Source organism: Octopus bimaculoides, chromosome 3 (assembly GCF_046866305.1).
Source record: "Octopus bimaculoides isolate indiv1 chromosome 3, ASM4686630v1, whole genome shotgun sequence".
NCBI classification, from domain to species: domain Eukaryota; kingdom Metazoa; phylum Mollusca; class Cephalopoda; order Octopoda; family Octopodidae; genus Octopus; species Octopus bimaculoides.
The window spans coordinates 166,194,312-166,266,400 of record NC_142930.1 but is presented as its reverse complement, the minus strand read 5'-3'; the positions used below and the strand labels follow the sequence as shown (position 1 = coordinate 166,266,400).

Sequence of the window (72,089 nt, the reverse complement as noted above, 5' to 3'; positions counted from 1 at the left end):
CCGTGCGAACCAAAGGAGATGGCGACGTAGACGGGAAAAGGCTCCTTTTTACCACGTCGTACGGTCGAACACAAAACAAGATATATATAAGATAGAAGGCTCGTCGTAAGAGATACGAGCCATAGTGCCAGTTTTACTACGCATGCGCAACTCGAGGGGCTTCTTGTGGTGAAGTCCCCTGCGCATGCGCAGAATAGTACTTCCTCAATGGCGGCTATAATTTCGCGCCACTACAGATACATTACATCCCACCTAGAAGGATATGACTTTGCTATCCAGGAACAGGGGAGAGCTACTAAATTCCTGATAAACAAAAAGGACAAAAATAGTGTAGCAGAACGGATTAACAACATAAAAGAAAGCAAATTATTTTCTCTCCCTTTGATTTATAGTTGTTTGGACGTAGCAGAGAACACTTAGCTGTAAAGATCAGGTTGTAACCATTGTTCTGATTGCTTAGTTTTGGGGCACAAATTGTCCCCTAAACAACTGCGCCAAATTACACAATCAAATAATCAGATGTGCTAAAATGGATCACGTGTTCTCTTGGCGGAAAAACTTTCATCTCTCCTGGGAATCCACCATTCTTTATAAGAAAATCTGTTCTCGATTGTCCTGACACCAGCCAGTCTCCGCTTTCATCTTCTTCACCAGTCGCCTCTCTACATCATTGCTGTATGAACACTACTTGACCAATGGACCAACGACTGCCTCGACACACCACAAAACAGTACGTCAACTTTGTCTATGAGATCAAAAGTCCAGCCAAGCCATGAAGTCTCTCACACATCCTTGTTGTAACCTGTTATGTTATTTTATTTCATGTATGGCAATCATTGTATTTTATAACAGAGGATAAATCGTCGTTTACCAGTTTGTTTTATAATATTCACATTATCCTCACACACATCACCACTATAATATCATACCTCCACATCATCAGCAGCTGCCCCAAAATATCTGCGAAATATCTACCTGTCCTAGAGGCATGAAAGAATTGATAAGATTATTTACAATCCTATCCGCAGGAAGGACAGTCTTGACGTATACATCAAACGCATGTCAGAACCAGCAGGTATCCCCACTTTTAAAAACAAGGAACACCCCTATATAAACATCAATTCGGTGCAAATATAACAGACCTGATATTGTTCTGTGGGAGAGGAAACAAAAATCATGCACTGTTGTAGAGGTCAGCTGTCCAACAGACGTGAATGTACAATCAACAGTCTGGGGAAAAAGAGAGCATTTATGACAAATTAATGCAGAACTTAGAGCATTTTAACTCTGACTGTGAATTCTCATTTGTACATATCACAGCGAATCAGATTATGTACCAGAAAAATTGTACAAAAACTTAGAAATACTCGATTTCACGGAGAAAGAACAAAAAACAAAAAACAAAAACTGATGCGGATTCTCCAAATCCAGTCTATTAGTGGCACAATGAAGATTTGTCAGACATTCCAAAAAATTCTCCATCTAAGATTCTTAAGTGAATAGAAGCATACTCGTGGGTGCGTGCATTAACATTTCAACAAACACACCGACTCAACCAGATGTTCACACACACCGGGAACTCTCTTAATTTGAAAAGTCTTGTCGCTTTGTTAGCAACCGGTTTGAACTCTCTTAAAAAGAACTTGAATAAAACTCAAAGATAAATCACACACACACACACACACACACACACACACACACACACATACGCGTGCATACAAGATAAACACTAAAAACGTGCACACAAATATGTAAATTCTGAAGTTAGCGTGTATATATATATATATATGTGTGTGTACATCAAAGAAAGAAACTGAGAGGGGGGGAAATGATGTGAGTGTGTATGAGAGAGAGAGGAAGAGAGAGATACAGACAGAGGGAGAATGTGTGAAGTGTATATGAGACTCATTGTATGAGAATATGTTTGCGTCTGTGTGTGTTAAGTTGATAAGAGGTAGATGATTACATCCTGAAAAGTGACATGCGTCAGTTAACCTTTGAGACCCTCACAGTTCTGGGTCAGTAGCTACCATCATTCCCTCACCGCTGCCCCATGCAACATCCGACAGACAAATAATCTGGTGACCTTCGAGGGTTATCAATGTTACCCATCTGGGTCGACGGATGTCGCTCATGATTCAGAATTAAAGAACATCAACGATTAGCTTGGAATCCGACAAGTTTAGAATGGTTCCTGCATTCAATAGAGTGCTCGTCTATGTACCATCATTATCATCAGCACTACCACCAACGTCATACCTCTCCTTCTCTTCCTCCTTCTCCTTCTCCTCATCATCATCATCATCGTCACTTAACATCTGTTTTTCCATCATTTTGCAGAGTGTACTTGGTGCTCCCCCCCCCCGCCGTAGAACCAGCACCGGTGCGTTTCACGTGGCATCAGCACCGACAGGGTCACCGAGTAACTTGCAAGGCAAAAAGTGCCTCAGCTGGGAGGAGGCAGTGTCTTTGTGCCAGTGGATGAGAGATTAGAGTGAAAGAGGGACAGGGCTCTCTCTCTCTCTGTATATATATATGTGTGTGTGTGTGTGTGTATGTATGTGTGTATGTATATATATGTATGTATATATATATATATATATATATATATATATATATATATATATATATATATATATATATGTGTGTATGTATATATATGTATGTATGCATGTATATGTATGTACGTATGTACGTATGTATGTATGTAAGGGACCATGCGATGTGAGGTGACGAGAACGGCTCTTTTGTACCACACCACACAGACCTTACAATAAAAGAGGAATTGAATAGAACAAATGCCAAGTGGGAAAGAGACACAATCGTGTAAGAATGATTAAGAGAACATTTATTGATACATTAACATGCGTGTCTGTGTGTGCATCATGTATACAGAATAATTGACAGGCCGTCATGAGAACAAAATGTGTGTGTGTGCGTAGGCATAGATGTATGCACGTATTAAGAACATTTAAGGATAGCAATGAAGGAGACAGTGAAAGAGTCTACAGCCATCGAAGTGAGAAGTAAGTTCATAGACACAAGAAAAATGATAATACCAGTTCGCAGTCAGTCTTACACAGTAGTTGAAATACTGTGTCAAGAAGTCATGGCCTTGATGCTGAACCGGTTAGAGGTACATGTCGTACGTGAAGTCGTGGCTGTGATACTGCTGCCTGTGTCGCTTCATACAGGAGTTCTTGCAGGTTATATATTCGCCGTTGGTCCATGGTGAAGTAATTCACAAACAGTGAAGTGCTGGAACCTGGGTGAATTGCCTGCTGAGCAGTGCACGTAGAGAGAGGATGTTGACGATGTTAAGAAGGACATGATGATGGCGGCGAAGAGGGAGGTTGCCACCATGTTATTGAACGAAGCTGGTAAGTCTCAACTTAGCTGTTGTGATGGTGTTGTCGTCTGGTATTGTCGCTGGAACTGGATGTGTCTTTGTGGTCAGTGGCTAGACCCCAAAAGGTCTGGAACCAAAGACACCGCAACAAGGAAAAGCTGAGTTTTTATAAGGAGCTGTAGGCAAAAACAGGACAGTAAACAGGCTGTCCCATGTGATCCTATTTAGAGCCTCCGACTAGTTATACGCGGCAAGTTGGCACAACCGAGTAAGAGAAATTGCACCAATACTAACCAATCAGAGTAGTGGACACAACGGGATCCAAATAGTGGTCAAAGACTAGGTGTTCCCTGCTACATTCGAATGCACCTATATATAATAAATGGGAGAGAGGAATTTCGCCTGAGTCTACGCTACACACACACACACACACACACATATAAATGTGTAACAAAGATGTACAGGTGTCAATTCATTGAATTGAAACCTGTACATCTTTGTTACACATTTATATTCTGTTCACTTATCTTGGAATCTGCACTTCGGAAATACTATAGAAAGTACCTTTATAAAATTACATGTTTGAATTACCAAGAGCAGATATCTTCACTTAGCTGGGTTGCGTTGTGTGCCCACACGGCAGGAATATTAGGTACAAACACCCGTGCATGGAGTCTTGATATTCAATATGCAATTAATATTGTTTGGGTGTGCGGATTATACTGACCTAGGAAGGTACCTCAATAGAATCTTAATTATATGTGTGTGTGTGTATAAGTATGTATGTATACACACACACACACACATACACACACACACACATACACACACACACACAATTACTTATTTATGACAAAAGAAAGAAAAGAAATTTAATTCTTATTTTTCACACAGGGACAATACAGGACAGACAAGGAGTGGTTGTGACGTCAAGGCGAAATGTTGAAATGAATATAAAAAAGTGAAACAGATAAGTATGTTAATGATTAAAAATTGTCAAATATAATGAATATAATGGAATGGGGAAAGAAAATGTAGCGCAGGGTGTGGAGACCACAAGCTACGCTCCAACACTGTTCTTGCAAAGGAGACTCAGGAGGTTTGCGCTCAAGCTGGTCACACTCACGATGGATGCCACTTGCATCTTTCTGGCTACAAACACGCGACGGCAGTAACTCTCTCTCCAGCTTTAGATTTCGTTTTAAATGATGAATATAATATTGGGTTAAACCAATGCCGGAAAGAAAGTTGCCCGTCCTTATTCCTTTCACACGCGTCAACCACATGACTTCTCTATATTTAAGAGACGAGGAATTATTATGTACATTATTCACATTATTTACATTTGACGGATATTTGTCCTCATCTTGTTTGTTGCTAACACAGCGTTTCGGCTGATGTACCCTCCAGCCTTCATCAGGTGTCTTGGGGAAATTTCGAACCTGGGTTGTCATTCCTAAGGTATTTTTCAATGTTCCCTTAGGAATGAGAACCCAGGTTGGAAATTTCCCCAAGACACCTGATGAAGGCTGCAGGATATATCAGCCGAAACGTTGTGTTAACAACAAACAAGATGAGGACAAATATCCGTCAAATGTAAATAATGCACATGACTTCTTTTGCTATAACCACCAGAGAGAAAAGTTGCCTGCCTTTCCTTATTGAAGGAAGGAGGCAGAATAATCTTAATGATGGACTCTGGCCAGCAGGCTCCGGCCCTTCCACAAAAAGTGGAAGAGCAAGCGCTCCAACTTGACCTGACATGAATCTGGACAAGTCAAGACAGTTCGGTGGTAAATGATGACGGATGTGATATACACATTCGCCATCTCCACCTGTCCTTTCAGGGATAGTTTCCTCTCAGCCCATTTCTGGGTGAGATTGGCTACCCTGCTCGTTACCTCATTCCAGTTTCTCTCTATCTGGAGGTCTGGCCCGAACCAGACCCCGAGCAATTTCACAGGGCCGTCCGTCCACCGTCCCACGACGGTGTTGGGCAGCATCGTCCTGCCTATCCAGGTGCCGAGCTGCAGGCCGACTGACTTATCACGGTTTATTTTTGCTCCTGTCACCGCTTTGTAATCCCTTATGGCACCACCTACTAGATGCAGGTGTTTGTCAAAGGATACGATGACGGTGATTTCTGCATACGCCAACACTGTCCTCCCACCCCTTAGATCATGCGGAATGCCTCTCAAAGCCTCCATTTTCTGCAGTAATGGCTCAAGGGCCAGAACGTACAGTATAGAGGAGAGGGGGTCATCCTTGGCGGACCGAGTGCATTATGCAGAAGGGCTTTGACTGATGACCCTTCACCCGAACTACCGACTAAATGTTGCTATATAAGGCGATGATCCAGCCGCGGAAGCTCGGGCCAAATCCGGCAGCCTCAAGAACTGCCACTAGATAGTCATGGTCAACTCTACCGAATGGATCAACGCCCTCCCCGTGCCAGGATTATGGTGTAGCACATGAGGTGAAGGTGGTCGTGGATGGTGCAGGTTTGTGCATCTCCATCCAGTGTATCGACCACAAGCGCCAACCTCTTAGCTAGCACCTTGGCCAAAATCTTCAGCTCTGCATTGAGCAAAGTGATGGGCCTAAAGTTATCAATTACGTCCCCCTTGTTTGGGCCCTTCCTTAGCAGCACCACGGCCCCTAGCTCACAAAGCTAAGAATATTCCTGTTCTGCTGCCAGTTGGCGCATATGTTTGCCAGTAGGCTCCCAAAGAAGTCTGGCATACTGTTAAAGAATTCATAGGGCAGACCATCCAGACCCGACGATTTGCCCCCGATACAAATCTATCTAAGTCAAGCGTACAGATCACAAATTTGTGATCCGTATAGCTGATGATGTGAAATAGCGGACAACTAACATTAATTCTCTCTGCTAACCTAATAAAACTCTAAGTAAGACCTGGAAGACCCAATGCTGTTGGTCCATGTCCACATTGGAACATACAGGTAATCCATTCTAAACCTGTCGACCAGCTGGAAGCGAGGTATGGGTTCCCTTTTCTATCTGTATTCGAGCCAACACAATCCGCACGTTCATCTAGGATTGTGTTAAAGTCCCCTACTAATACTGAAGTGCGCAACGTACCAAGGAAGATCAGTCTGGATTCGCTGGTGAATATCACATATAAGTTCCATGACCTGAGATCGGTTAGCAAGTGTGCTTGCTTCCAATATGATCCCAGGCCATGCATATTCACGCTGCCAAGCTTGAGCAAGACGATGAGAGGAGAGGCAAGAAAAATTTACTTACTTTTAATCCTCTGGGAGGTGTGTAAGTAAAAACCTCCCTTTTGGCGCATCCTTCATTAAATTAAGGTACAGATGTTTTGTGAAAGCCAGCTGAAGGGGTCCAGCATCGTCAGGAAATTTCTCTTTTAATTCAATGTATAAATAATTGTTTATGTGGATGTGGATGTGGATATGGTTGGGTATTTGGGGGTGTGAGGTGGGAGTTTTGAATGAGGTGATGAGGGGATTCTTGCGCATGCGTTCAACTAGTGCTATGTTGTTGGTATTGCTGGTTGTGAGGTTGATGACAGTGTTGGAGATAATGGTGTTGATGTTTGGGATTCGTGTGTTAGCATGTGGGGTGTGCATGCAAGGGGATGTGCGTCAGTGGTGTGGAGGGTTGTTGGGGAAGTGGGGGGATTCGCTTTTCCGTAGCGACTTCGCTCCATTCAGGGCCAGTCGCGTCCGTGGTGTGGTCTTCTGTGGTAATTTGTGTGACCTTGGCTGTGATGTCACTGGTGGGATTTTGGTTTGTCGTTCTCTTCCCTCCTTTGGTAGGGTCGTTGGTCTTTGCTACTGGGGACGAGCCTGTTGTGCTTTTTGTGGTCTCGAGTTTGTGAGGCATGACCTTGGTTTGGCCATTCGTGGTTGAGGCTACAGGCTGTGTATGATAGTTAGGTGGAGGGGGATCCATTACTGATGATTCCTGTGGGCATGTAGCCCTGATGTGTCCCTTCAGCTCACATTTATAGCATCTGGGTCTAGTCCCTCCACCATGACGCGTAGTGTTTCATCAGGTCCAGTATGTCTTCCAGGTCCTGTTGAGTTGCCTGGATTACGATTTTCAGTCCTTGGCTCCCACCAGTTTTGTTTATGTAGTTTGGTGACTTGCAGAACAGATATTTTATTTTCTAGGTCCAACAGGACAGCCGCTACCAGACATACTACATCAATATCATGCAACTATATGCATGAGAACACAAACATAAAACATACACATCTGCATATACATACATACATACATACATACATACATACATACGCACATACATACATACATACATACATACATACATACATACATACATACATACATACATACAAAAATACCCTGTTGTTGATGTTGAAATCCCAATGAAAAAATCTTAGATCTAGGTTAGAAACCGGTTCTTTCTTTATTGGCAAGAAATCTTGAAATAAACTGAATAATGACCATACATACATACATACATACATACATACACACCCTGTTGTTGATGTTGGAATTCCAATGAAGGAGCCATAGAATCTAGGTTAGAAACCGGTTCTTTCTCCATTGGCAAGAAATTTTGAAATAAACTTAATGACATACATACAATGAGAGAGAAGGAGGAGGATAACTATGAACAACTGCTTTATACAAATACTAATTGGTATAAACCAGTTGTTTATAGAAAACTAATCACACCAATTATTATTGGTCGTATTTATATCGACAATAATTGGTGATTTTGGCTTCCTGAGTAAATGCCTGTGTGACAGTCTGACTAAACTAGGGTTTTCAGAAAAAGAAATCTGCCAACTCACACATTGCAAATACAATCTGTAAGTGGAACAGTCGAAATATGTAAGACTTTCCTCAAGTTTAAAATGTGACATTGATTTTGTTATTCACATTCCAACGATGGAGCTTTGTGTCTTTGTTAGAAACCGGTTCCTTCCTCAGAGGAAGAATTTGAATAATCAAAAGTAAAAGAGAACACATACGCACTCTCTCTCTCTCTCTCTCTCTCTCTCTCTCTTTCTCTTGCGCACACATACACACACATACATACATACAATACACACACACGCAAACACACACACATACACACACACACACACACACACAGCGGAGAGGATTATATAAGCGATGTAGCGATCAATCATCACCGCTGATCCGCTTCTCCACTAAAACTAATTAATCCATCAACACATGTCAATAAGTATTGTCTTTATCGATTAATCTGTTCAGCATCATAAAACTGCGGCTTAAATCCTGAACATTGTAATAGACCTGCAAAGTGAGAAACTGAACAGGCTAAAAATAGCAGCCAAATCTCATTTAACTGTCTTAAAAAAGGAACGACACATTGGATACTGTGCCCCTAAATAAACTACTGTATTTTAACCCCCTAATTTGGAAAAAAGTTTTGTAAGGGATTATGATAGTATCCATCTATAAGAAACTCCCATATTTTTTAATTCTAATATTTGACAAAAAAGGGTTCCTTATACATGTTAAAATATCAAACGACCATATATTAATTTCATGAGGTTTGATTTAGGATTAAATTGCAGCAGAAAAAGATGGACACATTAGTTAATATAGTCCTAGATAGAAAGGCCGTGAGCTGGCAGAATCGTTAGCACGCCGGGCGAAATGCTTAGCGGTATTTCGTCTTTCTTTACGTTCTGAGTTCAAATTCCGCTGAGGTCGACTTTGCCTTTCATCCTTTTGGGGTCAATAAATTAAGTACCAGTTGCATTACTCTCCCCAAAAATGTCGGGTCTTGTGCTCAGAGTAGAAAAGAATAAAATCCTAGACAGGCTATGCTTGAATGGGATGGTCAGTGCTGGAACGTCTATGATTATAGTTTAGTGAGGTAGCTAAATGAATGCAACGGGGCTTAAACCTCGGTAAGATAATGTCTTCTGGTTAACATGAGCCAGGATGAATAACATCGGTTCAACTCGGTTGCACTGCAACATTTATTTCCGATACTAAGATGGAACACACAACCGGCATCACAAGTAGAAATCTGCTAAAAACATGACATGGTTCCAAAATGCTTGTTGAAGATGAATATTGGGAAAAATGCAAAGCATGGCATCAAAGATTCTGATTACAAATCTCTCCTTTGCTGAAACTACAAAATGATATAAACTGCTTTCATGTCGGAGATCAAAACTCGGTCACAGCAAACTCACCTTCCCTAAGGAATGAGCTGAAAAGCAGGGTCCCTTCAATAGCTGATGTTGGGATGCTTGGCTAGTCTATTATGTTAAGGGGTGGACAGTCCGTGTAACGCTAAATGGACTTGACCATCATGTGATGGGCCAAAGTGGGTATCCAAAAGCAGGACCAGCTCAAAGTACTGGCAACTTGGGCAGTCGCCCGGGGCGCCATGTGCCAGGGGGCACCAAGGAGAGTGTGACAAAGGCAAGGAAATTTCCATGACAGTCAGCTTGTACACGCCGACATTCAACTTGCCTGGGGCGCCAGCAACCTTAGGGCCAGCCCTGTCCAAAAGCAAAGAGGCACAATGTGGATAGCTAAAGGTAAAGAGCGAACATGTTTCTGTTACAATAGGATTACCCGGGCTTAAACTGCCCTAGCATATGCGCTGCTTCTTTTAGTTTTCGTATTTTCCAGTTGTGTTCTCTGTCTATTATTCTAACTTCATCCCACAGGGAGAGGTGGTTTCGGTTTTTCCATACATCATCAGCTATACCCAATTTATCAATATCTCCTCGTGTCTTCCCTTATTTTGAGGGGGCGACATGTTTCGCCTTTGTATAACCTACCACAGCTGCATGGGATGGAGTACACGCAGTCTTTGGTCATATTCTCTTCTATTGGTGGTTTGGTTTTACTCGAAGGAGGTATTTGCGAAGTGTTGTATTACTCTTGAATACTGCCCTGATGTCATATGGGCCGCATATCTTTTGTATCTTTTCGAAGAGGTCTTTCACATAGGATAGACAGACTGTGGACAGTTTATTGGTTTCATCCTCTCTTTTCTTCATAATTGGAGTGGATAGTATGCTTCTGGGGTAGCTGTTGCTTAATAGATTGTTACTTAACTTGATCATTTCTTCGTGGTGGGTATCACGATGGCTACTTATATTCTTTGCTCAATGTTTTAGCGATCGTGATACCCACCACGAAGAAATGATCAAGCTAAGTAACAATCTATTAAGCAACAACTACCCCAAAAAAGATACGCATTTAAGATATGGTACGGTAGGGTATTACGATAATTTAAACGAGGAGGGTGGACGATGCGGAGGGAGAAATGGCCAAAGGAAGTCAATGGTTGAAAAAATTTGATGACCCCTGATTTAAACAAACATTTAAAAAATTTTATCAAAAGTGTATGAAAAGTAAAAAAGATACTACTGTAGGGCAGGATTCGTGACAGACAAACCATAAACAGAAACTTCGCTGCGGGCTTAGCTTGGAAGTTGGTCAACAGGAAAACAAAAGGAACTTCCAGTCGGAGAAGAAAAACAAAAGGATCTTTTTGGTTTGACGGGCAACACTTGTTTTCTTAACGAAACACTTTCAAACTTGGGATATTGGTAGAATGTGTCATATGAAACGTCTTTTTCCGAAATCCAACTTTTTACATGAAATAACTTCGAATACAAAAATTTTTACCTGTTCTATAATACAAAATATACAAGTATACGAAGTTTGAAAGTTTTTCGGTACCAAAAATACTACATAAAACATTAATGAAAAATGTTGCCCGTCAAACCAAAAAGATCCAAACAAAAGAATGTCAACTGTAAGCGTGAAACGAATCTGAATGAACAAAACAGAAATGATTGGCGACCTAAGCCCGGGTGTACGTAAAGTAATAAACCTTTGATAAATGTATTCTCATGTCCACTAATTTGTTTACGTATAGCTTAATGAAGTTATAATTATATATAATGTTTCATGTTGAATTAACGGTCATTCAGTCATTATTGTAATAATAAGCACGAGGAAGAAAAATGCTTTCAATTCTGTCCGTGTACAAGTGGCCCTCAAAAAACTTTCTATAATTAAAATGTGCCGCAATGTAATTCGAGTTGGCCAAGCCTGTAACAGAATATTCACTTTCAAGTGTAAAGTATTACGTCCTTCACTCTGTGCGTGTGTGCGTATGTGATGCAATCAATCAATCCCTCCATCATCTTCCTGACAATGCACAAACAAACACTCATACATACACACACGCACATGCACATACACTGATACACACGTGGTTGAGTATCATCTGGTCGTTTTATTGTTCACATTGTGAATTTCCTTGTTATTCAACAACAAAGGTAATAATCTATTGGTTAACAATTATCCGTATCAACAAACTCATCGATGGACACACACCTTTTCTGTCACTTCCTCCCCCTCTCTCTCTCTCTCTCTCTCTTGCACACAAACCAACCTGAGACCACACGTAAGTTCGCTAAGTTAAACTCTATTGTTCTGGAGCTTATGTTACATTTATATAAGCTAACAATGATGAATAACTAATGGATACTACATAAAAAGGCCTGCCGCGCGTAGATCAAGCAGTAAAGCGGATACTAGCGTATAGAATAAAATAAATCAAGAATTATTAACTGAAGTAACTCATATACTTGAAGGGAAAACACCATTATCTTTATGACTGACGCTACTCAAGAAATGAGCTGAGCAGTGCAGGGACAACTCTGGACATTTTCCTGTCTTATCAAAACTATTAATGATGGATCATCCGTCTGTTTCAACGATGAGCTGTCCATTGTTTAATTGACTGAGATATCTTCTTAAGTTAACGTAAGCGGCCGAGTATCCCACAGGCATGTATACGCTTGACGTAATACTCAATGAGATACGTACCAGCCTTTGAATTACAAGTACAATCCATTCGATGGTCTTCTACACAGTTTCCATCTACCCGCAAAAGTTATTATGGTAAATGGGAGTTGCTCAAAATGCTGCGTTGTGAGACTGAGGTTCACGTTTTAACCATCCGGCAATGATTAGGTTTTCATGTCTTCATCAAAAAGACAAAAGTTTCACCCAGTTGATTGCAATCTTGGGCGACATTTCGACATCAGTACAGTTTCCAGTTAGGGACACATCAAGCACTTGCTTGGGGACCCACAGGTTCAGGTGCTAGTTGGTTCAAGTTGCGTGTGAGTGTGTGGGTATATAAATGTGAAGTTTTATAAATATGTATGCGTATGTTTGTATGCACGAATAGTAGATATCGTCCTAAAAAAAAAAAACAGCACCCTAACACATTGAAAAGCGAAAGACAAAGAAAAATAGAGGAGATGGTCAGAATTGGAATGTCGTTGATCTTAGACTTGCTTGACCAGGGTTGGGTTTCAGGTATGCAGAACAGATGTGTGTCCCTCACAATATTTGAAATACAGATACATGATTGTAAGTTTTCAAGATGGCAACAGTGTAGTTGTGTGATAATGACGTTAACTTTGTAATAACGGGATTTCGGGTTCCAGATTAGCTTTGACAACAGATTCTAGCATAATTGCAGCTCAACCGAAACCTTATCAGTCAAAGTGGAAGAAGTCGTTGTGGATCGGTGATGTGGATTGTATCTACCGCTGAATGGTAAACTTAATCTATTGCAAGGTTTAAGACATTTAACTGGGCCCCTAGCCGTCTTTAACCAATTCCACGCTGTTATAAGAATTCAAACCAATTCTAAAGTCTGAGGTGGTGGTGGTGACGATGATGTTGCTGTTTCTGCTACTGTGATCAATTACAGCAGCACGCCACGTCCCACCCCGCTACACCGCACAAGACCCCTAACCCTCTGTCTCGAGATTGTGAATAGTTGCAAACACAACAACAGCAACAACGACAACAAAAACACCACCAACATCAAAGACAACAACCACCTTGATTCAGTAGCAGAAACGGCAGCAACAGAAACAACAACAACAACAACAACTATAATATCATCATCATCATCATCATCATCATCATCATCATCATTGTCGTCGTCATGGAGTACAGCTAGATATTTCAATTTTAAAGACAGGTGCCACTACATCTCCCCCCCCCCGAATCAGTTACCCGGATGAATCCTTTATGTTTGAAATAGCAGCTATCCTCATGTATTGTTAAACATTACTAGAGTTGTGTTTTTGAAACACGATGTATTTATTGCAAACTTTATTTCACCCCGATATTTGAAACAGCCACCCGGATTGGATGATGATATTTGAAATAAGAGAGAGAGAGCTACCAGAATGTATTGTAAACATTACTACATATCTATATCTAAAACAGCCACCCGGATTAGATGTTTATATATAAAATACACCACTCTTGAGAGACTGTAGATACCACTACCTCCTTATGCACCACCCCGCTAGGCCTCTATTTAAAACAGCCACCCTCATCTATTATAAACACTGTTGTATTCATAAAACTGAAACTCAGCCACCCTCAAGGGACAGACAGTAAATAGTATTCCACCCGTTTATTTGGAACACAGCCCCACCCCTGGGAGACTATAAACAGCTGTGTGAGAAAATCGCTCTTCATTTACCCCTCTTCAGTTCATTGCTGTTGTTGCTGTTAAAGATCGAGGTCAGCCCTGAATCGGTACACCTATCATCGAATCCAACCGTGACCACCTTTTCTGAGACGCATTTAACGTTGCATTACATAATGTGTCCTGCTCTGTTTTCTTTTTTTCCTTTTTTTTTAACGTAGTAAGATGTATTTGAGAAAGATGTGAACTGGCTACTATTTTTAGCTAATCGAGTAACCACAGACAGACTCTCTAGTTAGCTCATACTGCTGCTGTTGTTGTGATAGTTACTGCTCTTGTTTTGTATTGTTTTGTTCTCGTTGTTTCGATTTACCATTCCACCTCTTCTGCCACTGCCGCCAGAAGAGGAAGGCTGGGAAGAATTTATTGAATGGAAGTCATTCCAAGAGAAAAGAAGCGTTGGTTTGGATAACAAAGGAGGGAATCTGAGCTGGTGCCAGACTCTATCGACGACTGCATCAATACGACTTGTCACTGATGCTTATGGATTAGACAAACTTCCTGTTACACACACACACACGCATACACACACACATTCATACATATACACATATAAACACATACACGTACACACATAAATACATATACACACACACACATACATAGAAGCACATACACACACGCCTATATATATATATATATATATATATATATATATATATATATATATACATACACGCATAATACATATATATATATATATATACACACATACCTACACATATACAATTACATACACACACGAGTACAAACAGAAATATACACAATCGCACACGCACATACATACATATATGCCCACACGTATACACACACATTTGTACACACCTAATTGCATCTAGCATTTAATAAGTTGTACCAGCCTTGTATCTGTAATTCGCTATTGTATTTTTCCAAGAGCGGTGCCAGCCTCCTCCTGGTAATTACTGTTGTAGCTGGCACCTACCATTTTCGGCATTGGAAGTGTTTGAGCGATTGCATTTGCGATTCCATTTCTTTGGAATTCGGTCAAAAATAACAAGTGTTGAAAAACAGAGGAAGAACAAAGTCTACGCAAATTGGAAAAGTCTCTGAGGAAAAAGAAAAGAGAAAGAATTCTTGGCGGGGAAAAAAGGACTAAAATATTATTCAAAAAACGTTTAAACATTGGAATATTAATACATCGGATAAGAATTATCACTGAGTATGATAATACAGACTTTATCATCATCGTCATTATTATTGCCAACATCATCATCGTCTTAATCATCATCAATTATCTGAAATTGCATTTCTTTATCTGCTGTTTTTCAACGCAGCCTTAAAACGCACTTTAATATACGCGCTTTATTAATGCAACCCCTATCTTTTTACTGTCGAATACACACACACACACACACGCACACACACACACACACACACACACACACGTTCTTAATGCGTTAATCTTCGTCGGGTCTGTTTCTTGATCATCAATTCTCATTTTCTTGCAGGTTCTGTACAACACTTTAAAGAGTAATATACATACATACATACATATGTGTGTGTATGTATGTATAAAATAGATAGATAGATAGATAGATAGATAGATAGATAGATAGATAGATAGATAGATAGATAATCACAAGGGATTCAGGTTTTCGGGCAGACAGCTAGGCAAGCAGAGGGTGCTGGTCTTTCTTCATCTCTTTTTCCATCTCTCATTCCTCAATTTTCGGTCATCAGCTGCTGCAATTTATTCATTTGACATTGTGAAATTGCTTCCGTTTCCCCCACCCCCCGACTCCTGTTTGTTCCATATTTTTTCCACCCTCCACCCTTTCTGCCCGACTGTATTTCTCTTTCTCAAATACACACACACACACTCTCTCTCTTTGTATATATATTCTCTCCTAGACTTCATCTCCATCATAAAATCACAGACAACACCGTATAGAACATGAGAAATAACCATGTCTTTTTGGCAGCCATGTAACATATTGATTTCCACTCTGCGACGTTTTCGTCGCTTCTTCTTCATTCTGGCAGCCTTTGTTGTGATAGCTACAGTAAACCATTTCTATATGCGAACCTCTCCACCGTCTTCCATCAAAGAATTCCAACCTCGTGTTACAGCCACAGAGTATCGCCTGCTCTTGACACTCACGCGGATATTTGCCAAAGCAGCCGATACCGAAAACTTGGTTTACTTCTTATATGGTGGAAGTTTACTGGGATCGTACCGACATCACGGATTTATACCATGGGACGATGATATCGATGTCATTATGAATTCTTCACAAAAGGAAGAAATCCGTCGGGCATTATCAGCCTACGAACCAAAATATAAATTGTACGCACCTCCACATAAACAATGGAAATTCTACCGTGCTGATTCGGAAGCTTTAAAAGAAAAACCATTCCGTTGGCCCTATATTGATATATTTTTCTTTCAGGAGGATGCAACTCACATCTGGGACGAATTTTTCTGGTATCAGTTTACTTATGTTTATGATAAAAAAAGAGTGTTTCCTTTGCAGAAACGACCATTTGACAATCTCAGTTTGCCGGCTCCTTGCGACACGGAGTCCTTCCTAGGGACATATGCCGCCGATATGTGCAGAACTAATGCATTTTCGCACAAAGAGGAACGTTGGTTGTACAGACAAGCGCAGCTGCCTTGTTACCAACTTCGCGACAGTTTCCCTCTCGTTCAACGAACGAAAACAGATGATGGATGGACAGAAGTGTTATGGAACGGATCCATTGCCGTTCAATACTTTTATTCCCCGCACGCTTGTTGAGGAATAAAAAAAAACACAAAAACACAGCTATTGCATATTTTTGTGCATTATTATTATTATTTACTATTATTATTGTTGTCGTCATCATCATCATCATCATCATCATCATTACATTTCAGCAACGTTCTTTTTATTTGTATGCTTTCACAGCACAGCTGGTCCCATTTCTTTCGCACGTCGACTCTGTGCAGTGTTTCGGTTCAGTTTTATTTAATCTTTTGTATTCAAAGTATCCTAAGTAATATGTATACAGCGTCTTTATTATTATTATTGTTGTTATTATTATTATTATTATTATTATTATCATCATCATCATTTATTATTATCGTCATTATTATTATTATTATTATTATTATTATTATAATTATCATCATCACTATCATCATTATTATTATTATCATTATTATCGTTATTATCGTTATTATTATTATTATTATTATTATTACTATTATTATTATTATCATCATCATTATCATAATTATTATTATTATTACTATTATTATTATTATTATTATTATCATTATTATTATTATTATTATTATCGTCATTATTATTATTATTATCATTATTATTATTATTATTATTATTATTATTATTATTATTATCATTGAAAGCGGCAGCGGCGAGCTGACAGAATCGTTAGAAGCATTTCGTCTGCCTCTATGTTCTGAGTTCAAATTCCGCTGAGGTCGACTTTACCTTTCATCCTTTTGGGGTCGATAAGATAAGTACCAGTTGAATACTGGGGTCAATGTAACCCACTTACCCCAACTCCCTAAATTGTTGGCTTTGTGTCAAAATTATAATTATTATTAAGTGCCTTGCTGTATTTATTTCTGTCCCATTACATTCTGTTCATTCCCATACGTATCACACAAGTCTTTTTGGGATCGATTTAACCAATTGATTTCTCATCGAAACACACCCGTGTTCCCATGTTCGAAAATTATTATTATTATTGCAACACCAGAGAAAATGCCAACTACCTTTCGTTCGTCCCTACATTCTGCGAAATCAACTTTGTCTTTCATCCTTTCGGGGTCGATAAATTAAATGCCAGCCCAAGCACCGGGGTCGATTACATCGACATACCCCCTGCCCCTAAATTTCAGGCTATGTGCCTGTATCAGAAAGAATTATTATTGCTGTTGTTACAGCATCTTTGGTCGGTGGACTCCGTTAATGCTCTTCATCCAGCTTTTAAGGATCCTTCTTCAGAGAAATCATGCAGTTCTTAAGCAACGTTCTTTTTCTTCACATATATACCCTCATCCTTTTCAATCCAGTTTTACAGCTTGGTCCATATAGTACCCAAGGCTCTATCAATTATGGGTACAAGATCCACCTTACTCAATGACCAAAGTCTTGTTCTTTTTTTTTTTATCCCCCATTTCAAATCGTCATATCTGCCCTGCTATTCTTCTTTTCTTTCTCATCACCAATATTAAACAAGTTTTACATTATTTACATTGTTTACATTATTTACATTTGACAGATATTTGTCCTCATCTTTTTTCGTTGTTAACACAACGTTTTGGCTGATATACCCTTCAGGCAGTGACCTGAATAATAATAATAATAATAATAATAATAATAATAAAGTCAAAATTAAAAGAAGAGTGCCACTGTCATCTAGTGAACAATATTTCAACATCTTGTGTCTTCAACAGTTTCAAAAAATAATTTTGTCAATCTACTTCATTTGGTTAATATATAAAGGATAATAATAATAATAATAATAATAATAATAATAATAATAATAATAATAATAATAATAATAATAATAATAATAACAACAACAACATCAAAAAATACGTTAGGAATGAGAACCCAGGTTCGAAATTTCCCCAAGACTCTGATGAAGGCTGGAGGGTATATCAGCCGAAACGTGTTAACAACAAAGAAGATGAGGACAAATATCCATCAAATGTAAATAATGTAAATAATGTACATAATTCCTCATCTCTCAAATATAGAAGTGTATTAAACAAGTTTTATTCCTCTTTAATCACGACCATTCTATCCAGATTTTGATTTTCAGTTTCATGATCAGATTGAATCATTACTGTTGTTGTTGTTGTTGATATTGCTGTTGTTACTATTACTGAAAGAGCAGCACATGCCATCATAGTGACACTGGAGTACAAATATACAAAACCCAATTAATTATTAGGCGACGGGCTGGCAAAATCATTAGCATGCCGGACAAAATGCTAATTGGCATTTCATCCATTGCTATGTTCAGAGTTCAAATTCTACTGAGGTCAATTGTGACTTTCATCCTTTCGGGGTTGATAAATTAAGTACCAATGAAAGACTAGGGTTGATTACATTGACTCATCCCTACACCTGCACAAACATTTCAGGCCTTGTGCCTAGAGTAGAAAGGATTATTATTATTTTTGTTGTTCAGTCTAAGCTCACGCTTCCTGCCTCCAAGAAATGCCGAGTCAAATCCAAGTGACCAATAAAACACGAGATATTCATTTCCATGAACTGAAGAGAGATGGCCAAGCATCTCTGGAAATATTCAGCTTTACTACAATGGTTTGGTCTATTTTGGAAATATCCATGAATTTAGAGGGATTCAATGAAATAACCAGAGGAGTTTTTTTGAAATAACTGGCCTTCGAAGTCCCATACAGTATGCAGCAGAAAAACCTCCCATATTTTACACAGCCATTGGTGTGGCACTAATAAAGCCAGGCATGTTATAATGTAATCTCAAGTAGCTAACGTATTCCCATTTGTTTACTCTTGTACTTGTTTCAGACATTTGACTGCAGCCATGCTGGAGCACCACCTCTAGTCGAACAAATCGACCCCAGGACTTAGGGTTAGAGTTGACTAAATAAATACCAGTTACGCACTGGGACCGATGTAATCGACTTAATCCCTTTGTCTGTCCATGCGTGTCCCCACTATGTTTAGCCCCCTGTGGACAATAAAGAAATAAAAATATACATTATGGAATGATAAATACGGTAGTCCATTGCTGGGATTTAAGCAACAACAAAAAATTTGCTTTAAATCTTTAACCCTACCCCACATCAAGCATGTGTGTGTGTGTGTGTATGCTTGTTAGTGTGTGTAAGAAAAACATTTACTAACAGAAAAGTATGCTATTAAAATCAACTGTCTTTTAAATCACCTTGTGGCCCTAATGAAACTCCTCACACACACACTTAGCAAAGTTTCAGCCAGTATTGGTCGAGGCCATGGCGAACTTAATAGCATCACCTGGAATACATACACACACACACTCTTTTACTTGTTTCAGTCATTTTGACTGTGGCCATGCTGGAGCACCGCCTTTAGTCGAACAAATCGACCTCAGGACTTATTCTTTGTAAGCCTAGTACTTATTCTATCAGTCTCTTCTGCCAAACCGCTACGTGACGGGGACGTAAACACACCAGCATCGGTTGTCAAGCGATGTTGTGGGGACAAACACAGACATATATATATATATATATATATGAAGGGATTCTTTCAGTTTCCGTCTACCAAATCCACTCACAAGGCTTTGGTGGGCCCGAGGCTATAGTAGAAGACACTTGCCCAAGGTGCCACGCAGTGGGACTTAACCCGGAACCATGTGGTTGGTAAGCAAGCTACTTACCACACAGCCACCCCTATATATATATATACACACATACAAACAGAAAGACAGACAGACAGACAGAAAGGTAGGTGAATAGGTAGGTAGGTAGGTTGAATGAGAGAGTCTGACAGGAGATTGCTAGATAAATCAATGGATGAGTGAATAGAGTGTGAAGTTTTGTGAAACAGCTGAGAAGCCGTCCAATGACCTACTAAGGTTGGCAACACACGATTGACGATGGTGATGATGATGATGATGATGACAATTGAATGCTGACAATAGATAAAAGCAATATTAAAGTTGTTCCAATCTAAGGAAACATCTGCCTGTCCCTGTCCCCTCTAAGCCAGTCATTAATCCTCATAAACATCTACCTAGGTCCCTTCTCTGCACCCCTAATTCATCTGCTGTTCACACCCTCTCTTCATTAGTCACCCCAACTACTTACCATCTCATTGTGACTTCATGCTTCAGCTATACAATACACACTGTGTCAGTGTGTGTGTGTGTAAATGAATATACATCTAAAAGAATAAAAGAAAGAATATATATATATATATATAAACAATATATGAGTATATGCATATATACCAAAGTTATCAGTTATATATATATATATATAACTAGTCCATTAGAAAATCTCTGTTCAAGCTAGAAGCAGTATACAAACCAAAAGGCAGTGTTTATCCCCACTTTAATGTGGGTGTCCGTTTCAGAGACGACGATACTGCAATTTTAACCCCAGGACAACATCTCCAGCTGGTTTATTCGGTGTGCTTTCCGCACTCAATATTTATTGCAAGTGGGAGATAATTCCAGCTGTCGTAGCTTTGAGACCACCAGACCACATGATTTCAATCTTGTTAGATCTCTTCAGTGGTGGGCACTCTTTTACCTGGCATGGCAGGAGTTTAACCTCATTTGCAATACTTCTCCCTGGGACAAACCCAAATTGCATCTCGTCTAAACTAATTCTCTCCCTAATTCATTGGGCTATGGCTCCCTCCATGACTTTCATCATCTGATCCAACAATTCGATACCTCTGTAATTATTCCTATCTAATGTGTCACCTTTACCTTTGTAGCAGTTGACTAAGGTGCTGCTACACCAGTCATTGAGTATGACTCCTTCATGTATCACCTGATTGACTATAAGGGTGACTAGACTATAGCCCTCACTGCCAGATATTTTAAGCATCTCAGCAGCGATTCCTGATGGGCTAGGGGCTTTCCCTGTCTTCATACCCTTAATTGCGTTATCTGCCAAGGTACTGTCAATTTGGATAGTTGGTCCCTCTGTTGGGTCGACATTTGGCAGCCTCTCTTTCTCCCATTCATTCTCTTCATAAGGTAGATAAAACACAAGCTCCAGATGTATATTTACGTGGAGCACAAAATATAGATTATTAAATAAAGAAAACTCAGCTACCTAATTGTGGCCCCTGAGAACCTCCATTCTGGCCGCCACCACTTCAGCTGAGTTGAAAGTAACATTGTAATCCCAGAAAATCTACCCATTAACTTAGTAATAGCAGGGACATCACTAATGCTCCTTAGAGTTAGCAACATTAACACTAGTAACTAGAGTGAAGAGAATACAATACATCATCCCCTTAACTCTTAAACTACTAGGCACGATTTAAACCTACATTTGGATGGTGCTTTTTACGTGCTACCAGCAGAGGAGCCAGTCAGGCGGAGGGGGATGGCATCAACCACATTAGGATGGTGCTTTTTACGTGCCACTGGCACGGGAAGCCAGTCAGGCGGCACTGGCAACAACCCATGCATGATATGTATAAATATGTAGACATACAGATTGGAGCTTGGTGTAGCCATCTGGTTCACCAGTCCTCAGTCAAATCGTCCAACCCATGCTAGCATGAAAAGCAGACGTTAAAAGATGATGATGATACAAGTGTATCTGGGTCCATGTGTTTCTTTTAGTTTCTGCTTCTCCACATACTGTAAGCTACAAGTAATGCAGTTGTTATTTCTCCTTCTAACACACCATCTACAAGGTTCTCACTGGAGATGTGTGAAATAAGAGATCTTTTACTTGAAAAACAGGTAAAGGTCAACCACAGGAAGGGCCACCCATTGTAAAACAATACTTTAATAAGGTCTGACTCTCATCTCGCTTGGAAAAACGAACCAAGAAACGAAATACATACACACAAACACGTGTATGCATATTTCTCTATATGTAAAGATAGTTTTAAGCATGTGTTATTGATTCCTTCTGAAAAAATGAAACCGGCCAACAAATAAATAAATTATTGTACAGGGTGAGTCAAAAGTTGGCCTACATAAGAACAATTTATTTTTTTAATAAAAAACAGTTTTTTGTGTATGTATGTATATTTATCATATAGTTTGCATTAACACACACACACACACATACACACACATATATATACATGTGTGTGTGAGTGTGTGTGTATATATATATATATATATATATATATATATATGTGTGTGTGTGTATATACAGATGATGATGATGACATGAATTTTTAAATACCTATATATATATATCAATGCAAAACTAATATATTTAGTTCGGATCTTTTCAATTTGACAGCCAGATTTTTTAATTAATTTTCGTTAACGAAACACTTCGAAATTTCGGATACTGGTAGAATGTGTCACATAGAACAGGGTTTACTCTTAACATTTTTGACAAAACTTTATATTTTAGAAGTTATTTCGTGTTAAAGTTGTCGTATTTGGGTAATTTTAACCAATCAATGATGTGTATTCAGCTGAAGAAAATTACTGCTGCTGTTTGCGAACAACTTGCGGGTCCACTCCCCTAACAAAACCTTTCTTTGATAACCAGAGATATTTTTATAGCAGCATAGGTTTGCTGTATCAAGGTTGATTTGAGGCTAAAATAACAACAAAATTATTACTGAAACAGACTAATGATGGAGCCTATATGTGGTTGCATAACCTGCTAGAAAAAGTAACCAAACTTTTTTGTGTACAGAATAGGAAAACCCCTGATACATTCTATCAGTATCCGAAGTTTCAAACTGTTTAGTTTAAAAAAATCAATTAAAAAATCTGGCTGTCAAATTGAAAAGATCCTTTAGTTTTCATTGAACACTAGTTCAGAATTTGGATGCTAGCATCCCTTGAAGGATTATAGATCCTTGACACATTTATATATATACATACATGTGACCATCATCCATCTTTCTTTTCCTCACGTGATCATCTTTCTTTTCTTTCAGCCTGTCATACAGACCAGACGCATTCTTATCAAAGACAATATTTCTCTAGCGTTTGCTACCTTACCTCATCTGGCCTAACGACCCTCCATGTTTGTTTTCGTTTGGTTTCCTTGTATGTCTCCACTGTCCTGTTTTTGTTACCAACTTTGACCCTCTGCAAATCCCAAATTTTATTTTGGTTCGCGGGAGAAACTACCTTTCAAAGCCACATATTGTCGTTAATTGCTCGAAATGTGGAGTAGATGAACAGCCGACAACTGATGAAGGGTCGTTATTTATGTTACTTGTCTTGTTTTCCATTTGTTTCTCTCATTGTTCGCATACCCAAGTTTGCCTTCGTATTTCATGTTGTTTACATTTTGTGACGTCCTGTACCCATATAAGCATATATATATATATATATATATATATATATATATATATACATATATATGTAAGTATGTACATATATGTATGTATATATGCATATATATATATATATATATCATTTATATTATTATATTATTGAATGCCATGCATCCATTTCCAAGCAAGTTTTATATATATATATATATATATATATATATAGTATGTATGCATGTATATGTATATGTGAGTGCATATTCAAAGAGAAGTGTGTGTGCGTGCACACAGTTTTTACTTCGATGGTTACAACTTTTGATGGTTCTTCATCCGGTGGAGATCAGCACGGCTATGTCCTTAGATGAATCATGACACAGCTGAGCTGATCTCCAGATGAAATGCCTTGCACTTTCTAAAGAATCATTGAACCAAAAAACTATGATATCCAACCATTAAACATATTGAACAGGTTTTGCGGTTTGCTGACGCTTTCGTTGTATGACTAAGGAGACATATATATAATTATATAGCTTTTATCTTTCTCATGTTTCAGATGATTAAAACACAAACACCCCTTCATAGAGAGTATCAACAATAGAGGACACACTCGCATGAGTGACAAGAGAATCGCAATGTTGCCTACTTTTGTTCAACCTTCAATGTGGCCTCAAAATGAGAAAATTACAGAGGTGGTGGTATTTCTTTGCCACAAACATGCAAGATACCTCCATCACTGAAACAAAACTTCTCATCTGTTTATGGTCAGGAATTATGCTGGACTTAGATATAATGAAGGAAAGCTGCTTTGAGAAATCACTGAATGTAGTGGAAGAGAAAGGTAGAGTGCAGGTCTTCATGCTCTGATGGTAGGGTTTTCTTTGTCAAAAATCCAGTTTTTATGTAGATAGGGTGATAAACCTTTAACTTCATCTAGAATTTAGGTCCACTGGGAGACTCAGTTTCCTTTAGCTGGCCTGCCAATGTTGTTGATTGCACATATCACTGCATACAGATTGTTTCTGGAGTCAGAGATGAAGGCTCGTTGCCAGTTAGAGGAGCTGGCATGATAAGGAATTGGCACAGGCTTCTACCAAATGTATTGTCTCATTTTAACACTCCATGCCCCCTAAGTATGTCATATGTGTGTGTGTGTGTGCAAGAGAGGGAGACAGAGGAAGAGAGAGAATGTAATGAACAAAGATGAAGAAAAAGACAGCGCAGGGATAAGTTTTAACAAATAATATACGTGTTTAACTTAAAAAGGAAGGTAAGAGGAATGTAGAGGGTGAGATAGATGTGTATGTAATGATATGCGTGTAAGATGTTATGTGGAAGAGAATTATGAACAAGAGAGGAAAAAGAAAAAGAATTCAAGGAGAGAAGAATAAGAGAATAACTGGAGAAAGAAAAATTACAACACTAATGCATAAAAAGTAAATATAATTTGTCAAGTACCTGAAATCCAATGGGTAGTTGTTACATTGTGTACAATTACAGTTGGTAGAAGCTGTAGGTTTACTTGGACAAGTTAGATGAGGCAAATGTGACTGAAGAGGGATGTAGTAGAGTATGATATTTTAACTGTATAAACCACAAGTTGGATATTTTTATATGTGAATGCATTTGTATATGTATGAGTACATATACATGTAACAACCAAAATTATTACCAACTGCCTATTGAGAAAAGTTTATCTATCAAAAGCTGTGGACTATAGTCACGCTCACACCATCTGATGGTATCACAAGACATTACGTAGGAATGACAGCTAGTAACTTATAAGGGAGATACTAGCAACATACGCACTCCTTTAGGTGCAAGGACAGGGAAATTTCCTCCTTATCTGGAGATTGCAGGACCATTGAAAGAATTTCCTCAACATCATATGGAGCATTTATACTACAGAGTCAGAGGCGGTTTCAGGTGGGTTGGTATCAAAAGGGTTAAGAATTGTTTCTCTATCATATATTTCAACCCTTTTGTTACCATATTTCTATTGAGATGCTCTCTGTTTCTTTCAATTACTTTAAATATAACAAAGAATTTAGTAAAATAACTTAGTTATCATTCAGCTAGTGTTAGGAGCATAAATTGTGACTAAGGTTTGGTGGAAGATTTTAATTCAGAACTTATGAAAACAAGACATTTGTACCACAGAGTCAAAGCTGGTTTCAGCCAGGTTGGTAACGAAAGGGTCAAAGAAGTACAAAAACCATAATTTACAATCATTTTATCACAAAATGCAGTGAAATATTTACTTTTCTTTGATGATGGCCAAATCCATGTAAACTTCTCAAAACATCTTTCGATGGTGTCCACAGGTGAAACAAAGCAAGATATGATTCAATGACTTTCATCCATTTTACCATAGAATTGTATAATTTGATTTAAAAACACAACAAACAGAGAAAATAACAACAAATGAATTTAAAGTAAAAAACAATTTAGATGATAAATAAGGACTCGTTTTAAAATAAATGGTCCAATGTTAGTTTTAGTAATTTGGTGCTGGAAACGGTGCTTTTTGATTAAAATATGATCTCAGATTCTGGGGTCACCTCATTCATTCATTCATTTATTTATTTACACACATCCATTCGTATGTACTTATTTACAGGGGTTCTCTGGACCCCTTTTATTATTATTTTATTCTGGTGGACCCCCATAGCCACTCGGTGTTTAAAAACTAGTTTTATAGGAACTTCTTTCAAAATTCCTATTTTGTTTTTCCCCCATTCCCTTGTGTAGGTTGAACAATGTAAAAGAGAAAGAAACCTAATTGTTTTTCTTGCAATACACACCAATACGAGATACATCTAAGACAAAATTTCTTCAGGGGCCCTTAAAATACTATTGTGGATCCCCAGATCTCTTATATGGACCCTGGTTGAGAACCACTGATATAAACCATCATCATTTTACATCCGCTTTCCATGCTAGCATGGGTTGGACAGCAAGATAAGCTGTGGGGCAGCATTGAGCTCCACTGTCATCCTTGGCCTAGCTTCTATGGCTGGACGCGCTTCCTACCATCAGCCACTTTGCAAGGTGTATATTGGGTGCATTCTACATACCAGTGGCACTAATGGGAAAAGAACAGAGAGAAAGGAAAGGGAAAATGCTCCCACTACAAAGAGGAAGTATCAGGAAGAAGAAGGTGGAGGTAAGTGGCTTCATTGCAGGTGTTGAAAGACGAGAGTTTGAATGAAAGGCAAGCACAGGTATGCTGCTATAAAAGAGATACATGGCTAAAGGAGATCAAAAGAAGGTAAGTGATGGGATGCGAGAGAAAATTCTCAAGGTACAAAAAGATATCATTCGACTACCATAATCAGTTGAAAGAAGAATCGGCACATTACATCTGCTCCTTGGAATCACCTTCATTCTTCATTATCATCCCAGCCCACACTATTTCTATCAATCACCGTCTCTTCTGCCTTCAGTCATTGCTCTCCTTTCTTACCTGCCATCACTCTCAATGCCCTCCCATATCTATAACCCCACACCCACTTGCTATAGCCCCTTGAACCACTCCTATATCTCTCACCATGCATCTCTTCCCCCATCTTTTTCTCTCTCTATCCCCCACTGTATCCTGAGATGCTCCAACACCCCACCACTGCTTCTTCTCTCTGCTGTCCTCCTCTCCCACCACTCAGCCTCATATCTCTGTCACAGATCACCTGCGATTGTTCTTCCACCACAGCCCAGCCTCTCAACCATCAACCCATCCTCAAATATTAACCAGCTGTAGAAAACCACACCGAATCAGACTGGAGTCTAGTGCAGCCTTCCAGCATGACAGCTCAGTCAAACTGTCCAACCCATGCCAGCATGGACAACGGACGTTAAATGATGATGATGATGACACACATACATACATACACACATACATACATGATGATGATAACACACATATATACATACACGCTGGCACATTTTGGTTAAATGGTCAAGAAGTCTGCCCATCCCAATGTCCTAGGATCAATTCCACCCTATGGCATTTTGGGTTTCCATCTGTTTCGGTAGCATCTGTCGATTGGTCATCATGTACCTTGTGAATGAAATTAGGTACACAAAAACCTATCAGATAGATTTCTATCTGTACTTTCAAGGTACGGCCTTGTCACAATACCACCTTGTTAAGGTGATTCTGGCTGAGAATTATGTTCAGGGTACTTGTGACTGAGGTACACTCAGCCACTTAAAAGTTAATCCAATAAGCAGTTAGAACAGTTGATCAAATGACTAAAACCTTATTGCTGAAAGTGATGGAGATCCATGCAAGTATTTGTGTTTCTATGTGTGAATGATAGACGCTTCATTTTTCACACAGAGAACTCAGCAATATTCCTTCACATCAATGGAATATAAAACAATGTCTCCAACTTTGAGTGTCTCCTTCCACCCGTCTTCAGTTTTTGTGTGATGTACAAATGGGTAGAAACCAGTCAGCGCTTGACAGGGGATGACTCTGTAAGAGTTCTTTGGGAGAATCACTTCATGTTTATGAGACATTGAACGAGATTTGCAGCTCTGTATGTGATACGTACTTAGCATATGCAGTGGATTGCATGGTGCAGACAACTGCATTGAAGAAAATAGTCGTCGCTGCAAGGGAAATACCTTATCTTTCCGAAAAGTGAATTCTTTTGATAAATAAGAAATATCATCCCAGATATGTGTTTCGTTCTCGTTGAAAAAGAAAATGTCAACATATGGCCATCCAAATGGAAGATTAGGAAGTGTCTTTAAAGCCATATCTTTACGATAATATTTCCATGCAAAATCCTGAAAGTTTGGTACATACAAAGCAAAAGAATCGTCGTATTTAGCCACAAATCGCTTCACAGCATTTCTAAGAGAAGCGTTGATAAGTATATCAAAGTCATCATCCCATGGTATAAGATCGTGATGACGATAAGAGCCCAGCAGAGTTCCACTGTATATCATGTATGGGATATTAGCACTGTCCAAAGCTCTGATAAATGCTCGGGCTGTTACCATCAACAGCTTCCGTTCCTCTTCTGTAATTGGACTTTGGAATTGTCTATCGATATGTTGAGTGGATTTATAATACAACGACATACAGGTGTAAATGATAATAAGAACAAGAATGTGCAGAGAATAACAGAAAACCATTTTATGTGTTACCATCTTTGGATAATGTTTAAGTGCACATTAACTATAAATGAAGGCTGTGCTAGTAGAGAATCTCACAGAGGTTCCAGTTCAAAGGTAAAGAATATTAACTATAAAAACCAACAGTTACCTTTGCAGATAATCTTGTTGTTACTGCTGTTGTCATATTGATCATAGGTTCTTGGGAATAGTGATGGGAAATATTTGACAGATCTTTTTGGTGCCATGTAAAAACTGCAAAACTATTGCAGATTACCTCTTTGAAATAAGTTTATATTATAAGGATAAGCAGATTTTCAGTCGGGTATATTTAGGTTTGAGAATGAAAAGAGAATATATTTGTGCTTTGGCCTAAAAACAGAGATTCTTTTCAATGGAATTCAATTTCTGAAAAGTGATATATCGTCTCCAAGACAACAGATCATCTTCTGTTTCAGTGGTAGGCTGCTGGTTTCATTCATTTCACATCATAACTGCCAGAGAATTCTACCAACTGTAATCTGTTAAAATAAACAAAAACATAATTACAAAAATTAAATATATAAAAATATTGTTTATTGAGGCATAATAAATGCCAACTATAATTAACATACTGATGAGCTGAAATAATAACAAAATATCAATATACACCATTCTTGTTTACCTCTGCAACAATTCATTTCAACTGGTTTCGAGTTATCTTTCATCTTTTCTATCTTTTACTTGTTCCAGTCATTAGACTGTGGCCATGCTGGGGCACTCCCTTGAAGAACTTTTAGTCACAATTGACTCCAGGACTCATTTTTTAAAAGCCTGGTATTATCAGTCACTTTTGCCAAACTGCTAAGTTACACAGTGTTTTTTTTTTTAGCACTTTATGTCTTAAAAAGACTTTCCATGGATAAAAATACCACAGCCTGAAAGCGTTTATACAAAACCACATACATTAACTGTTTAGCATTCAGATTTCTGTGTGAAATGTTTTGTTAATTCATTCAAAATGATTTTAATTATTTATGCCTTTACCTTGTAGCTTTAAGATCTCAATGACACAATAATTTATTTTTAGAATATTCAGTCGTTCATTCCTTCGGTTCTCATTGTGCTTTGTGGCACCTGAGGTAACAGCAAAATCATCCCACCTTCCAACACCGAAAGCATCCTTGACAGCTTGTTCCATTGTTAACCCTCTCTGCTTTTAAGATCTTTTGTTATGGTTCTCCACCACGTTTCCTTTGGTTGGCCACGTCTTCTTTTACTTCATGGATCCCATTGCAAAGCGATCCTGACAATTCAGTTCGGTTTTTAGCAACAAACTCGACCCAGCCATTTCCATCTCCTTCCTTCAATAGTTTCTCTTATTGGTTTCACATCAGCCTTAGTAAGTAATCAGCTATTTGAGATCATATTTGGCCATATTCACGGAGGCAAAGTGGCTGAGTTCCTTTCGAGTGTTGGGCCTCAGGGAGGCAAAGTGGCTGAGTTTCTTCCAAGCGTTGGGCCTCACAGAGGCAATGACCGAGACCTTTGGCATTATGTCATGCTTGAGAAGAAAACCCATCAAGCCTAGCGAAGTCACAGTCGTGGCAGATACTGGTGTCACGCAAATGGCACGCATGCTGGTGGCACATAAAGGCACCCATTACACTCTCAGAGTGCTGAATCAGATTGGAGTCTGGTGCAGCATTCCTGCTTGCCAGCCCTGGTCAAACCGTCCAACCCATTCCAGCATGGACAACGGACATTAAATGATGATGATTTAACACCTGTTTTTCATGCTGGCATAGAGCTGCATAGTGTGACATTTGCTGGGAAGACCAGGAGTCACACCAGGTTCCATTGTCTGTTCTGGTATGGTTTCTATGGCAGGACACCCTTCATAACATCAACCACTTTACAGAATATTGTACTGGGTGCTTTTTCCATGGCACCACCACCAACAAGGTCACCAAGTAACTTGCAAGGCAAAGATCCCATTCAGCTGATATATATATTATCATCATCATCATCATCATCATCACTGTAGCAAGTTAAAGACCCCATTCAGCTTATTCATGTGGCACTAGCACCAGTACATTTTATGTGACACATTTTACGTGGCACTTAACATGTAGCATTATCACCAGTGTTTTTCATGTGGTACCAGCACCAGTACATTTTATGTGGCACATTTTACATGGAACTTAATATGTAGCATTATCACCAGTGTTTTTCATGTAGCACCAGCACCAGTACATTTTATGTGGCACATTTTACATGGCACTTAACGTGTAGCATTATCACCAGTGTTTTTCATGTAGCACCAGTACATTTTATGTGGCACATTTTACGTGGAACTTAACATGTGGCATCATCACCAGTGTTTTTCATATGGCACCAGCATCATCGAGTATCTTGCAAGATAAGAACCTCTCAACAGGGAGCAGAGAGTAATATGAGTGGGGGTTAGAGCTTTGAGGTATCGAAGGGGCAGATGTAGGTGCCTTGCTGTAGGGCGGGTACATGGGTACCCCAGTTAGAAAACAAAGGCAAAGGAGTTGGAGAGTAAGACAAAGAGAGCAAGAATGTAAGAGAGATGATGGCGGAGGATGTGTTGCAGACATGTTCCTGAGGGACATGGGGGGGGGGTAGTGAGAATAGGTGAGGTGATATAAGGGTTTGGGCCAGGTGAGTGGGAAGGATGAGGTGAGTGTAGCAAACAAGTATTTTTTTGTTTAGGTCTTGGATTGATAAAAGAAGAATGCAAAATATTGAGTGTTGTCATGTAGCATGAATTTGAGAGGCATTGATCTTCAGTGAATGGAAGACAGAGAGAGCCACATGATTGATTTGGTGGTGGAAAGGAATGTTGGGGAATTGATTTGAAATAAAATGGTATTTGAAACAGGTTCACTAACAGGGAGTTAGTCAGAAAATGTTCTGGATATATTGAGTGCGAGAGGGGGGAGGTAGGGGAGAGGGGGAGGGGAGAGAGGGGGAGAGAGATAGGGGAGAGTGAGAGAGAGAGGAGGGAGAAAGGGGGAGGTAAGGGAGAGTGAGAGAAAATGAGAGAGGGAAAGGGGAAAACAAGAAGGGAGTGAGAGAGAAGGGGAGAAAGAGGAAATTGGAGAAAGGGCAGATGTTCTCAGCACAGCTTGTAATAAAGGAAACAGAGGAAGAAGGGGGAGGGAGGAGGGAGAAATTGAGAGTGAGTGAGAGGGGGAGAGATAGTGCAACAACGTGAGTGATAAAGGGAGTGACTGAGAGAGAGAAAGAGAGGGTGGGGGTGGAGTACTGCAGTATTTCTGACGTCATTAATTTGTTTCAGTTTTACTGCCGGGTTCTGGCAAAGTCTACGTATTTCTGGTAGTGTTGTAAATTATTGGAAGAGTAGGAAATCAGCAGCAATAAAAACAAGGTGCCTACTAACCACATCGACATTTTACCGCTGCTGCATTCAGATCGAGCGCGAGCGCGCGCACACACACGACCTTCCCAGCTCTGAGTGTGTGTGTGTGTGTGTGTGTTTGCGTGCGTGCGTGACTTCAGAGTCTGTATATTACAACATTGCAATGTCGGATTGAAATAGACAGACTTTGAAACCGTACGATTCTGCATTTTTCACTGTTCTCCCTTCATGCTACATGAAATCCACAGAAACAAACGCTGGGGACTAATTTCCTTTGAAGTACTCTATCAGTGATTATCTTAAACAAGTCCGTGTTCTTTATCATTCGATGTGGTTAGCCAATTCCGAATAATATCGGAGAACAAATCTGTGTTTCTTTATACTGTGTGTAGGATATAAACAAAATCGAACACACATACAAAAAGCTATGCGTGTTGTTAGTTCGTGGTTTGGCTGCAGTTTTAGGCGTAGGAGAATATATCCGCTATGCGCCTGGTAATACCAGGCAAATAGCGGGTAGGCAATCACTCACTTTTGGTCTCAGAACTGCCAAATGTTGGTTAGTTTCCGCGAAAAATTTTTATTTATTTACTTTGGGTTTCATGACGTGTCGAAGGCGACATTTGCTTTGAAGTTGGAAAGTGAAAGCTGACAGATAATGTGTGTGTGTGTGTGTGTGTATTTATTTATGTACGTGTATATGAAAGCTAATAGAGTGTACTGTGGAGGCGCAATGGCCCAGTGGTTAGGACAGCGGACTCGCGGTCATAGGATCGCGGTTTCGATTCCCAGACCAGGCGTTGTGAGTGTTTATTGAGCGAAAACACCTAAAGCTCCACGAGGCTCCAGCAGGGGATGGTGGCGAACCCTGCTGTACTCTTTCACCACAACTTTCTCTCACTCTTACATCCTGTTTCTGTTGTGCCTGTAATTCAAGGGGCCAGCCTTGTCACACTGTGTTACGCTGAAAATCCCCGAGAACTACGTTAAGGGTACATGTGTCTGTGGAGTGCTCAGCAACTTGCACGTTAATTTCACGAGCAGGCTGTTCCGTTGATCGGATCAACTGGAACCCTCGACGTCGTAAGCAACGGAGTGCCAACAAACAAACAATGGGTGTACATGTGTGTGTGCGAGCGTGTTCTGCTTTATGTATTTGTATTCACTCACACACGCACACGTACACCCATTATCTTTCATATACACATACATACATACATAAATACACACATTCTAGGCCCTATAGGATACATTCTCCTATGCCTAAAAACCGCAGCCGACACACGAACTAACAACATGCATACCTTGTGCAGGTTATGCCTGGCTAAGAAGAGAGCAATTTTAAAGGGTACTCAACACCCAGATGTTTACCTGAGTTTAGCAGGAGTGAAATGTTTAATCCTTGCCCACATGAAAGGAAGTACATCCTATTGTACCTGCACACCCAACCATGACTGCAACCACAGGTCCCAGCCTTCCACCAATGCCCTCAAGCCCAACAAAGAGTTTGACCAAAGTACACACCAAACCATCCATGTACACAAACGCACACCCCAATAAGGCAGAAACCACACAGCCATGCCTCAACAATATAATATATATAATATATCAAACCAGTGCAGTTTGGATGGAACCATCCTTCATGTTGACTATATATATATATATATATATATATATATATATATATATATATATATATATATATATATATAACAAAAACGCAATAGAAGGCATTAAAACGTTCAGACAAATAGACGGTACAAAGGCAGGCAAGAGAAACAACAATTAGAAGGACAAGCAAAAAAAGAAGGGTCAATATTGAATTTCTTTCATCAGTCAAGTCCCAGAAGTCATGACCATTTCGGGCAGTTACACTTGAGATGGTTATATATATATATATAGTTGAAATTTACAGAAACACAAAAGACAAAGACTGGTGTATAAACAACAAACAGGTGTATCAGTTTAATACTCAGGAAGGTGAGAAAGTCTTTTATGTTTCGAGCCTACGCTCTTAAACAGAAAGGAACACGAGGAAATAAACACAGAGAAAATTTTTAAAATAGATACATTGTGGATTTCCTCGAATCATTGTCTTGGAATTCTTTCCATATCATCATCATCATCATCATTTAACATCTGTTTTCAATGTTGGCATGAGTTGGGCAGTTTGAGTGGAGATGGTAAGGCCGGGGCTGCACCAGACACCATAGTATTTTGGCATGGTTCCTACAGCTGGATGCCCGTCCTAATGCCAATCGCTTTACAGAGTGTACTTGATGCTTTCATGTGACACCAGCATTGACTGGGTCACCGAAGAACTTGCAAGACAAAAGCACCTTCAGCTGGGAGGAGGGTGTAGGAGTGAGAGGGGTGTGCCATTTGATGAGAGATGAAAGGCACAGAAGGACAAGGGTAGGTGTCTTGCTGTAAAGTGATACACCAGTTGAAAAGGAAAGGAAGGTGAGTTAAAGAGGAAGATAAAGAGAGTGAGAGAGAGAGAGAGAGAGAGAGATGGTGTTGAAAATGTGTCAAGATATGCCCTGGAAGGGTGTTGGGGGTGATGAGAATAAGTGGGGTAACACAGAGGTGGATGGATAGGGTAGAGGTGAATAAGGTACATGATGGAGTGAAATATATGAGAGGCTCAGGGTGGGGGTTACTGTAAGCATGTGAGGGCACTGAGGGGGTTAGGAGAAAAGTGAGGTGTTTGTTAATGATATAGAGACCAACACAGGCAGAGAAAGCACAGGAAGGAGGTGATTGGTGGAGACGGTAGATGGAGGGGAGGGGAGAATAATGGGGGGTGGGTGGGGTGGCAATATTCTGTCAGTTTTGACCTTGAGCATCCACTTGCTGATCAACTAAATTACCACCACGTAAAATGCACCATTCAAGTTTGATCGATGCCAGGTCCACGTGACTGACTCCTGTGCCGGTGGTATGTAAAGAGCACCCTCAGAATGTGGCCGATGCCAATGCCCCCTGACTGGCACCTGTGCCAGTGGCACACAAAAAAGCACTAACCAAATGCAATCAATTCTAGACTTACCTGACTGGCTCTTGTGCCGGTGGCATGTAAAAAGCATCCACTACACTCTAGGAGTGGTTGGTGTTAGGAAGGGCATCCAGCTGTAGAAACACTGCCAGATCAGATTGGTGCCTGGTGTGGCCACTGGCTCTCCAGACCTCAGTCAAACCATCCAACCCATGCAGGACATTAAACCCAGACGTTAAACAATGATGATTGAATTAGTATATAAGTGGTTGAGTACACCAAAGACATGTGTACCATTAATGTAATTCACAGTGATGCAGTGTATGAAAAGGCTGTGTTTCTTTCTTAATTACATACACAATCCATCAGACAGGCTTCTGTACAGATTCCATATGTCCAGTTTCACTCACAACATTTGGGTCAATATGTGGTTTTAGAGAATAACATTTGCCCCAAGATGTGCTGGTATGAACCGAAAAGCACAGGTGAGAAGGCCATTCAGCCATAGGAACCATGCCAAAACAGACAAATGGAGCCAGGAAGAGCTTTCTGGCTTGCCAACTTCTAGTCAACAATTTTCATGGACATTGTTCAGCTGAGCTCTCTTCTCTGGTTCCTCCTTTAAGAACTTATCAGCGATCAACCAGACTTGCATCCAATTCTCATCAATATACTGTGCAACCTCCTAAGTGTCGTAAAGCACTTTACTGTACCAGTTTCTTCTCTTGCACTTCTGAACTTTGGAATTCCCTTCCACAGTCTTGTTTTCCTCTTCAATATGTCCTCCTCCAGTCTTTTAAATCTAATGTGCATCGTCACCTATTGACTTCTGTCTAGCGTCCATTTTTTTCTAGTAGCTCTTATGCTTTCGGTGGTCAAAGGACCCAGTAACAAGTGACAGCAGTGGTCAGCAGGCTGAGAAAGCTGGAGGTCTCCGCTACCACGGGCTTGACCACAAACCTATCAGTGAGCGGTCAATACTTTGACCGTTTGCCCTTCTCAACCTGACGAGCAGTGGAGCCTAGGCTGGTGGCTGAGCACACCAAGTTGCCTCTGGGGAAGGTGTCACTAAATGCGGCATGCCAGATGAGGGGCCCACCACTACAGGACAGGAAAACTGTTATGCCATCAGGCCTTTTGCTGTCCCATCAATCAAACGTCAATGGCCCGAGTTAGGAAGGGAAGCCTGTGGCATCTAGGACATGGTTTATGGTCTCACTGGAAGGCAACCAGCATTATAAGAGCATGACAATAGAGGGTAGAGGCTGAAAGAATCCACAATGGATCCACGGCGGCAATGGGAGACTCACAAGATATCTTGCAGTAGGATTGAACCAGAGACCTTGTTGTAGTAAAGCGTACTTAATACAGCTGATATCTCAAATATAACTGTTTGGGATTCTCGAACGCGCGCGCGTGCGTGTGTGCTTGTTTAAACTCAAGCTTTCTTTTAGAGACATGCATTTCCTCCTCTCAGACACGTTCACTCCCTTCACCCCTCTCCCACATTGATTCTCACTCCTCCTCTCTCAGACACATTCATTCTCATGTCACCCCCTCTCACACATTTATTCTCCTCCTCATCCTCTCTTTCTGCACCTCTACATATTGCATTCTCTTGTAAGTCCTCTCAGTTCAATATAGCTAACACGGTCGCACACACACACACGTGTATCTCTGTCTGTATTAACATACGTACACATCTATACACACACACACACACACACACACACACACACATCCTTTCTTCCGCATCACCCCCCCTTCTTCGCTTTCCGCTGTTCCACTTCTCCTCACACCATTACCACTCACTCACTATATTCTATTACCTAACTCATTTATTTTTCTAATCATTTTTGTTTTTTATTACATATTTTATTTCTTCCGTCTCTTTTACCTCTTATTTAATCCTCCTTCCTTCAGCTACACATATTACTCTCACCAACTCTCTTTCTAATCTTCTAATCCCTTGTCCCCCCCCCCTCCACATCTCTCTCTTTCTTGCTACTAAGCTCTAATCTTTAATTTCGTAATCTTGTATCGATGATTTTTCTCCTCCCCCCTCTCTTTCCATATATCTTTTACTTGTTTCAATCATTAGATTGTAGTCATGATTTGAAGAATTTTTAGTCGAACGAATCGATCCCAAGACTTATTTTAAAGCCTGGTGCTTATTCTATCGATATCTTTTGCCGAATCGCTACGTTAAGGCGACGTAAACACATACACATGTGTGTGTGCACGACAGGCTTCTTTCGGTTTCTGTCTACCAAAGCCATTCACCAGGCTTTGGTCCAAGGCTTAGAAGACATTTGCCGAAGGTGCCGCGCAGTGCGACTGGGAAGCATAAACTTCTTTACCACACAACCATGCCTGCGCATATGAGGTTAACAGTTTCATACAAACCAAATGCTATAATTTAAAGGATAACTGGTGGAAACAACACGAAAATATGGTTAAGGATTTTTCATATTTGTTACATTAAGAATGACTCTTGAAAAAGTCAGTTAAGGAAACAAATATAGAAAAAAAATCTTTAAACATACTTTCGTGCTATTTCCACCTTTACTTTTTAATTCTCACTCTCTCTGCATATATACACACACTCGTGTGTATGTGTGTGTGTGTGTGTGTATGTATATATATATATATATATATATATATATATATATAACAGTCTGTTAAAGTCTGTCATACCGGCTATGATGAAATACCACAAGGTATAGAAAATACGTATTCGCCTTTATATTGAACACTCAATATTTCATCTATTCAATAAGACATATTCCATATATTCAATAAGACATTCAATACTTTATTTCATTGTACCATCCATTTTTATTTTATATTGTATATTATATATTGTATATTCCATATTCTATATCCCACATTGGTTTTGCAGGAATATAAATAAAACATAAAAAACAGACAGTGTTGGAACTCTTTTAAACAAAATAATATATTCCTCTATATACAATCATACGAAACCCCTTTTTTTGGATTTATTTTTACTCGCATATATATACATATATATATATATATATATATATATATATATATATATATATATATATAATAAAGTAAAGTTGTGGAATACCGTACCAGTGGAAATATATATGAAAGAAGGTTTGAAAATGCACTTATTTTTTAAAAATATTTATTTACTTAACCGGTTTCACTTTTTTAGAAAAAGATTATCAAAAGTCTTTGAGAATAATAAAAAATGTTAAAAAACAGTCTGAGTATTAAAATGCATATATACATTCTTTGATGATAAAATATATTTAAAGTATAAAGCTTTGTATGAACTTTGTAGTGTTACATACTGATTGTCACACATTCTCTAATATTAAGGTGAAATTGTTAAAAACTGTTAAAAACAGTGTATGAAAATACACATATGGAAAAATACATATACATATTCTCATACATATTCTTTGACAATCGAATAAAATTGAGAAGGAACTGACCTGGCCTTTCTCTCTTGTGTATATTGAAGGAATGTTTTACTGTCTTAAGAGACAGTATGACTGGCTAGCTGGGGTGGGAGGGAAGAAGAGTTAAAGAAGATTTTTTTTATTTTTGGTTGGTCTGTGACAGTCTGTCATGGTTCACTGGTTTTTGGGACTGGTTTTGTGCACATCTCTATGTGTGTGTATATATGTGTGTTTGTGTCCGTGTGTGTTGGTGTGGGTGTGTGTGCCGTTTTTATTGGTCCCAGAGTTTATTGTGGAATGTGTATATGAGTGTGTGTTTGAGTGTTTTTTGTGTCGGTGGGGATGTTAGGTGTGTGTACGTGAGACTGTGCGTACATCTCTTTGTCTGAGTGTGTATGTGTTGTTTTGATCGTCTTTGTGGTGTGTGTGTGTGTGAGAGCAACCGTATGTATGTGTGAGGGTGTGTACGTATGTGTGCGTATGTGTGTGTATGTATGTGTGCATCTGTGTGTGTGCGTGGGAGTGTTTTGTGTGAGTGTGGGAGTGTGTGTGTGTCGTTTTAAATACCTTGTGGTGTGTGTGTGTGTAAGCAAACGTATGTGTGTGATGGTTCATATGTATGTGTATGTCTATGTCTGTATGTGTGCGTGTGTGGCATGTGTATATGAGTATGTGTTATATATATATATATATATATATATATATATATATATCATCAAAGAAGATACTTCAAGTATGTGTGTGTATGTATATATATATAAATACAAGAAGATACTACAATGATATGTTAATATATTAGGATACATTAAACACATAGTATGAGTGGCTCGCTAGTGTTTTATCAGTTTCAGATCAAAGCTGTGGCCATGCTGGGGCACCGCCGTTTTGCTACACTATTATTACTAAGAGCCTCCTCCTATATTATATATATATGTGTGTGTGTGTGTGTGTGTATACATGTCTGTTTCCCCCCCCCATCTCTCTCTCTCTATATATATATATATATACTCCAAGAGAGTTAGGAGTTGGAGGATTCAACCCACTAAGGGATATATATATATATATATATATATATATATATATATATATATATATATAATCAAATGAATAATAAACAGACGATGGCTAATTGTCAGTCCATTACTTGCTATAATGAGCTGATAATTGCCAATCGTCTGTCATTATGCATTTGATTATAATACGACTCGACGGACACCCTAGAGAATACCAACAACCTACAGTTCAACATAACGCATGCTTGGGACCAGCCCCTAGGCGCTAAATACTCATAGGGCCTTGGTTTTCTCTTGTGTATACAACCAGAATATACTACTTGATATTATCAATCATAGATCGGAACCACATGTTTATCTAACCCTAATTGGTGCATGTCTTTACAAGTACCCGATTCTACCCGAACCCTTTACTACACACATACGCGCGCGCATATTTTCATTCATCTACCCCCCTCCACCTCATTAGCTGCTAACCTTTGTAACAGAAATCTCGTTCTCATTTCATTCATGTCCCGACACACACACACATACACACTGATACAAACACACATTACAGGCACTTGCTGCGTAAAAATCCCGCCAAAATCAACTCTGGCCACTTTTAATCGGTTGTGAGATGAATCAAATAAAATACCAGTCGTATAATGGGGTAGGTTTAGAGACACTAACACCTGCCTCTGCCGGAGATGTGAGCTTGTGTCTCTGATAAAAATTATTTCTCATCATCAACAACAAGCGAACACACACACACACACACGGGTAGAATGATAGACAGACAAACAGGTGGACAAATAGACAGACAGGCAGATAGACAAAGAGACAACAGACAGGCAGATAGACAAAGAGACAACAGACAGACAGGTAGATAGATATATTAATATATAGAGAGATGGAGACACACTTCTCAAGCGCTTACACAACTCTCTCTCTCTCTCTATCACACATTTTTTCATTCTCCCCCTCTAACATACACTCTTATTCTCTCTCTCTCTCCCTGTTTCTGACATTCACAGACATTCTCATTCTCTGTCCCCTCTCTTATACACATTCTCACACACGCTCTTCTCTCTCTCTCTCCTCCTACAACGACCATATTCTCATTCTGCCACCAATTTCTTAACAACTACAAATTTCCTCTGTCTAGTAAGTCTCATTTCTCTCTCTCTCTCATCTTTCTATCCCCCTCTCTCTCTATTCCAATGTCTTTCACCATTAACCTCTCCCCCTTCCTCTATTCCATATCTCCATTTCTCGAGTTGAGATTTTCTGCAAGAATTCTGTCGAACGAGACAATATTTCTGCCCAGACCTCCGAAGTACTTATTGCCTCAAGAAAACACTTCTCCCCCGTCTTTCTTATTCTTATCATCATCATCATCATCACCATTATTAACAACAATAACAATACTACCACTAATAATAATACAAATAAGAATAATAATTATAAATTCTTGCATTTCGGCTGGCAGAGTGAGAATCGTGATTTCAAGGTAAGTTTCTGGTATACCCTGACCTAAAAACTCTACTTCTTTCTTCTCTTATATCACTAAATGCTCTGTTCCATGTCTCAAAGACAGATTTTTCTTATTTAACCAACCTCAAAGATTATAAATGCTTCTAATACTCTTGGCGTCACCTATTCTTGGTTCCAGTTTTCCATTCATTCAAATATCTCATTATTAAAAAGGAAAAAAACAACATACGACAGATAATTAATAAAGAAACAACAGTGTGCCTTATTTTGTACAATATAGTGATGTCAGAAATTGAACTACGGCCATACTGGAACACAGGTTTCGAGGTTTTGATCTGTGGTAAACGAAACCAGTGCTTTAATTTATCCATTTCCATTGGATGACAAATTTTTGTTTTACAGATAGAAAAGGTAATTGAATTCACCAGTTTACACCATTCTTAGTTTTATAGTCACTGACTTCAAAGTTTCACAGGCACAAGTGCTACCCCTTATTATAAAAGCATAAACTACACACACGGAGTAATGTAAAAGTTGTAAAGTTTATTAGGATGTGTTATGTCTGTTTGTTATACTCTGAGTTTTGCCCTTAAACTGTTATTTATGACTGTTGAAAGAACAGCCCAGACCCGTGCGAAACGTAAAGTAAGACAAGTCAACGTTTAAATACGTATGTGAGTCTGAGCGTGTGTTGTATGCATGCATGCACACACACACACGCGCGCGCGCGCTGGTGGGAGGGGCAGAGTGAGAGATGGATAAAGATAAGGGGCTGGAGGTGGTCAGTGGTGTACAAAAGTTGCGTGGGAGTGAAATTATGTGGGTGGACGATGTTATAAATGAAGGATGGATGAAAAGAGCAAGTGGCTTGAGAGATAAAGATGCTATATATTATCATCATTGTTTTAACTTCCACTTTCCTATGCTAGCATGGGTCAGACAGAATTTGTTGAGGTGGATTTTCTATGGCTGGATGCCCTTCCTGTCACCAACCCTCAACTGTTTCCAAGCAAGGTAAATATTTCCCCATGGCCAGACATGTTTTTCATGGAAGACTGGAAACAGACTACACTTGTGTGAAAGTGATGCTTGCTTTACAACTGTCACATGATGTCAAGACAATGAAACACACACACATTCATATCTTCATTTAATGTCCCTTTATCCATGCTGGCATGAGTTGGACAGTCTGACAAGAAGACAAGCCAGAGGGCACTGCCATGTTCTATGTCTGCTTTGGCATAGTTTCTACAGCTGGATGCCCTTCAAATGCTAACCACTTTAAAGAGTGTACTGGGTGCTTTTTAAGTGGCACCAGCACTGGTGAGGTCACCAAGTAGCTGCAAGATAAGACCCACTCCCCTGAGTGGGGGTGTAGACTGGAGAGAAGAAACTCTAATAGAAGGATAGGAGCAGGTGAATAGATGGCTTTCCCACCTGGAAAATGAGGGAGAGAAAGAAAGAGATGTGAGTTTCAGGTAGATATTGTGAATATTAAACAGAATTAGAAGCTCACTGCGTGAAAACAGACAGATGATAAGAGCTAGAGAATGAGTTGGACACAGAGGATACCAGTTCGGTGTTGGGAGAAGAGGAGAAAATAGATGAGCCGTGGGGGGAAGGGTTGACAGCTCCTCAGTTCTGCTGAGATGGATGGATCTTTTCAAGTGCAGCATAACACCATCTTGGTCTCCTATCATCTCCTCTGAGGTTCAACATTTTTATATCTATATCTATATATATATATATATATATATAGAAATATATATAGATATACATGTATAAACATGTATAGAGCAGTCTTCTATCAATTCTCATCTGTTGAATCTACACACAGGCCTTTGGTTGGCACAGGAATATGGTAGGAAGACGTGGAACAGAGTGGTGAGAAAATATCTTCAGACCCTGGGCCTCACTGAGGAGATGACAAGGAACCAGGACCGATGGCAGTTTGCTGTGCTTGAGAAGACACATCAGGCTAAGTAAAATCATGGCCATCCATACTTACAAGCATGTCCTTTATGGCCATACCACACCCCCCCCCCCTCCCAGCTGAGAGCTCCTTGTCTTGCAGGTGCCAGAACCACATAAAATGCACCCACACCAGTGGCATGTAAATAGCACCCAGCGTACTCTGGAAAGTGGTTGGCATGAAGAAGGACATCCAGTCATAGAAACCATGCCAAATCAGACAATGAGAGCCTGGTGCAGCTCTTTTGGCTGGCCAGTTCCTGTCAAACCATTTAACCTTTGCCCGTGTGGAAAGTGGACATTAATCAATGATAATGATCATCATCATTTTAACGTCTCTTTTTCCATGCATGGGTTGGACAGTTCAACAGGAACTGACAAGCAAGAGGGCAGCGCCAAGCTCCAATATATGCTTTGGCATGGTTTCTACGACTGGAAACCCTTCACGTCAACCACTTCACAAAAATGTACTGAGCACTCTTTCGTTTTTTTGCACCAACACTGGTGAGATCATCAGCTAATCCCAGGACTAGACCCCTCGACTGTGTGGGGTATAATATTGAGGGCTGTGTATATATATATGTATATATATATATATATATATATATATATATATTATATGGCAGGCCTCCAAACAGCTTCCATCTACAAAAACCCACTCACAAAGCATTAATTGGCCCAGGGATCACCATCATCATCATCACCATCATTTAACATCCATTTTCTATGCTGGCATAGTTTGGGGAGCTATCCAGACCCCAATTGTCTGTTGTAGCATGGTTTCTATGGCTAGATTCCCTTCCTATTGCCAACCACTCTACAAAGTGTACTGGGTGCAGAAGTTGTCTACTACTTCTAATGACCAGATAAGAGAGCAGAGGACCCTGTCAAAGGTTATCTTGATATCAACAAAAGCCAAGTACAGAGGTTTATTTTTGGCTGGATTCTTGTGCCGACAGCACGTAAAAAGCCCATCTGAGCATGGTCGATGCCAGCCCACCCTGCCCCAACTGGCTCCTGTGCCAGTAGCATGTAAAACACACCATCTGAACATGGCTGATGCCAGTGCCGCCTAACTGGCTCCCATGACGGTGGCACGTAAAAAAACACCCACTAGGCTCTCAGAGTGGTTGGCATTAGGAAGGGCATCCAGCTGTAGAAACCTTGCCAGATCAGATTGAAGCCTGGTGCAGCCGCTGGCTCTCCAGACTGCAATCAAACCGTCCAACCCATGCCAGCATGGAAAACGGACGTTAAACGATGGTGATGATGATGATGACTTCTCCTGTAGTTGCCTAACCAGGAATATAGCATTAGTCATGTTCCAGAACAAAATTTACAGAGGGTCCCGAGGGGTAAGACCAGATCTGAAATTACACAGTTGCAACACAGACTTCTTAACCACACAGCCAAGCTTTAAGAAAAGGAGAAAACTCAGATGATTTTGTATCAAAGGACTCAAAGAGTATCAGAAAGTCAGGCTTGGTGTGGGGGCATGTGCCTTTGCAAAGCGTTGCTGCATTCACCATTTGTTGGTATGTTCCCAGGTCCTCCAGGGTGACTCATCAAGCAGTCCCAGTCAGCCTCCTATCTCCACGAGATGCCTTCTCTTCTGCCATGACTGTGGCATGTGGTTGACCAACACAAACTGTCAACCCAATTGGATCCTCAGAGAAGAGAGAACATGGTAAGCAGGACCTAACTTGGAAAGTCGAGCAACATGGCCAAACAGTTTGAACTGGTGCTTCCAAATCATACAAGTAGCAGAATACATCACAGTTTCTGAGTAGAGTCATTGGTTGTCTGCAAAATTTGGCCAGTGGTACCCCATTAGGTGAACTCTTATACTGAGTGTCTGCCAGGGTACCTGGTTGTAGAAAATCTACACCAACCCCAGGCTTGGAAAAGTGGGGATTAAATGATGATTGTGTGTGAGTGTATATTAAGTGTAAGTATGGGTGTATGGTTAAGTTTCTTTCAAAGCCACATGGTTTTCAGTTCAATCTCACTGCCGTGGCACCTTAGGCAAGGGTCTTCTACTATATTCTTGTGCCAACCAAAGGCCTGTGTGTAGATTCAGCAAATGGGGATTGATAGAAGGTTGCTCTATACATGTTTATACATATATATATATATATATCATCCTCATTTAACATTCATCTTCCATGCATGCATGGACAGGATGGTCAACAGGAGCCGGCCAGGTAGAAGACCGCCCCAGGCTACTGTGTATTTTGGTAAGTTTTTTACGGCTGGATGCCTTTCCTAACACCGACCACTCTGCAAAGTGGACTTAGTGCTTTTTACCTGGCACAAGCAAGGGCGAGGTCAATTTTAGCGTGATTTTTACAGCTGGAAGCCCTTCCAAATGCCAACCACTTTACAATGTGGACTGGATGCTTTTTATGTGGCACCACCACTGGCAGGGTAACCAAGTAACTTGCAAGACAAGGAATTATGTGAATTATCCATCACCGTTGCTAATTTGGTCACCTAGGTAACAGATATAAAGATGTTGAACCTCTAAGAGGACATGACAAGAGGTCAAGACAAATTTTATGCTGTACTTGAGAAGATCCATCCATCTCACAGAATTGAGGCTCTGTCAAGCAATCCCCCACAACCCATCTTCTATTTCCTCCACTACCCCCAACACAGAACTGGTATCCTCTGTGTCCGTCCTGGCACTTTGCCACCATCTCTCTTCTGTTCTCTTTCTCTCTCCTAGTCTCTCTTTTCATCTTGCTCCACCTCTGATTGGTTGACCATGTATCTCCTCCTCCTCCACAGCGACACACCCATTACTGGCCTGGACCTTGATCACCCTTTCTCTCTCTCTCTCTCTCTCTCTGACAGAGTAAATATGTATTAAAGGAATCATAACTGGCTATGAAGGTCACAGAGAGTCCTAATTTGGTGGCATGTAAAAAGCACCATCTGAACATGGCCGATGCCAGTACCCCCTGATTGGCCCCCCTATAATTTGAACTCTGAATGTAGCGGCAGACGGAATGCCGCTAAGCATTTTGCCCAGCACGCTAACAATTCTGCCTTTTGGAATATAATGAATAATAAATGGCAAATATTCTTTTACTTGTTTCAGTCAGCTGACTGTGGCCATGCTGGGGCACCGCCTTTAGTCGAACAAATCAATCCCAGGGCTTATTCTCTGTAAGCCTAGTACTTATTTTGTTGGACTCTCTTGTCGAACAGCTAGCTTATGAGAACGTAAACACACCAACAGCGGTTGTCAAGTGATGGTGGATGGGGACAAACAGACACACACAAATATATATATATATGACAGGCTTCTTCCAGTTTCCGTCTACCAAATCCACTCGCAAGACTTTGGTTGGCCCGAGGTTATAGTAGAAGACACTTGCTCAAGGTGCCACGCAGTAGGACCGAACCCAGAACCATGTGGTTGGGAAGCAAGCTTCTTACAACACCACCACACCTGTGCCTATAGATATATATCTATATGTGTGTGTGTGTGTGTGTTACTAGACTACTCGTGACTCGTTGGGTCACCGGGAAACTCTGAGTTTCCCAACAACAGTTTTGCTTCGTGGGTTGGGAAGATTTGGCTGCTATTTCTTGCACGTCCTGCTACCACGTAACAGGTATTTCGGGTCCTTTATCGCAAATAGCTGTTACGTGGTAGCAAGGCATGCTAGAAATAGCAGTCAAATCTTTGGAGGAGAGATACGTTGAATGCACTCGAAAAAAAAAAAACTGTTTCACATTGAGGTTACGAATGGGTCTTTTATGAAATACTTACCGTATTTTTAAAGTCATTTTCACTTTAGAATATTTTTTAAATATGCCAAAATAAATTTTTGTAATGGTATTTCACTTGAAAATAATTTTATAAAACATTAAAATATTGTCTGTTTAAAGAAAACTAAAATATACATACTTACTGTGCAAAAAGCTTACATTTTTGAAATCATATTCACTTACAAATATTTCTAAATGATTAAAATAGTGTTTAACAAACGCGACAACAGAAATTGTAAAAGAAAAAAAAAAACCTTTTTATTTTTCGTTGTCAAATAGAAAGGTAAGAGTTTCTTCCCTTCCCAGATGAAGATTATTTTCGGAACATTTCCCCATTACGCACCGTTTTGGTTATTTAGACCCTGAAAATGTCTAATATCTTTAAACCTGCTTTACCGATTTACGCGGAAATGGTTTCATTCGATCCGTATTAACATTTCAGCTTATACTTAATTCATGGTATTTTCCCATTATGCGCCAGTTTCGCTGTTTAACATTACAAAAGCAAGCAACATTAGCTGCAAAAAGACACACTGTTAAACTCATTTAGTAGTAGCAGTAATTGTTATTGTTGTAATAGTCATGGTGATGGCTGTAGTAGTAGTAGTAGTAGTAGTAGTAGTAGCAGCAGTAGTGGTAGTATTAAAATAGTACTTTTATGTACTAACAATATCAATAATTATAATGATATTGACAAATATAGAGATAGCAAAGACACTATTAATAACATTAATAAAATATTAACGATATTAATGACAAAGAACGAAGAGAAAAAGGAAAGGGGGGAAGGAATTAGGTGGCAGTGGTGGGGTTGCAGAAATAAAAATAGTGAAAAATTAAAGGTAAAAAATAAACAGGTTATCTCATCCCAATTAAAAAATTGGTTTATCTGCCCCCACCGCCGCCGTTTTACGAAAGATAGCGGTACTTTTGGTTATCTCCCTCAACTCAGAAAATTGCTTAACCTTCAATAAAAAAAAAAAAATTTTTTAATTAAACATGGAAACTGAAAAACTAAACATTTTTATAACAGATCATACCATTCCTGAAAAAATTACACATCTTAATGAATCTGAATATTTTTATAACAAACCATACCATTCCTATTTAGGGGGCCAAAAGTCAACAATGTGTTGAAGTATTGCATCAAAAGGATCTTCTAACTCTTTTAATCCAGTCTCTTGTCGCCACATAAACTCGACTTTTTAGCAGAGATAACCCAATTTTTTGATGGGGGTGAGATAACTAAAAAGTACCAATAAATATATTAATTAATAAGAAAAGATCAATAAAGTATGCTACATGGCAGTGAAACATGGGTTATGACTGTGGAGGACGTGTGAAGGCTTGAAAGAAATGAAGGCAGGATACAGGGGAAAATGAAAATTCTGCCACAGAACCACTGATAGAATAAACGCAGAGAGTAAGATAGACAATCCAAACACTAGTTACAGAATACTTGATAAGTGGAAAGAAACACCAGAAAATACCAAGGGAGGATGGAGAGGAAAACTCAAAAGAGAAAAGTTTGAAAACGTAGAACAGAAGGGCAGAGCACCTCACGGGGGATTTGTACCCCATAAAGAATTAAATAACCAGAATAGCAACGGAAGCATTAACACATAAAGCATGGCGGGCCATGATCGTGGGCCAGGTAGATGCATTTAATTTATGTGCGTTTGTTGGGGTCTAATGTCATTCAAACGCTCGAATACCCCCCAGAATGCAAGAAGACTAATAGTTCAACTAATGACTTTTCAGATGATGTAAACTTGTCACCATTATATACTAACCCTAACTATTTTTTTGTTTGTTTTTATGTGTGCATAAGACCACGCTCCCCCTACAACTATGGCTGGGGTGAACTCCAGGTCAAGTTCCTATCAATAACAACACCCCTACCTTCTACTGAACACTAAACACTTTCTTCATTCACTTTAATCCAAAGAGGACCTAAGGTACGAACCCTGGTGAAACTGCAATGACATTATTGCAAGGTTGCATCTGCAACCGTGTGCAGTCGCTGCAGTGGAAACATATGTAAGGCATGGTAATATGTTGTAAATAATTAAAATGAATTATCAATGTGCAAATCTCCATTCTCCTTATAATAATTAGCTAGCTTAAAAGCTGCACGCTGTGCAGACTTTTAGGCTGGTTCTTGCAGAGGGCTTCTTGGGCCTGTGGCCCAAAACTAAAGGGAGCTAAAGAGCATGACTATAATACATCTAAATGACTATATGCCCCAGTGGTGTTTGATCAGAGGTTAAGGATGGATGAGAATTCTGTAATGCAATCATTCTATTGTTCCAGTCCCAAATTGAATTCCAACTGTTGGCCAATTTGTCCCAAAGTTCTTATCTCAATGTAAAATTCACGAAGCGAATATCATTTATCTTCCCCTTGATCTCTGATGTCATCTGACAAACGCCAACCAGGATGGCATGAATCAGCCAAGCTCCACCTGCTAGAAATAGCAACCCAAATGCTTTTAAATGAGATGCCAATACTGGATGTCCAAATGAAGAGCAGATTTTCAATCCCAGGATGGTCCTGATACCAAATAGATATATGTCTGTGTAGAGCAAATATAGACTGAGATACAGGGGTCCCGGACGGACAGACAATTTCCCTTTTATGAATATAGATGCAATTTTACAGAATCTATGCAGTCCTGTGTATCACACATGAAATTATCCAACAAGAAAATTTACCTATGTCTAATAACTTATTGTAGCCACTGGCATCGAATACAGACCGTTGTGTTAGCCAGCATCTGAAACTAAACTCAGAAGAAAGCTTTCATCTACTTGGACTCTATGTTGTACCACTGGACAGCTGTCTGTCTGCTAATATTGTTGATGGGCATGCAGCATGTTGCTAGCATTTCACATATAGAGTCCAGGATTATGTCAAAAAGTGTGAAGACCATCAATTGACTTTTTCCATAAATATATTTAAAAATTATTTGGAAATTATACAGAGAAACAAATGGTAGATTTGGACTGTCCCAAAAAAAATTCTGTATAGAGGATTTTAAAAAAAAAAAATTTTTTTGCATAATCATATCAATTCCATTATGCAGAAGACTGAATGAAAAAAATTTTTGTAAAAATTCATAAAAATAAAAAATATTATGAGGGGTTTTATTACATGCTCACATCATAATTCTGCCAATTGGGCATTCCACCAATTGTTTTTATTAAAGCTATGTTTAGTTGTGTGTCATTTATTTCAGTTAAAATAGCTTATTAATTCATCATTGTTTTTTAATATTAAATGCACATTCTGTTAATAACTGCTTTGGAGTATTTCATTTTCTAGATTACTGGATCATTAGTAATATATTTATGTTTTTCATCCACAAAATCCTGGGTTGCTATTTTTCACAAGGGTTTTTGTGGTTTCTTTACATTATATGTGTGTATCTATAGCAATTGCAGCTTCGAAGATATTTGTTAGCCATTCAAAGAAAACAAAAAAAACCCATTAGATTCATTTCAACATTTAATTTTCAAAAACAATTGCAGAGTGGAAGATGTTTGTAAGCCATTCAATTACACACAAAAAGCCATTAGATTCACTTCAACATTTAAATTTAATTTGTGTCAAAATATTTTCATCACTCTGAAACCGCGACCTGTTTGCTGACAAAACTTCATGCTGCATAGATCGCCTTCCACACTGCAATTGTTTTTGTTTCAGCACATGATCTCAGATCAAGTCACTTGCTATGCAAGTACATCTCCCTAATTTAATTTTCATTTGTGTCAGAATTTTCGTTGCTTGACCGGTATCACAGACAAACTTTATCCAGGACAGACACTAGCTGACAGACGAAATGCCGCTAAGCATTGCACCCGGTGTGCTAATGTTTCTTATTTCTTTATTGCCCACAGGGGACTAAACATAGAGGGGACAAACAAGGACAGATAAAAGGATTAAATCGATTACATCGACCCCGGTGCATAACTGGTACTTATTTTAATTGATCCCGAAAGGAGGAAAGGCAAAGTTGACCTTGGCGGAATTTGAAATCAGAACATAGCGACAAACGAAATACTTCTAAGCATTTTTACTTGACGTGCTAACGATTCTTTTCTACTCTAGGCACAAGGCCCAAAATTTGGTGGGGAGAGGGCCAGTTGATTAGATTGACGCCAGTACGCAATTGGTACTTAATTTATTGACCCCAAAAGGATGGAAGGCAAAGTCGACCTCGGTGGAATTTGAACTCAGAACATAGTGGCAGAGAGAGAGAGAGAGAGAGAGACAGGAGTGGTTGTGTGGTAAGTAGCTTGCTTACCAACCACATGGTTCCGGGTTCAGTTCCACTGCATGGCACCTTCGGCAAGAGTCGTCTACTCTAGCCTCACACTGACCGCAGCCTTGTGAGTGGATTTGGTAGACAGAAACTGAAGGAAGCCCGACGTATATGTGTATATGTATGTGTGTCTGTGTTTGTCTCCACCAACATCGCTTGACAACCGATGCTGGTGTGTTTACGTCCCGGTAACTTAGCGGTTCAACAAAAGAGAGAGATAGTCTAAGTACTAGGCTTACAAAGAATAAGTTCTGGGGTCGATTTGCTTGACTAAAGGAGGTGCTCCAGCATGGCCGCAGTCAAATGACTGAAACAAATAAAAGAATATATATATATATATACATACACACACATATAACAGGTTTACCATCTGTGATGCCTTCACTTGAAATTACTGGAGGAAAAGCAGTGACGTTAATTCTCTAAAATTCACAAATCCTGGAATTTATTGGTGGGGAATCGATTACATCGACGCCTGTCGGCAGCTGGAACTTATTTCACAGATTCCGAATTTGGATAATAAAAAAAAAAAAACCACTAGGCATTTTCTCCAGAAGGCTCTGCCACCTTCCATAAACCTTCTACGGAAAATTCAACCTCCTTGTTGTCTTCTGCTTTTTATTGTATTTTCTCTTTTTTTTGTTTTATATCATTTTCCTCCTTTATCTTTTCTAACTTCTAGTAACGGCATTGTCTCTTTCTTACAAGAATTTTGCCACAATGCTAACAATTTTTAAGGGGCGTGGCAAGTCTAATAATCCTTTCTACTAAAGGCACAAGGCCTGAAATTCTTTTGGGGGTAGGGGTTAGTCGATTACATCGCTTCCAGTGTTTCACTGGTACTTAATTTGTCGACCCCGAAAGGATGAAAAGCAAAGTCGACCTCAGTAGAATTTGAACTCAGAACGTAGAGACAGGCGAAATACTTATTTCTTTATTGCCCACAAGGGGCTAGACATAGAGGGGACAAACAAGGACAGACAAAGGGATTAAGTCGATTACATCTACCCCAGTGCGTAACTGGTACTTAATTTATCGACCCCGAAAGAATGAAAGGCAAAGTCGACCTCAGTAGGATTTGAACTCAGAACGTAGCGACAGGCAAAATACCGTTAAGCATTTCGCCCGGCGTGCAAGTCAAAAAATAACATTGTGATTGATATTGCTTTTCTTAACAGTTATTGATAATTTGTATAAATAATTCGTAACAAAATACAAATTTACAATAGCATAAGAAAAACGTTGGCATCGATGCTGCAACATAACTTTGAAGTGGAATCCGGTTTTTACGAGAAAAACAAAATTGTGTTTCACTGCCGTAATATTAAAAATATATTTCTATATATGTAAAAATTGGCTTTCAGAACATCTCTGATGAATTTCTTTAACCAACAGAAGTGTAATGTCTAATAATTTAAAAGACTTGAGGAAGGAGCCAGGATATTTGAAGTTGAAATATAGTTTTAAACAAAACATTTTAGTGTTGCGTGTTCCACTAAAAAAGTATATGATTTCGTTATAAAACAACCAAATTATAACTATTTACATTAATATAATTAATAAAATATCAGAAATAACAGCAGAATTTTTTTTTAAATGTAATTAAACCTAATTTTTGTAATTAAATTATGTAAACACAAACACCTTACCTTAGCACAATGTTAGTGTAGACACGTTTATGCTTGAATTTACAATAACTTTCAAATATATATTGTAAATAAGAATTTTTAGTGATTTATTTTTTTTTTCGCGATGCTAAATGTCTAACTTGAAAAAAAAATTAGAACATTCAGCAATTAAAAAGACATCCAGTAACTTTAAAAAAACTTTTAAAGAATGTAGGTTTCGTTTCGCTTGTTTTGGTTTCGCTATAATTACTGGAGACAAGTGTCCTTTCAAGTACGTTACCGAGAAATTTAATTGTGGAATAAATTATCATACATTAACAGTGTTGGACAAAAGTTATCATACACTAGCAGTATAGCCAGGCTTTTCCCGGGATTAAGTTAGGATTATTAAGCTAATCAAGTTCTTTATTTCAAACCAAACTAAGTAACATCGATGTTAAATTTGGGCAGAACCAGTGTCGCGACGGGAGCGCATGGGTTGGGAGTTTGATCGGCAGAGGTGATCAGGTTACACATGCCAGCCCTTTGAAAACACCACCCTCATCATCTAACCCCTCTCTGCCCATGGGTTGGGAACCCTTCCAGCAAGGAAAATAGAATGCCCAAAAGGACTCCCGATTCTCTTCACAACTAAGTCTTAAGTATATGTGTATGTGTGTATATATATATATATATGCTTAAATCTCTCTGAGAGATTTAGAAATATTATATTTCTAATTTTGGATCAGTGAATGAACTTCACTATGATTATATAAGTTTGCGAGGGCTAAACAGGCCCCTTTAACCAGCTGGCAAGCTACTTCAGGCTGAAACATGTCCCTGAATGCTGGCTAGGCTGGGTGGAGGAGCTTGTCTACCCCTCGCAAACTTAAGGACACAGTAATTGTGTCAAGGCCGACAGGAAGCGGTCCAGCTTCCTAGGGCTAAACGGCAGTAGTGTGTTCCCTTCTTGGGATTGTCACATTAAGTTGACAATACACTACAACTTTATATATATATGGACAACACACACATACACACGTGTACGTACGTACACCAATTGTATACATATTTTTTGTACGCATACATGTTCGTGTGTGTGTGTTGCCCGTATATCAACAAAACACTTTTTTCCTCGATAGAAAAAAACAACAAAAGTCTTAACAAAAACTTACTCACCCCTAGAAGAGGACTTTGGATTTCTCCGACTTAAAAATTGTTAAAAGTTTTGGTTGAAAATTTATTTTTACTGCTGCTATTCGCAGGTGCCTCTGGGAAAAATAAGTTGACGAAAATACAGCTATAGTGGTCATGGCGAATGTCCTAAAATTGGGCCACATGCGTGCTAATTTGTGGACGTGCATTAATTACATTCACACACACACATCCTGCCTTTGATATAGACAGATTAACAGTGTTGGAGAAAAATTATCATAAATTAACAGTGACGAATGAAAGAGTTTTGGTAAATTTTGCTAAGTGCACACACTTAAATTTACCATTATTATCATACATTAATAGTGGGTTAAATATTGCCTTTACAATAGTTAAGTAATCTCCACGTCGTAAGTTCAAATCTCGCTGGCATCGACATTTTTATTCTTTAAGTGAAATGCTGCACAAATGTGCCTTGTCACAGATATTTGTTTCTTCATAACTTACAGAAACATGGACATCTTTTAATGATATTTTAAAATTTTTTTACAGATATGCTTCAGATACTACAGATTCTGAATATATCGGAATTTGTTATAAAAACAATTTTTTCCCGAGGCTGGGAAGAGGAGCTTCGGGACATTCAGACGAGTTGGTTCTCTTTCCTAATAACTTTCAGCAAAGAAATCGATATTTTTTTAATGAAATTTTCTATAAATATCTTTCAGATAGATTACGATTATATCGGAATTTAATGTTAAAAAGAAACAAACAAAAAAAAAACAACCCCAAAATTGGTGGGTTTGCACACATCACAAAGTTTTAAGAAATTTCAAGTTGCATTTTGTGATGTGTCTGTATATGTGCGAACCCACGAATATCTTTTTTTTTTTTTTTCGCTTTTCATATCAAATCTCGATATAATCGTAATATACATCATCTGAAATTATAGAAAATTTCATTAAAAAATATATCCATTTTTCGGCAAGTTATGAGGAAACAAAGCCAACCGTTATGAATTTTCAGAAACTCTTCTTCTCACCATCGGAAAACCAAATCCCGATGTAATCGCAATCTACACATTCTGAAGTTTATTTGTAGAAAATTTCATTAAAGAATATCCATTTTTCTGAATGTTATGAGGAAACAAATTCGAGGGAGACGGGTACCTTTGTGTAGGTAAGCCGGTATAGCGATTACAGATCTCCCCTCTCCCCAGTAACTTGAAATTGCTTTCAGATTACTCCCGGTGGTAATTTGAAATCGATTTCAAGTTACCATCACCTAAAATACTTCCCCAAAATGTTCGTCTCTGTGGTAGTAAATAGGAGAATCATTTCTCAATTGTGTTCTCTGTTTTGTGCAATTTTCTAATTTGAGTTTGTAAAACTATTGACTATTATCGAAATAAGAGACTTCTTTAGTGGATCCGCCTAAAATTACGGAACATCACACTAGAAGTTTTACTGGAGAATCATTATTATGTTTACTGTGAAGATGCCCGTGTCTACAAGACAGAAAAGTACGCCGACTTGGCTAGAGACCTGTGGGACGCTGGATTCAAAACCAAAGTCTCCGCAGTCGAGGTTGGCGTCAGGGGATTTGTTGGCTCATCTGCCTACAGCCTCATGAAACAGCTGTCCATCTATGGAAGAAGCAGGGCGAGAACCTTGAGTGCCGGAGAAGGCCTAAAGTTGGATCTGGTCTAGGAGGAACAAAGGCTAACTTCATAAGGCTTAATTTGCCCCAATTCAAGCGAGTGCCAGATTCGCGTAATCCCGTTGGCACCGTGAGAAAAGGGAACCCTCAAACCTGGGTCGTCCGAGCGCTGGCTAGTGTAACCAGCTGGAATTGGGTACTTAGCCCTTCCCAGGGTTGCAGCAGTGTTAGTAACTAATCCCACCTAAGGCGTACTAAAACGGACAGTAGGTAGACATCCGGGAGTCATGACTCGGATGTGTCCCCCTCCCCCACAAGAGTGTCAGAAGTTAAGGGCCGAAACATTTGCCTAAAGGCGTGGAGTGTCTCCTCTGAGGACCACCTGCTGTTACGCTCTTCCCGAGTTTCTTTCTACTTATCATCATCATCATTTTTCTTCTGTAACTTAGAAATATAATTACTAAAAAATTAATAATACAGGTTTGCATCAAGAGAGACAATGGGTAAACCCATTAAATGTGTTTATGTTCATTATGTGTGTGTGTGTGCGCGTAATGTGTACATGAAAGAGAAAATCAGAGGTTTTCACTGAGTTTTCAATTAGTTATTTAAGCTGAAGAAGTTTGAAAGAAGCATATCCAGAATGGCTACTTTTAGTATATTAGAATAGCTCAGTCCGTTCAAAAGGTACGATAGAAAACACGGGGCGAAAGTAAAGAATACGTACACTCGGTGGTTAGGGTTTTTACACACAAAACGGGTGGTGTACGTATTCTTTACCTCCGCCAAACACGGCACTCTTTCGATATTTTATCCGTCATTCCTTACATCGAAAGAATGCCGAAAACACGAACAGCAGTTCAGTATCTATATATATAAAAATGAGAATGTGTGTCTGTCTGTCTGTCTGTATGAATCCCTAAAACTCGAGAACTACGCAACCAATTTCATTCAAATTTTACACATGCCTTACTTAGGGTTCCAGTTGTGTTTTAGTCAAAAAATTTTTTTAACTTCTTGCAGAGTTCGAGCCTACGGCAACATAATATCTCCTCCACTATTTAAGTATTACGTGTTAAAAGTGAAACAAAAACACTCATGTCAAATACTTTCACTTTAAAAATGAAACTATTCCACTAACTGAAACAATCACATTTCGATACTGTAGTGACAGATACTTTCACAGAGAGAGAAAGAGAGAGACAGAAAGAGAGAGAGAGAGAGAGAGAGATAGATGTATATGTACACCATTTCGATACTGTAATGACAGATACTTTCAGAGAGAGAAAGAGAGAGAGAGAGATGTATATGTATACATATAGATGTACACGTATATGTATATATATATAGATCTATACATACATGTATATGTATACATATGTGTAGATGTATATATATATATAGATGTACATGTAATATGTACACATATATACATATATACATGCATACAGATATCTATACATATATACACCCATCACACACACATACATATGCACACAAACACACACATTAATCATTTGTTTTCTTATCCAAAACTACGTCAAAAGTACTGAATGGATCTTTATGAAATTTGGAAATTATATTCTTTGCATAACGGCCATAACTCCCATGAAAATTCATATATTTTTGATGTTGATGAAATTTTAACCCGAACATAACAGATGAGCATTATTTAGAAAATGATGTCACACGTTATCGAGGCTACCATTCTTTCTGGATGTGCAAAAGGGGATGACGTCTTTATTCCAAGAATTCCTCTTACTCCATCAGGAGCAGACATTCCTTTTACATTCAGAAGACTACAATTCCCCCTTCGTGTGACTTTTGCCATGTCCATAAACAAATATCAGGGTCAAACACTGTCTGTAGCTGGTCTTCTCTTGGAAGAGCCCTGCTTCTCACATGGACAACTGTATGTTGGCTGCTCAAGAGTGGGCAGCAACAAAAAACCTATTTGTATATGCTCCACAAGGGAAAACAAGGAACATAGTTTACAACGAGGTGTTATAATCACAACAGCAAGAAAGTATGTACATGATCACCTTCTTTTACGAAACTTCATTGACTTTCATATATTTATATTGATATACATATATATACGTGTGTTTGGGTGCGTGTGTGTATATACATCTCTATATATAAAGATGATGCGTAGTCTAGACGGCGTTTTTAGATTTCATTAGTCTCTTTAACCCGGGCAACGCTGGGTATTTCTGCTAGTTGGGAATAAAGTTCTGCTCAAAAACTCAATTCGAAGGGACAGAAAGGGAAGACTTTTACCCAACGCCGCACAAGTCCTTACACTTTTGCAGAAGTTTGTGGCAAAAATACTTGTCAACTTTCAAATAATAATAAAGTACTAGAAAAGAAAGAAAATGCTACCAACCTCACTCGATATATTTGAGCAACCACCAGTAAGTAAAAAACGGAAAACAAATTTCTATCTTCAAATCAATATTTTATCTTTACATTCTGTCAACTCAACTCAGTCAAATATATAAACAACACCCACCTGCTACATATCTACAGAAAAAAAGGACTCTAATCGAAATCAATTTTTCATAACAAAAAAAAAAAGAAAATCGATAGTTGCGTTCGTAAACTCTCGCACATTTATCGTCTTTGTACCAAAAATAAATAAAGGATCGATTGTGTGCGCGCGCGCACAGTTCCAGAATAAAACAAGGTGGTGGTGGTGGTAATGATGATGGTGGTTGTGGTGATGGTTGTGATACTGATGATGATGAGGACGACGGTGATTATGAAAAAATTTGACACACGTTTCTAAATATACATACATGCAGTCTCTAAATAAACCATCCGTATAAAACATCTTGCATTGAAGACAGACTATCACTGGATCTGTTAGAAATAGCAGCCAAATATTCCTCAAATCACATTCTCTCGTCTTGAAAAACATAACAAAAGCACACATTAGCTAGTCCCAATGCTCATTAACAAACTCCTAAAAAGTCGGAATGGCCATGAGTGAGATGTCTCTGATCGTAGACCTAATCGATCGACACCTGAACTCCAATTAAAACAACAAAGTAGAAACAGAGAAAGAGAACGAAATAAACTTAACTTTATTAGATCGATTCTGTAAGTCGTTTCTGTCTGAGCTGTCGTTTCTATATATCCAGATGCTACTTTCTTCTCTCATTTCTTGCACCAGTTTTTCACAGACGAAATCTTTCACCGGAGAAAATGTTTTCACACAACATCTTAAAACTCTCCCTCTCTCTCTCACTCGCACTTGTATTGTTAGATTTAAGTTATTCAGATCCACAGACGATGTATATTATAATACGGTATATTAATGATTGACTTGAATACAATACATACCTAATTGATACACGTACATGTAAACATGCATCCATATCCCCTCCACACACACACATACTTCTGCGTATGTGTACATACATGCATTTGTATAAAGATATATATAGCTGTATGTATTTATACATTTGCATATGTGGCTGTGTGTGTTTATATATATATGTATGTGTATATGTCTATGTTATCATATAATGATATATATATATATATATATATATAAATACTTTCTGTTTTTCTCTCCCACTCTTTCCCTATTCTTCTCCTCTCCCCTTCACCGTTCCCTCTCTTTCTCTCTCTCACTCTTCCTCCTTGAGTCTCTCGTCGCTGACATGTGACGAAAGGGGATCTATCTTTCTGTCCATTTCCTAACTAAAGAAAAGGCCTCGCCTGTCTCCTCTCTTGGCTCGTTCTCTTTGAGTTCATAATTATTTTTCCATTGTCTTGGCTAAACAGCCCTCACCGTTTGTTTTTACCGTCTTGTTCTCACTGTCCTGTTCTTGTTAACACTTTCACCCACCACAAAAAATCCCAAATTTTATTTAATTTGCTTTGCGGGAAGGACTGTTCCAACGAAGTCGCGTATTGTCCTTGCCTTTGAAACGCGGAGTAGATGAAACAGGGACAACTGAAGAAGGGGTATACTCTTTATGTTGCATGTCTCGTTTCCCTGTTTGTTTTTTTCGTTATTTGTAAAAAAAAGTCGTAGGCTCGATCTGTTCGACTAAAGGCCGTGCTCCAGCATGGCCGCAGTCAAATGACTGAAACAAGTAAAAGAGTATATATATATATATATATATATATATATATATATATATATATATATAATCATATATATATATATATATATATATATCATCATATATATATATATATATATATATATATATATATATATATACTATATATAAAACAGAGATGCGTGTGTAATCGCTTTTCGCGTGAAATCGACTTCACCAAATGCTTCCATACTTGTAATGCATGAATAATTTGACCTTGGATAAATCTTAGGCTCTTCATTTGATTTTTTTAATTAAAAATAAATAATATTGCTTTATATTTAAGATTCACTTCTTTAAAAAGGTTCCTCAACGTCAACTTCCGGTATTCACGTAACAACCGCAAAAAACTTCACTTTCTATTTTGTGTGTTCGTGTGTATGAGAGATAGAGAGAGAGTAAATACTACATACACACTGCTCTCTCACTCTGTCTCACACACATACACACGCACACACACACCTTGACTCACTCACACTCTGTCTCTTACAAACACACACATACATAAATGTATACAAACATATTTACAAAGACACACGTGTGTATGCGCGCGCGTGCGTGCGTGGGGGGGGGCTCCACAATCACCATTTATTTCAATTACTCTTCTGAGGATATTCACGTAAATCAGTTTTGTCATTTAATCATCATCATCATCATCATCGTTTAACGTCCACTTTCCATGCTAGCATGGGTTGGACGATTTGACTGAGGACTGGTGAAACCGGATGGCAACACCAGGCTCCAATCTAATTTGGCAGAGTTTCTACAGCTGGATGCCCTTCCTAACGCCAACCACTCAGAGAGTGTAGTGGGTGCTTTTACGTGTCACCCGCACGAAGGCCAGTCAGGCGGTACTGGCAACGGCCACGCTCAAAATGGTGTATTTTATGTGCCACCCGCACAAGAGCCAGTCCAGGGGTACTGGCAACGATCCCCATTTTAATTTTTGTAAAAGTTTCCAAGTACCAATGAGGCTTTTTGGCACATCTTCAATTTTCCCCATTCATGAGAGGTGCCCAGCCATCATTCATCTGAGAGTCCATCTACAGAATGTCCTCAAATTTCTATACAGCATATTTTGCCTTTTTTGTCTTCAAGTATATAAGCAACAATTTCATTCCCGAGCAACGCCGGGTGCCTCTGCTAGTATATATATATATATTATAGGCGCAAGCGTGGCTGTGTGGTAAAAAGCTTGCTTCCCATGGTGTGCCCAGGCAAGTGGTTTCGACTATGGACCCCGGGCCTACCAAAACCTTGGGAATGGATTTGGTACAGGGAAACTGAAAGTAGCCCATTATGTGTATATATATATATATAGAGAGAGAGAGAGACGAAACTTACTTGGAAAAAGGATGCATGGCATTCGATTATATAATAATATAAATAATATATGCATATGCATATAATTAAATAAGTAACAGTTACGCACTGCGTCAATGTAATCGACTTAATCCCATTGTCTGTCCTTGTTTGTCCCCTCTGTGTTTAGCCCCCTGTGGGCAATGAAGAGATTAGTATATATATATATATATATAGAGAGAGAGAGAGAGAGATCTATAACAGAAAAAAAATCTGATCAAATATACGAGAGCATCATGGATACATTCGCAACATCATTGGTAACAAAGTGTAAGGAGTACTTCCTAGATTACAACGACGAAGGTCCCAGCTGATCCGATCAACGGATCAGCTTGCTCGTGTAATAAATGTGCAAGTGGCTGAGCATTCCACAGACATGTGTACCCTTATCGTAGTTCTCAGGAAGATTCAGTGTGACAAGGCCAGCCCTTTCAAACACAGGTACAACTCATTTTTGCCTGCTGAATGGACTGGAGCAACGTGAAATAAAGTGTCTTAACTTTATTAGTGTCTAACTTACATAATTCTACATGTGTATATGGATATAAAGCGTACATATTGTGGAATGTTGAAATTAATAGCATGACATGGAGAAGATTATGAAACAATTGTAATCTTGTGGAAATCATATGGAAACAATAGATCTGGGATCTTTTCTGCAAACATTAATAGCTGATAACTCTTTATTGATTTGTGGTGAAAATGATTTTCATGGTATTGATTCGCTTATAAAAGTGCATAATTGCACTAAATGTGAAATCAATTCAAGCAGAAAGATCTTAAATTTGTATTCAACAATAATAACAGACTTTGAAGTAAAAATTATAGATAAACAAAACCAAATATATCTACCACTTATCTTTAAAGTATTTGTTTATTTGGGTGGTTCTGTGAAATTCATTCAAGTGCATTAAACTAACAATCTTAATATCTGTTCTCCATGCTGCTATGAGCTTGATAGTCTGACAGGTTGGCCAGCTGGAGAGCTGCTCCAGTTACCTGTTTTAGCATGGTTTATACAACTAGATATCCTTCCTAACATAAACCACTTTACAGAGTGTACTGGGTGCTTTTTATGTGACACCAGCACATGAGATTTTTATGTGGCACCAACTGGCCTATTGTTATGTGTATATAAGCACCATTCGAGTGTGGCCGATGCTAATGTTGCTTGACTGGCACCTGTACCGGTGGCATGTAAAAAGCACCATTCGAGCATGGCCAATGTCAGTGCCTCCTGACTGGCTCCTGTGCTGGTGGCACGTAAAAAGCATCCGCTACATTCTCAAAGTGGTTGGTGTTAGGAAGAACATCCAGCTGTAGAAACCTTGCCAGATCGGATAGGAGTTTGGTGCAGCCTTCTGGCTTTCCAGACCTCAGTCAAACTGTCCGACCCATGCCAGCTTGGAAAGCAGACGTTAAAGGACGACAACAATGATGTGATGACAATTAAAAATGGGTGTGAGATGTTGAATTATAGCCAGAGAGTGTGGAAAAGAGTTTGTAAAACAAAATGGAGTGATAGGTAATAAAGAAGTTTGTGAAGCACTTCATGATTCATGTCTTGTTGCACCTTCCTGGGACAACTGAAAAAGAGTTGAAAGGTAATGCTTCATTGATATTTTATTATAACCCAACACTCTCTGAGTGGTTGGCGTTAGGAAGGGCATCCAGCTGTAGAAACTAGATTGGAGCCTGGTGTTGCCATCCGGTTTCACCAGTCCTCAGTCAAATCGTCCAACCCATGCTAGCATGGAAGGCGGACATTAAACGATGATGATGATGATGATGATGATGATTATTATTGGTTTCAAATTTTAGCACACAAGGCCAGCAATTTCAAGAGAAGGGCTAAGTCAGTTACATGACTGGTACTTATTGACCTCAAAAGAATGAAAGGTTAAGTCGACCTTGGTAGAGTTTGAACTCAGAACATAGTGACGGGCGAAATACCACTAAGCATTTCGTCCAGCGTGCTAACAATTTTGCCAGTTCACCACCTGTCTTTTATTATTATTGGTTATGGCTCTTGGTGAAAGCATCAGTGCTTTGGATTTCCATTCCTTCAAAAGAATTTTTAAAAGAAGCTGTAAACTTTGACTTGAATTGTGGTCCAAAGACTGAAGCGAGGCAATCTCCATTGTGATGTAACATCCTCCTCTTGGAGTGGGTGGCGGGTAACAGCCAGAGGGAGAGAAAGCTACACTGGCAGGAAGTTGGTACTCAGAGCTGAGTAGAGTGAGCAAGGTCTTGAGGATACAATGCACTACCTGGTCCAAGATTTGAGCTCACAGCCTCATGCCCAGGAGCCCAAAACTCAAACCACTTGGCCACACATCTTCCTTTCACCCTCATAAATATTGTTATGCTGTACAGTTATATCTTTTAGCCTTCACTTGTTTCAGTCATTGGACTGTGGCCATGCTGGAGCACTGCCTTGAAGAATTTTTGGTGAATGAATCAGCCCCAGCGCTTATTACTTTTTGTAAAGCCTGACACTTATTCTATTGGGCACCTTTTGCTGAACTGCTAAGCTACAAGGATGTAAATGCACCAACACCAGTTGTCAAGTGGTGGTGGAGACAAACACAAACACAAAACACACAGTGGCATGTAAAAAAGCACCATCCGAATGTGGCCGATGCCAGGGGCCACCTGATTGGCTCCCATGCTGGTGGCACATAAAAAGCACCATTCGAACATGATTGATGCCAGGCCCTCCTGACTAGCTCCTGTGCTGGTGGCACGTAAAAAGAACCATCCGAACGTGGCCGATGCCAGGCCTGCCTGACAGTCTCCTGTGTCAGTGGCACATAAAAAGCACCCACTACACTCTCAGAGTGGTTGGCATTAGGAAGGGCATCCAGCTGTAGAAACACTGCCAGATCAGACTGGAGATTGGTGCAGCTTCCTGGCTTTCCAGTTCCCAGTCAAACCGTCCAACCCATGCCAGCACGGAAAACGGACGTTAAACAACGACGACGATGATGATGATATATATATATATATATATAATTAAGTGGAGAATGGAGAAACAAACACAAGAAGAAGCAAGTCGATTGGGCTAGTTAGCCATTGATTTAATTATGTGGAGATAATTAAATCAATGGCTAACTAGCCCAATTGACTTGCTTCTTCTTGTGTTTGTTTCTCCATTCTCCACTTAATTATAATTATAAACTGCGGTTTAAACAATAAATTACCTGCCTCTGGATACCTTCTAACAAAGACGGTACCCACACAAGTAATCTCCAGGGTTGCTTAGATACTTCAGACTACCCCTGAAATATTGAAGCAATCCTATCATAATTATATATATATATATATATATATATATATATATATATATATATTATATATATATATATATATATATATATATATATATATATATATATACCCCCACACACACACACACACATGTATAAATATATGATAGGCTTCCTTCATTCTACGAAATCCACTTACAAGGCTTTGGTTGGCCTGAGGCTATAGTAGAAGACACTTGTCCAAGGTGCCACACAGTGGGACTGAACCTGGAACCATGTGGTTGGGAAGCAAACTTCTTACCACACAGCCATGCCTGCAAGATTTTTAATTTGTTCAGGGTGTGGAGCATTTTAGTTCCCACGTTTTTGAAATTTTAAATCCACGTTGCTTCGTATCCACAACATATCACTTATTCCCAACACATCAATATTTCTAATGGCCACTTCTTCATGACTGATTCCAAAAATTAACTAGAATTAGTTTTGCTCATGACGATGATGATGATGGTGATGATTAACATGTCGAGACATGTGATGAAACTTGTGTCAACATCAATATTAATACAAGAGCGTTAAGTGGACATGTAAATGAACAGACATTTAATTACTTGTTGGGTAGGTTTTACAGTTTCATAACGAAACTAATGTTTTCTGTTACTTTGATCTAACATAAAACACACATGCACACACCCACAAAACATGCATAATGTGCATATTCACACAATCAACACTGGCATCTGAATGGTGATGACACAAGCACACTCACACATACCCACAAAACATGCATATATACATTGTTGTTGGCACTCCGTTGCTTACGACGTCGAGGGTTCCAGTTGATCCGATCAACGGAACAGCCTGCTTGTGAAATTAACGTGCAAGTGGCTGAGCACTCCACAGACACGTGTACCCTTAACGTAGTTCTCGGGGATATTCAGCGTGACACAGTGTGACAAGGCTGACCCTTTCAATTACAGGCACAACAGAAACAGGAAGAAAAAGTGAGAGAAAGTTGTGGTGAAAGAGTACAGCAGGGTTCGTCACCACCCACTGCCGGAGCCTCGTGGAGCTTTAGGTGTTTTCGCTCTATAAACACTCACAACGCCCGGGTGGGGAATCGAAACTGCGATCCTATGACCATGTGTCCGCTGCCCTAACCACTGGGCCATTGCACTTCCACACACGTACATAAAATACATACTTACATACAAACACATATACCCACAAAACATACATACACACACATGCACACCACACACACACATACAAGCACATGTTTTCTTTTCTTCCTAGTTTTACTTTCTTGGTGGTCTAAAGGAGAAAATAATGCCTTTGGCTTTCACAGACCTTCCAAAACCAGTGAGGTCGATGCTGTTAATGTCCCTCTTGAATTTTTGTAATTCAACACCAGTGGGAGGGATTCCAAGCAAAGAAGGATTGGGTAATTGTAACTAGTGTGGTGTGAATGCAGCAAGAGGAAGAGGAACAAGGGATGGCTATGTGAATGTGATATGACCCCAGCCAACTGTAGGGAAGAGGTCATCATCATCATCATCATCCTTGTTTAACGTCCGCTTTCCATGCTGGCATGGTTTGGCCGGCTCGATTGAGGACTGGCAAGCCAGGACGCTGCACCAGGCTCCAATCTGATTTGGCAAGGCTTCTACAGCTGGATGCCTTTCCTAATGCCAACCACTCTGAGAGTGTAGTGGGTGCTTTTTGTGTGCCAGCAGCATGGGAGCCAGTCAGGCAGCACTGGCATCAGTCATGCTCGAATGGTGCTTATTACTTGCCACCTGCACTGGTGCCAGTCAGGCAGTTAAAACAAACCTCCAGTTCTGCCTCCCACTACAGAGAAATCAACAAAGGTGGGCACCATTAATCGAAACGTTAACTTCCTTAACCGTTAATCTGTTAACCAAAAAGTTAACTTTGATAACCGTTAATCAGTTATTTCCTAATGTAACGGAAGTTATCGATAACACCTTTAAGAAGTACAAAAACTATAATATCGGTTAACTTCAATTCAATTGAAGTTAACGGAAGTTGACTTGAGTTAATGGAAGTTAATTAGTCTGATAATGATTTCCAAAGTTAACTTACATTAAATTGTTAATGAAAATGTTAACTTTGTTGATTAACATTTTCATGGATTAACGGTTTGGTGTCCAGGTTTGGAAATCAGTTAAATACATGTGGCTTGACTGAGAAGTTTGCTTCACAATTATGTCATACTGGTCTCCTTGTCAGTGTGATCTTAAGCAATTGCTTACTCCCATCACCTTCGGTTTCACAAAAGCCTTTATCCTCCATTACTGAGAAGACCCGGCAAATATAGTAAGTTTACAGCTGTAACCCAGTGACGCATAATCAGCCCACTCAAAAGTTCCTTGGATTGTAGGGCGACATGCCGTGCTTGAGGAGACCTATTGAGTCAAGTACATCAAAATCAAATTAAATGACATTCATATGGAAATTGTAGTTGTGATCCCTGTGCCGGTGGCATGTAAAAAGCACCATTTGATCGTGGTCAATGCCAGCGCCACCTTGACTGGCTTCTGTACCGGTGGCATGTAAAAAGCACCAACCGATCATGGTCGTTGCCAGCCCCCTCTGGCCCCTGTGCCGGTGGCACATAAAAAGCACCCACTACACTCTCAGAGTGGTTGGCATTAGGAAGGGCATCCAGCTGTAGAAACTTTGCCAGATCAGACTGCAACCTGGTGCAGCCTCCTGGCCTCCCAGACCCCAGTCAAACCGTCCAACCCATGCCAGCATGGAAAACGGACGTTAAACGACGATGATGATGATGAGATCTGTAATGTTCTGTTCCCTTCTCTCATACTTTAACCTCTCATCTCTTAGCATAAAACCTCTTCCTGCTCCACTGGGGAACATTCCATCTTAGTGTATCCAAAACTGCATTATCCATGGTGTCCTTCCTTTTTTAAATAAAAAATTGAGGAATGTGATTTAGTTCCAGTTTCTAGCAGCTCAAGTGACTATTTAGTGCTTCCTTTCATTGGCTTTGTAATACTACTACTACTACTACTACCACCACCACCATCACCACAAACTCCACCACCATTACTACTACTACTACTACTACTACTACTACTACTACTACTACTATTATCTACTACTACCACCACCACCACCACCATTACTACTACTACTACTACTACTACTACTACTACTACTACTACTACTACTACTACTACTGCTACTACTACTACTACTATTACTGCTGTTACCATTGCTGCCAACACTACATCTGCTAATACTAGCTGCCACCAGTATACAAGTACCACTAAGACACAACCACCACAACAACAACAACAACAGCTATTACTATTAATGTCACCGACCTCCACTAACTCTACTTTTGTTCCCTTTTCCAGGGTACCGCATCCGCATATCCATAAGCTGCAGAGTTCCTTGTTAGAAATATGAATAAAAGTCCAGTCGGCGCCAAGGCCCCTACCAAATCCAGTTTCTACTACTGTGAGCATTGCAACTTTAGTACCGTGCATTACAGCCGAATGAACAGTCATTCCGTTGTGCATTCGTCCATGCGGCCTTATCAATGTGAACAGTGCAGCTATGCAGCCAAACGCAAGAGTGACTTAAAGAAACATATAATCTACCGACACAAGATAGAGTACCTGGGTAAGTCCAACAGTACCCCAAAAGCAGCACCTACCACTGTACCTTCCACGAGCTCCACCTCCACCACAACACTTTCAGTCAACAAATCACAACAATGTACCACAGCTGATAAACCTTTTGTTTACACGCTCCTGGCTGAACAAGTGGCTCCCTCACCACTCAGCATCAATGATGAATCTAGTGATGTTTCCATCCAGAGTAACCCAGCACTCGCTACTATAAAGCTGGAGATAAATGATGATGTGGAGATAGTACCAACGCATCAGAGTCCGTTTGAGCACAACAACACATTACAGCAAACATCAAGTTCTTTGTCTGTTGATGTCCCTATTTCTGTGTCTTTACCATCCACCATATTCCAAATGACTAAACTAGACAATAACAATATCTGCATGTCCAGTTTAGGGGGTTCACAAATAATAACGACACCAATCAGCAACCAACAGACCGAAAACCCCAATAGTATTGCCACTAACCAGTTAATTTTCCCCCGTAATATTGTAGTGACAACGAAAGATGCTTCTGTTGGGCCCATCCAGAGTTCGTTCTGCACCCACTGCCAGCTGCTATTTTTTGACAATGGGCTCTATGCAATGCACATGGGATTGCACCATGCTGAAAACCCCTGGCAGTGCAATATTTGTGGTCAAGTTCACAATGATGTTTATTCATTTACCCTTCATTTTATAACACATCACCAAACAGACATGAAACAATCCTAAACTTCAATTTTTGGTACTTCCTGCTTTGAGAGTCTGGTGTTGACATTTCACTTTCTAAGTTCATTCTATGAGTCAGCTGGTTGTTCTACAAATGTCCTGTCTTTCTGAAAGTACATTCTTTAGTTCTCCAGTCTGGACACTTAACCTCTGCTCTATGACACATTGGCATATGGTACCCAAAGACAAATAAATTCTAACTCATTAACTTATTGCAAGTTTGTGCATTCATTTTTTTGTTGTTGTTTTTTTTCCCCCTCACTGTTTGGTCAGAAAAGGAATGGCTATGCCGAAACCCTTAAATTGCTTCAGAAATCACTGAGGAAGGGGAGGTAAGCAAGGCCAACATGCTTGCAACAGAATGGTACTAAATTCACCCAAGGACCCATGTTCTAGGTATTAAACCAACTGACAGACAAGTCAGCAATGACAAGAATGGTAACAACCCAAACAAATACCACAAGGTATTTTTTCCAATGTTCTAATCATCAACATTGTTTAATGTCCGCTTTCCATGCTGGCATGGGCTGGACGGTTTGACTGAGGACTGGTGAACCAGATGGCTACACCAGGCTCCAATCTGATTTGGCAGAGTTTCTACAGCTGGATGCCCTTCCTAATGCCAACCACTCTGAGAGTGTAATGAGTGCTTTTTACGTGCCACTGGCACAAGGGCCAGTCCGGCGGTTCTGGCAATCAATGAACTGTTATTAGTGGCCAGCATATGCATATTAATATTGCTTAGCAATGAGGCCAAATTAACCTACAATAACTGAAAGTTCAAAAACAACATTGAGATTTAGGACAAACCAATATAAATGTTTGAAGAGGCAAAGAGTTAAGGTTGTTGAACACAAGCAATGTTTGCTTAATACTTGCAAATTTTTATTCAATGTACTATAAACACAACGTTATATTTCAACAGTGGAAAGAAGCAACAGAAAAGTGGAGAAAAAGTTGTTATTCAGGATGCTTAAGTTTTTTTAAAGGAGTAGCAAGGCCTTGTGAGTAGAATTGGTAGATGACAAACGAAAGAAACTTATTGTGTTGTCAACGTAGCACTAGCCCCCTTGACCTGTATGTTCCACCCACACACCCTGTCTCACTGTTTCATTGCAAATTCTATAAATGTACCTAAACTAGTTTTTGTTAAGTTCACACTTTATTGTGTTACCTGTCTGTCATATGACAATGTCAGAACATATGTTTCAAATTGTGGGTAACACCAGGAAATATGGCTTACACTCAAACTTCTATCAAATTTCTTGGTTTTTATACGAAATGAAATAAATACTAATTTTCAAAGCAAAAATATTTATTACTTTAGAATAAAATAATTAAATAAAACATAACTCCCCAGTCCTGTCCTCTTGGCCTTGGACCACTGCATCATTGCTCTTCACTAACCCCCTAACCTGTGTGTTCTACCAACATCCCCTGTCTCAGTATTATTGCTCTCCAAGGCGCCGAGCTGGCAGAAACGTTACCCTGCTGGGCGAAATGCTGAGCGGTATTTCGTCTGTCTTTATGTTCTGAGTTCAAATTCTGCTGAGGTCGACTTTGCCTTTCATCCTTTCGGGGTCGATAAATTAAGTACCAGTTGCATACTAGGGTCGATCTAATCGACTGCCCCCCCCCTCCTCCCAACAATTTTGGGCTTTGTGCATAGAGTAGAAAAAAAAAGTTTTATTGCTTTCCACTAGCCCCCTGACCAGTGTGTTCCACCCACACACCCTGTCTCACTGTATCATTGCTCTCCACTTGCCCCGCAACCTGTGTGTCCCATCCACATGCCCTGTCTCACTGTATCATTGCTCTCTGCTAGCCCCTGACCTGTGTGTTCCACCCACATGTAACAAGAAAGCTTTTCACTCACCTTACCCCAACAAACCAATCTACATCTCCACATCTCTTCCTCACATTTCCTCCTTCATACACTACGCCTACCTCTCACTCCCCAATCCTGTCCTCATGGCCCTGTTCCTCTGTATCATTGCTATCTGGTAGCTTCCCCCACCACAATTCTATATATACCCAGGTTTCCACCACTCGCCCCCATCCTGCACTCTTTAATCACACTCCCTTCGCAATCTCCTGCCCTTATATTATGGCATTTCGAACCCCACGGGTATGCCCTGGCACTTGCCACCATCTGTATCTCTCTCTCTTCCTTTACTCAACCATCCTATTTAATATTCTGATCCCTGTCCCTTGTGAGTATGCCCAGCCTTTTGCCACCCATCTCTATCCTGCTGTCTCCCACTCTCTCTCTCTCTCTCTCTCTCTCTCTCTCCTTCTCCTTCACTTCCCTCAGGTTGGACAACCATGTATTTCCTTTGTAGCAGTTTCTGTCTTCATTCCTGATCTCTCTTTACTCTCCCCCCCCCCCTCTCCCCCCCTCCCCCCCCCCTCTCTGGGTAACCTTGTACTTCCTCTACAGCAAGACACCCGTTTCTGTTTCTCTGCCTCACTTTAACCTTTCATCATCCTACACAAGATCACCTCCTCCAATGCCCCCTCCCCTCTTGAAATTTTTTTTTTTGTCTTGCTAAGTACTTGGTGACCCTGTCAGTGCAGGTGCCACTTAAAATGCATCCGGTCCAGTGTGTGTGTGTAAAATAAAAGATAGTCCCATATTTGAAATCTTGAAACTACAAGATAATTCCTGACTAATTCCAACCATTGTGAATAAATAAGCATTACATTTGACAGAGGAATGCCAAACTTAATGGATCCAATTCCAAGCCGTTTTCTTAAAAACGTATTTATGCAGAATTTCAAAGAAATATGTGAATTTTTCAAAAGGTCTTAAGACCCTTATCCAGCACTTCTACCTCTCTCTTATGATTCTCTCAGACTCACTGTGTTTGCATATATGGCATTCTGTAGTCATCTCCTGCCACCAGTTACTCATCCTGTTCTTTAGCTGCTAGAATAAGAATAGCCTGGGCAAAGTTCAGAGAGCTCCTACCTCTGCTAGTGACAAAGGGCCGCTTGCTCAGAGTAAAAGGTAGACTGTATGGCGCACGTGTGCAAACAGCCATGCTACATGGCAGTGAAACATGGGCTGTGACTGCTGAGCACATGTGTAAGCTTACAAGGAATAAAGCCAGTATGCTCTGATGGATGTGTAATATCAGTGTGCATACACGACAGAGTGTAAGCGCCCTGAGAGAAAAG

At 39.5% G+C, this 72,089-nt stretch overlaps 3 protein-coding genes across 11 annotated transcripts; 2 read left to right on the top strand and 1 right to left on the bottom strand.

Moving 5' to 3' along the window:
- The first annotated feature begins 13,427 nt into the window (after window positions 1-13,427).
- On the top strand, window positions 13,428-16,928 carry LOC106875517 (uncharacterized). Its single transcript, XM_014923701.3, has one exon. It carries the CDS (start codon window positions 15,831-15,833, stop codon window positions 16,659-16,661), a length of 831 nt encoding a protein of 276 aa, XP_014779187.1. The 5' UTR covers window positions 13,428-15,830; the 3' UTR covers window positions 16,662-16,928.
- Window positions 16,929-25,944: 9,016 nt separating this feature from the next.
- On the bottom strand, window positions 25,945-59,260 carry LOC106875516 (uncharacterized). 6 transcript variants are annotated; one of them, XM_014923697.3, is made up of 2 exons: window positions 59,121-59,260; window positions 25,945-29,488 (listed from the first exon to the last, which is right to left on the bottom strand). In XM_014923697.3, exon 2 carries the CDS (start codon window positions 29,001-29,003, stop codon window positions 28,188-28,190), a length of 816 nt encoding a protein of 271 aa, XP_014779183.1. In that variant the 5' UTR covers window positions 29,004-29,488; window positions 59,121-59,260; the 3' UTR covers window positions 25,945-28,187. The 6 variants fall into 6 exon arrangements, with proteins under 6 accessions (XP_014779183.1, XP_052821943.1, XP_014779184.1 ...); XM_052965983.2 differs by having other exon boundaries at window positions 58,861-59,210; XM_014923698.3 differs by lacking the exon at window positions 59,121-59,260 and adding an exon at window positions 58,162-58,285.
- Window positions 41,054-69,121, top strand: LOC106883744 (uncharacterized). 4 transcript variants are annotated; one of them, XM_014923691.3, is made up of 2 exons: window positions 41,054-41,295; window positions 67,923-69,121. In XM_014923691.3, the coding sequence occupies exon 2, from the start codon at window positions 67,971-67,973 to the stop codon at window positions 68,910-68,912; it is 942 nt and encodes a 313-aa protein (XP_014779177.1). In that variant the 5' UTR covers window positions 41,054-41,295; window positions 67,923-67,970; the 3' UTR covers window positions 68,913-69,121. The 4 variants fall into 4 exon arrangements, with proteins under 4 accessions (XP_014779177.1, XP_014779179.1, XP_014779178.1 ...); XM_014923693.3 differs by lacking the exon at window positions 41,054-41,295 and adding an exon at window positions 57,282-57,801; XM_014923692.3 differs by lacking the exon at window positions 41,054-41,295 and adding an exon at window positions 57,952-58,189.
- Window positions 69,122-72,089: the final 2,968 nt, after the last annotated feature.

Excerpts from the sequence above, each read along its gene's own strand:
- LOC106875517 (XM_014923701.3), top strand. The coding sequence starts at position 15,831 with ATGTCTTTTTGGCAGCCATGTAACATATTGATTTCCACTCTGCGACGT.
- LOC106875516 (XM_014923697.3), bottom strand. The coding sequence starts at position 29,003 with ATGGTAACACATAAAATGGTTTTCTGTTATTCTCTGCACATTCTTGTT.
- LOC106883744 (XM_014923691.3), top strand. The coding sequence starts at position 67,971 with ATGAATAAAAGTCCAGTCGGCGCCAAGGCCCCTACCAAATCCAGTTTC.